At 45.9% G+C, this 72,089-nt stretch overlaps 2 protein-coding genes across 3 annotated transcripts; one reads left to right on the top strand and one right to left on the bottom strand.

The window, feature by feature from the left end:
* The first annotated feature begins 29,416 nt into the window (after window positions 1-29,416).
* LOC109733997 (uncharacterized) lies at window positions 29,417-32,661 on the top strand. The gene is made up of 2 exons (XM_020293206.4): window positions 29,417-30,760; window positions 32,357-32,661. The coding sequence occupies exon 1, from the start codon at window positions 29,791-29,793 to the stop codon at window positions 30,745-30,747; it is 957 nt and encodes a 318-aa protein (XP_020148795.1). The 5' UTR covers window positions 29,417-29,790; the 3' UTR covers window positions 30,748-30,760; window positions 32,357-32,661.
* A 20,525-nt stretch (window positions 32,662-53,186) lies between these two features.
* Window positions 53,187-64,237, bottom strand: LOC109762614 (probable serine/threonine-protein kinase SIS8). 2 transcript variants are annotated; one of them, XM_020321490.4, is made up of 17 exons: window positions 63,709-64,237; window positions 62,003-62,367; window positions 61,213-61,413; window positions 60,726-60,914; window positions 60,337-60,596; window positions 59,258-59,341; window positions 57,992-58,084; window positions 57,433-57,522; window positions 56,716-56,811; window positions 56,361-56,481; window positions 55,986-56,247; window positions 55,044-55,167; window positions 54,931-54,950; window positions 54,646-54,802; window positions 54,155-54,443; window positions 53,701-53,770; window positions 53,187-53,562 (listed from the first exon to the last, which is right to left on the bottom strand). In XM_020321490.4, exons 2-17 carry the CDS (start codon window positions 62,249-62,251, stop codon window positions 53,480-53,482), a joined length of 2,388 nt encoding a protein of 795 aa, XP_020177079.1. In that variant the 5' UTR covers window positions 62,252-62,367; window positions 63,709-64,237; the 3' UTR covers window positions 53,187-53,479. The 2 variants fall into 2 exon arrangements, with proteins under 2 accessions (XP_020177079.1, XP_040260096.1); XM_040404162.3 differs by lacking the exon at window positions 54,155-54,443 and having other exon boundaries at window positions 63,709-64,214.
* Between the last annotated feature and the right edge of the window lie 7,852 nt (window positions 64,238-72,089).

Raw genomic sequence — 72,089 nt, 5'->3', positions numbered from 1 at the left:
TATGCATATAGTATAGCATTATTATTGTTCATTATTCTCTATGTGTTACATTGCCAGCATATTCCATGTGCTGACCCGTTTTCGGGCTGCAACGTTTCATGTTGCAGACTTTTCAGACGACGAGTAAGGTGCCTTAGGTCGTGGTCTTATACTCAGTGATGCCGCTGGAGTTGATGGACTCACTTATCTTCCAAGTCTTCCGCTGTTATCGTTATTAGATGGCCTTAAGCCATGTTTATTATACTTAGTCTCTATGGAGATATCCGATGTAATAAGTGTGTGATTGCTACTCTGTTATAAATCCTCCATTTGTACTGTGCGTGTCAGCATTACTGATCCAGGGATGACACTGGTGCACAGCAGCACAGGCCATTTGAGGTCTGATCGCTACAAAGTTGGTATCAGAGCACACGCTGACTATAGGACACGACCACTAAGCTTAAGCCCTAGAAAGCTTCTCTCTTCTCATTTCTGACTCCTCTCCACTTTCTACTCTTTTAGGAATGGCGAATGCAAGGAGCAAGTTCATGCAACCCGACGAAGACACGCCATTTGGACGACACCTGAAGGAAGTCACCAAGTACTTGAACATAGGAATACCAAGCGTCACCAGAACCTGCAACGCTACCTTACCAGAAGAGGAGAGCTGGAAGATTCAAGTTATCATTCCAGGAAGGACGTTCGCGCCAATTACGGAACCCATAAGATTGGTTTTCGAAGCACCAACTTGGAGTTTAGGGAAGAGCATGGCCGCACATATCGCCATGGGACGCATTGGAGAAGTCTACCACCAGGAGCTTAAGGATACAATTTACCAAATTTGTGGACGTCGAGACGCGCAATGGGAGATGATCAAGACCAAGAAGGATGGATCAATTGCAGCTTTCATCCAGGAGCAGAACCAACATATTCGACACCAGGAAAACCAGATGTGCACGGACAAGGAAGAACTAAAGAAGGCATTTACGAAGATCAAGGAACTCCAAGAAGAACTCAAGACTACACGGTGACACCCAAAATTTTTGGCCTTGTTTTATTTATTAAAATGTTGCCAGGAAATAAAACTTTTCCAATTTGTCAAGTTTTAACTTTGGTGATTTTGGATTTCTGCCTCTAGTAGTGAAACCCTCAAAAAGTATTGTTGGACTTGATTTCTCTCTACAATAAAACAATTATTTAACAGTGGATTTAAATTTGCAAGATTTATTTCCTCTGAGCTATATTTCTTGAAAATGATCTTTCATAAATTTGGAGCCCCTGTTTGCACTGCAACTACTTGACAGATGCTTCTAAAAATTCCACCAAAATTTGGCGATGTCATGTGATGGTTCCACATCACTTTTATCCAAAAATACCTTCTGGCCATTGGATATTTTGAGCTCTTCACCAACTTTTCCAATCTGGTCCAGTAGGCACTTTTACACTGCAACCCATTTAAATATTCTTCTGAAAATTCTTCCAAGTGTTTGGAGATGACAGTGGATGCATACAATTCATCTTCAAGCAAAAACCCAATGATGTTCTTTGGAAAATTTGAGTGGATCAACCTCTTTTGCATTCTGGTCCAATTTGGTGATTTGTACTGCAACCATATTTTTCCTTGCTCTAATGACCCTGAGCTTTTTCCTACTTGTAGCCCTCCCTACCAAACTCTTAAGTCCAGGAGATTGGGCTCATTGGAGGTTTTGAAGTGCATGTTCTAAACCCCTTTTCTTTCTGCCCAAAACTGGAGTTTTGCAAAACTTGCACTATCAACTTTCTGTTTTTGCCAAACTAATCTCACCACCATCTCCTGTATCTAAAGAGACACTGATCTGGAGACTTTGGCCACTCCAAGAGTTGCCTAAGTGCACTTGACATTCTGTCGAACACCTGGGGTGCACAGTCAGTTTTGGCAAGCTCTCTGGTTTGCATTGTGGACTTGAACCCCTGGCCTATCAACCTTGTCCACAGAGTGCCTAGCCACCCTACCCTCGATCTGTGCTTTGCCAGCTCCACCCTCGCGCTCTAGACCACGCTGGCATTCTGTCGAGCACCTGCCGTGCGTGCTCTGGGCGCGCCCAGAGCGCACGTTTTGCACGCGCCCGCACTACGCCGACACGCCGCACTGCCGCGCTCGACGCGACCCGACCCTGGCTCCCTCTGCATCGCTGAGCCACGCACTAGCCACCCCCTGCTCCACGATCCCTCTGGCGTCCTGCTGCACCGCTGGCCGCGCCCTTGGCGGCACGCCGGCGTCGGCAGCGGATTCCGCCGCGGACGGCGCCGCCCAAGCCACCAGCGCACGACAGCTGCCCCGGAGCACAGGCCGTGCTTATCCCCCCGCTCGTCGGAACGCGTTCGTCGCCGCCACGATGCCCTGCAACTACAGGAAAGCGGTCGCCGGCGATCTTATCTTCTGCCGCCATGGAGCAAGCCTCGCCACGCTATATAAAGGGTCCCCGAGCCCCTCCGAGCACTCACGCGACTTCAGGCACTCCCCGTAGAGCTCCCCTAGCAGTAGATCGAGCTGTAGTGGCCGTCTCCCTCAACTCCGGCCAGCTCGGCCGCCGCTAAGCCCCAGCGCGATTCGTCGCCACCGGCCACCCTCTCGCCCAACCAGCACCACCAGTCGCTCCCTCTGGTCCTTGCGGAGCTGCCCAGCTACTCACCTTCGATCAGAGACCACCGGAGCACAAAAAGCACTCCACCACCGTAGCCTTCACCCGCCGAGGAGCTCGCCGCCGGCGATTCCTGCCACCTCCGTCGACCCAACCACCACCTAAAGGACCGCCTCGGTCTAGCCGTTCCATCCCCGCCCTTGGATGCCCGTGAGGTGCCGCCGTTCGTCGCCGGTGATCGCCGGAGCCCCGCCACCGTCGGGCAGAAGAAAGGAGATGGAGGGAAGACCGGTCAAACCTGACCAGTGGGCCCTCTGGACCCACTGTCAGCGACCCGCGCAGCGCCCTCTCTCTGTTTAAGTGGAGGCGCAAAACCCTGAGTGCGTTTTCCCTGCTGCATAAGCGTATTACTGCTGAAGCGTTTTCCTTTTTTCTGGTTTTATTTAAAAACAGATTTGACCAAACTTTGACTGGCTATAACTTTTAAAATAAAACTCCAAATGAGTTTATTATTTTTCCTACCTCTCTCAAATTTCATCTAGTTTATTTTAAGATTTATTTCAAAAATATTTGAGACAGGTTTTGGTACTGTGTTTGAAATATTTGTATTTGTGTATTTTGCAAAATAGGATTTTTGGAGGAAAAGGAAAGCTTCCACTAAGTGCATCCTTTGCATACTTTTGAAGGCAAGCATTTCTGAACTCTGGCATAATATTTGTTGTGGTGTTTTGATGCGATCACAGCACCTTTTGACTTGGAGTATATGTGACAGTTTATGTATCGATGTAGTCTCGTGCATGAGTGCACTTTGGAGTTGTTTGTGGCCAGCAATGGATACCCTAAGGATTTGGATCGCCCTCGTGAGCTTCTCTTGCACACCGGTTGGAAGCGGGAAAGTCGTGGTCTTGGGTAGACACGAGCTTGTCCCTAATCCCTCGTTGTGACGAGTATGCCCGGCATAGCATGGTGAGGCTCGAGGAGTGGTGATTTATTTCACTAGTGGTAATATTGTTGGTGGATACTTGGATCACCTGAGTCGGTTGTAGACCGAGTCTTGTTCAGTAGCTTCCTTTTGTCGGTACCACCACTTGTCCCTGCAGGGGACAGGGTATGGTTCAGTAGGTTGTCAACCCCTTTCCAAAGCACACACCGTACAGAGAGGCCGTGATGAAGGTCCCGCGGCCGCGGATTAAAGCCTGTCATTCGGTCCGGGGGCATGGGTGTTTTCGGTTGTAGCCGAAGGGGATAGCTTCCCCAGTTTGCGCGCGGTATAAATTTTGTGATCCCATGCTACGTCGAGGTTGTAGCCTCCCCACTTAGAGTTTTGCTTGGCAGGTGTCGTGGGTGATTCCAGGCACTGGTGAGTTAAGCTGGTGTGTGCAGGTCAGGCGTGTTTTCAATCAAAAGACCGTAGACGGAATTAGTCCCGAGGGACTGAGTAATCCCGTTACTCGTGGAAAAATGGTACTCCCTCTGCAGAGGATATATCCTGTTGGATAGTCTGGTTCTTGAGTAAAGACCACAGTGTGAGTCAAATCTTTGTAACGGTATTCGGATGGAGAATGATTTATCTAGAACTCTGTAACGGTATTCGGATGGAGAACGATTTAACTAGAACTCTGCAACGGTATTCGGATGGAGATACGACTTGGCTAAATTATCGGTTTTCGGATGGAGAAACGGCTGTGCTAAATATTGCTTATGATTATGGCACCTTTGGATTATGATCTTTATTATTATGGACTAACCATTTATTTTATGTATATTATTGAGTATCCCTGGGACGGTTCTACCTCCTGGATATTCACTGTGATTATGCTCTTATAAGCCCTTTCGGTGGTGTCGCTCAGACTCCCGTCTGCGGCATTATTATTTTCGCATTTTCCGCTCGAGGAGTCTTTCAGACACTCGTTTGGCACCAGTACTACTATTCTGCATTTTCCGCTCGAGGAGTCTTTCAGACACTCGTTTGGCACCAGTATTACTATTCTGCGTTTTCCGCTCGAGGAGTCATTCAGACACTCGTTTGGCACCAGTACTATTATTTCTGCATTTTCCGCTCGAGGAGTCATTCAGACACTCGTTTGGCACCAGTATTATTATTTTTTGCATTTTCCGCTCGAGGAGTCATTCAGACACTCGTTTGGCACCCAGTATTTTATTTTGGTATATTTTTATCCATATGTGCGCATCATGGCTTCTCGTATATTTTCGTGACGGATGTATGATCGACTATTAAGTCTGGAGTATGTTGGATATATTATACCCGTGTTCTTAATGTTTGCGAGTACATTCAAACGTACTCACTGGCTTGTCCCTGGCTATTGTCTTGGCCAGATTGCCTTGCGTGGAGGTATGCATCGCGGTGACACCCTCGGAACCTACGCTGTTGACGTGTGCAGCCTCGCGAAGATAGGAGTTATCCTGGTCAGCTGTTCTTGTGGGAAATGGAGTCCCATAGACGCAGATGTTTCCAACCGCTTCCGCCCTCAACCATTAGAAACCAAGTGTTGTACTCCCAGGCCTAAATGGTCTTGTACTACATATTTTTGTACTTGCTTGGAATCCTTGTATCAAGTTGGTGCCTCATCGGCTAACAGTAATCCTGGGGCTGGTGAGCACACAGGCCGTTTTCTGGGAATTTATATCCCAAAAATCCGGTCGTGACATACACGCGAATATTATTTGGAGGAAATCAACGCACTAGTAGGGAAGATTGACGACTTGGAGAATAAAATTGGATCATTTGTGGGAAATCCAGTGCCAAAAGCAGAAGTCGACGAATGCACTTGTCCGGATAATTACATCATCATCGACGACACCGACTCGGAACCAAGTGAAGACGATTGGATTGATGAAGCTGGAGCAGACATCATGGAGTCTTCAACGGATCAGAATTTTTAGTAGACCACCATATCAGTAGTAGTTTTCCCCCATTTAGTAGTATAGTTCAAGCACTTTGTAACGCCAGTTAGATCGATTGTTTTGTCTTGTTTGGATTGATTGAGTGATATTGATTGAATTTGTCTCATGAGCATATGGGTAGTGTTTTCTCTCTAGACCTCATTCTATTCTTAATTCTCATCTTTTCTAAACCCATCAGATGCCTCCGAGACGCGACACCGGATTTGTTTTCCCGCCAGAGATCACCCAGTTGATTCAGCAACAGAATGCCTTGATGCAAGTGTTAGTTCAGAACCAAGGCAACAACAACAACAACCCACCGCCACCACCACCTGTTGATCACTTAGCCCGTTTCCTAAGGTTAAATCCGCCGGTGTTTTCCAGTAGCACCGAGCCGATTGTAGCAGATGATTGGCTCCGCAAAGTTGGAAGGGAGTTGACCACTGCAGGTTGCACAGATGCAGAAAGAGTGCGTTTCGCCGCACATTAGCTTGATGGACCAGCAGCATCATGGTGGGAGAATTATACAGCCACGCACCCTATTGACACTGTCACATGGGACCAGTTTCAGCAAGCTTTCCGTACAGCTCATGTTTCAGCAGGAGCTATGGCTATGAAGAAGCGTGAGTTTCGTAACCTACGCCAAGGAGGACGCACCGTAGGCCAGTATGTGGAGGAATTCAGTAAGCTAGCACGTTATGCAGCAGATGACGTTGCTACGGATGCAGCCAAGCAGGAAAAGTTTCTGGAAGGACTGAATGACGAGCTGAGTATGCAGTTGATGATAGCAACCTTCAACAACTACCAGGAGCTGGTAGATAGAGCTCTCATGATTGAAGGGAAGCAACAGCAGATTGAAAACCATAAGAGGAAGTATGGACAAGGGAAGTATAACTCGGGAGCCCAACAGAAGCCACGTTTTACCCCGAAGCCGGGAGGACAGTTTCAGCATACCCATGGAGGAGGTAGTTCGCACAACCATAATGGCTCCAAGAATGGTAGTGGGAATGGAGGAAGCAACAGACAGAACCGCACCAACCCATCTACCCCAGCCAAGAGGGACCTGAGCCAAGTCACTTGTTTTAAGTGCCAGAAGAATGGACATTATGCCAACGAATGTCCCGAAGCCCAAAATGGAAATGGCAATGGAAGCTCTGGGAAGAAGCCGAACCCGTTCAACAAAGGACATGTGAACCACGTGAGCGTGGAGGAGATTGAAGCTCAGCCTGATGCAGTAATAGGTAAGTTTTTGGTTAAGTCATTTACTGCAACTGTTCTTTTCGATACTGGTGCATCGCATTCATACATATCAAGCGGATTCGTGAATGAGTTTAAGATGTCCACCAAAGTTCTCAGAAACCCTATGTTAGTAACCTCGCCAGGAGCAGAGTATATGGCCACCCAAGGATGCTTTCAGATACCATTGGCCATTGGTAGGCATGTTTTTCCCTCAGACCTCATTGTTTTGGAATCGCAAGGTTTGGATGTGATTCTGGGAATGGATTGGCTATCGTTGTATGGAGGAAACATCGATTGTGCCAGCAAGACGATTTTGCTTACCACCCCAGAAGGAAAACGGATCAAGTATGTATCCAGGCATATGCCGAAGAGGACTCAAGTGAATTCCTTATCAGGAGTTGTACAGGAGGAAGTACCAGTGGTGAAGGATTATCTGGATGTATTTCCAGAAGAGTTGCCAGGCATGCCACCGGATAGAGACATTGAGTTTTTGATTGAACTTTTGCCAGGCACCGGGCCAATATCTAAGAGACCGTACAGGATGCCCGCAAAGGATTTGGAGGAAATTAAGAAACAGATCAAGGAGTTACTGGATAAAGGCTATATTCGCCCAAGTTCGTCACCTTGGGGATCACCAGTACTTCTAGTGGAGAAGAAAGATGGATCACTAAGGATGGTTGTTGATTACCGAGGATTGAATGAAGTGACCATCAAAAACAAGTACCCACTGTCGATGATCAATGATTTGTTTGACCGCCTGCAAGGAGCTAAAGTATTTTCCAAGATCGATCTACGATCAGGATACCATCAGTTAAAGATTCGAGAGTAGGATATACCCAAGATGGCATTTACCACCAGATATGGATTGTATGAGTATACCGTTATGTCATTTGGACTGACTAACGCACCTGCCTATTTCATGAACCTGATGAACAAAGTATTTATGGAGTTTTTGGATAAGTTCGTCGTGGTATTCATTGATGATATCTTAATCTTTTCCAAGGATGAGGAAGAGCATGAGGAGCATTTGCGATTGGTACTTGAGAAGCTCAGAGAACATCAGTTATATGCCAAGTTCAGCAAATGTGAGTTTTGGTTGAAGGAAGTTGGATTCCTCGGACATGTTATTTCTGGAGAAGGAATAGCAGTAGACCCTGCCAAGGTTGACACAGTGACAAGTTGGGAATCACCCACGACGGTTGGAGAAATCCGGAGTTTTCTTGGACTTGCGGGATACTACCGGAGATTTATCGAGAATTTCTCGAAGATTGCTAAGCCCATGACTGAGCTATTGAAGAAGGACACCAAATTCAATTGGACTGAGGAATGTGAAGCTAGTTTCCAAGAGTTGAAGAAACGATTGGTTACATCACCAGTGTTGATTCTGCCAGATCAACGCAAGGACTATGAAGTTTATTGCGACGCTTCTCGTCGAGGACTTGGAGCAGTGCTTATGCAGGAAGGAAGAGTTGTTTCGTATGCTTCACGACAACTTAAACCCCATGAGAAGAATTATGCTACGCATGATTTGGATTTAGCAGCCGTGGTGCATGCATTGAAGACATGGAGACATTTTCTCATCGGAAACCATTGTGAGGTGTACACGGATCACAAGAGTTTGAAGTACATTTTCACGCAGAAGGAGTTAAACCTCAGACAGAGGAGATGGTTGGAGCTCATCAAGGATTATGACATGAGATTGCATTATCACCCCGGAAAGGCTAACGTAGTAGCAGACGCGTTGAGCCGCAAGAGTCATATCAGCACCCTCATGACAGGAGAGTTACCTCAGGAGTTAGCCGAGGACCTACGCGAGCTATGTTTGGAGATAGTCCCGAGAGGCTATTTAGCGACATTGGAGATTCAGTCTACCTTGATGGAAAGGATCAGAGAAGCTCAGAAGTCAGATAAGGAGATTAAAGAGATAAAGGAGAAGTTGAGCAAAGGAAAAGCCAAGGGATTTCGTGAAGATGAGCACGATACCTTATGGTTTGAAGACCGTGTATATGTACCAAATGATCCGGAGATCAGGAAGTTGATTTTGCAAGAAGCCCATGATTCACCAAACTCGATTCACCCAGGGAATACCAAGATGTATTTGGATTTGAAGAACACTTTCTGGTGGACCGGAATGAAGAAGGATATCGCGGAGTATGTAGCAGTTTGTGATGTATGTCAGAGAGTGAAGGCAGAGCATCAGAAGCCAGCAGGATTGCTGCAACCATTGCCGATACCCGAATGGAAGTGGGATAAAATAGGCATGGATTTTATCACAGGATTACCAAGGACTCGTTCAGGCTATGACTCGATATGGGTTGTAGTCGACCGTTTGACGAAAGTGGCTCATTTCATTCCAGTAAAGACCACTTACACCAGTGCTAAGTTGGCTAAGATATACATGACCAGGATCGTATGTTTGCATGGAGTTCCGAGGACCATTGTATCAGACAGAGGAACCCAATTTACCTCGAAGTTTTGGAAGCAGTTACATGAAACATTGGGAACCAGGCTGGAATTTAGTACATCATTTCACCCACAGACAGATGGACAGACCAAGAGAGTCAACCAGATTTTGGAGGACATGTTGAGAGCATGTGCACTAGATTATGGATCTAGTTGGGACGACAATTTGCCATATGCGGAGTTTTCATATAACAACAGTTATCAAACCAGTTTGAAGATGGCCCCTTTCGAAGCTTTGTACGGAAGGAGGTGTAGAACACCGTTGCTATGGGACGAAGTTGGAGACCGTCAGTTGTTTGGACCAGATTTGATTAAGGAGTCTGAACAGAAAGTAAGGTTGATTCGCGATAGGCTCAAGGTAGCCCAGTCCAGGCAGAAGAGTTATGCTGATTCTAAACAAAAGGAGACAGTTCACGAAGTCAGAGACCAAGTGTATCTTCGAGTATCACCCCTTCGAGGAGTGAAGCGCTTTGGAGTTAAGGGAAAGTTAGCGCCCCGTTTTATCGGACCATACAGAGTGTTGGAACGTATGGGAGAAGTTGCTTACAAGCTGGAATTGCCCGAAGGATTGTCTGAAGTACATGATGTATTTCATGTTTCGCAGTTGAAGAAGTGACACGCAGAGATGGCTGAGATACCACTGAGAGATACTGTGCCACTGGAAGCGATTCAGTTGGAAAGTGATTTGACTTATGAGGAGAAACCAGTTAAGATTCTCGAGTATGCCAGCCGAGTTACCCGCAGCAAGGTCATCAAGTTTTGCAAAGTTCAGTGGAGTCACCACACGGAAGATGAGGCCACCTGGGAGCGAGAGAAAGATCTACGGAAAAACCACTCCGACCTGTTTTCTAGCCAACCCGAATCTCGAGGGCGAGATTCATCTTAAGGGGGGTAGGTTTGTAACATCCCAAATTTTCAATTTGGAATGTTATACATAGAGCATCATTGCATATCATGTTTTATTGCATTTTGACAAATCCTCGATAAATCCTAAGCAACTCAAGGACCCTCGGAGAGAGTTGGGGATTTTCTCGAATTTTCTTTTGATTTTTCAGACGGGGATTTTGGTTTTAATTATTTTCTCTCCGGAAAAATATTTCATTCTTAAAATATACGAGAGGAGAAAATATGACTTCTCCAAAACAATTGAAATACTGGAGGAAAAATGTTAAAATCATTATTTGGAATTTATTGGATTTTATTTGCAATGTTTTTATTGCATTTAAAAATATGCATGTTTTCAAAATATTTATTTTTGATTTTAAAAATGTTCACCCTATTCTAGATTTTCTAACTAGACGGGGAAAATTTATTTCATATTTTTCTGATGTTTATTTATTTTTCTATGAAATTTTCTTCGCGGAACTTTAAAAAAAAACGCCCGCGCCGACTGGGCCAAAGGCCCAGCCGACGGCCCGCGCCGCCCGTCGTCTCCTCGCGCAGCACGCCGCCCGTCGCCGCCGGAGTCCGGCTCGGACACGCCGCCCGCCGCCGCCTTTGCCCCTCCTCCAAGCATCCCCCCCCCCTCATATATACCCCCCCCCTCGCCTCTCCCTCTCCCCCCGAACGCCGCCGCACCCCGCCGCCCGCACGCGCCGCACCCCGCCGCAGGGAGCCGCGCCCGAGCCCCGCCCTCGCCGCCGGAGCCTCCACCCCCGAGCCCCGCACCCCCGCCGCCGAGCCGCGCCCGCCGGAGCCCTCGCCGGAGCGAGCCCCGTCGAGGTACTGCCGCCGCCGTTCCCGTCGTGTTGACCGGTTTTCTGGAAAAAAAAACCTTTTGTTTAAAAAAAAACCCTTGATCGATTTTTTTCGGTTTTCTTATTTTACGAGCGTTCCCCGAACCGTTCGTTTTAACGAACGCGTTCATCGGTTTTTCTCTCTTAACGAACGTCCGTTATTTAACCGTTCGTCCGTTTTTCTTTTCGGCGGATTTTCTCGTTATTTTCTCAGATTCGATTTCTGATCGAATCTTCGTTTCTGTTTAACTTCTCGCTCGTTTATCGGAATCAGGTGATTCAAGCGCCTAGAGTTTCGTCTCGAAATTCTCTTTCCGTTTAACCTACTCAAACAAGTTTTTGCTACAGTAAAATTTGACCTAGATCCAGATTAGAAAACGAAGTTTCTTTCTTCCGCCGTTTGACTTTCGTTGTTTCTTTCGAGTTGATTCTTTTTGCAAACTGGAGTTCTTAAGTTGAACTTTCTGGTTGGATCTTTCATTCGAGTTTTACCTGTGCATTAGTTGAGTACTGATTGTATGCTTGTTTGTTTGCGATAGAGTACCCGGAGTGTGCCGCTTGTTACTTCGAATCGCTAGGTTTTGCGGATCATCAGCAAGGCAAGTAACACTTTGATCATACCCCGTTCATACCCAGTTTTATTGCATTAGATCTATTCCTTCAAACACATTGCATGATTAGGATCTAATAAACTGTGGGTATTGGGAAGTAGTTGAGGTAGTACCTATTACCTGTTTTTCTATCAAACCCTTGGGAGTTACTTCTACGTTGCTTTTATTATTGCCATGCTATGCTCGTAGACGTGGATTGGGTTTGAGTGAAATTCATGACAGATGTGAGATTGTTAATTAATGGTTTACTTAAGGTGGCAACTTAAACTCACATCTGGGTGGATTGAGGTACCTGGGTATTCCAGGATTGCCTGTTTTTCTTTTGGACCGCCACCCAGGTTCAAAGGGATCATGAGATTTTTCATGCTAGAAACTTCCATGTGCAGCCGCAAGCTATTATGGGCTCTAGCATAGTTGATTAAGTTGTGTGAACTCTTACAGTGGTAGACTAGCAGATGTAGGGGAAAGTAGGTGTAACGGTCTACCCATACGTAAGGTGCAAACACTTCTGAAAGACTGTGTCTTGGTCATCCGTTACTCAAACACCATGTAGTGCGAGTAATCCAACGGAGGAGATCAAGTCTTGTGGGAAAAGTGCACAAACCTCTGCAGAGTGTACAAACTGATCATGATTAGCCGTGTCCCCGGTTATGGACAACTTGAGTATCTAGTACTTGGATTATCATGTGAATCTCAACACTATGTTACTTCTAATTAATTTTGTTGGGTTATTGATGACATTTTTTAATTGGGATTGAGATGTTGTCAACCATCTCAATGTTTCACAACCATCAAGATAGTTAAATAAAATTTATTCCTTTGAAGTAGGATAAAATTGGCTTTACGCAAAATTGTAACCATAGAGCTTTCCACCAGCCATATATGCATATAGTATAGCATTATTATTGTTCATTATTCTCTATGTGTTACATTGCCAGCATATTCCATGTGCTGACCCGTTTTCGGGCTGCAACGTTTCATGTTGCAGACTTTTCAGACGACGAGTAAGGTGCCTTAGGTCGTGGTCTTATACTCAGTGATGCCGCTGGAGTTGATGGACTCACTTATCTTCCAAGTCTTCCGCTGTTATCGTTATTAGATGGCCTTAAGCCATGTTTATTATACTTAGTCTCTATGGAGATATCCGATGTAATAAGTGTGTGATTGCTACTCTGTTATAAATCCTCCATTTGTACTGTGCGTGTCAGCATTACTGATCCAGGGATGACACTGGTGCACAGCAGCACAGGCCATTTGAGGTCTGGTCGCTACACAGTGTAATCGCTCGGGTTCAGTTAGAGCCCAACGCCTCGCACCCACACGCGTGCGTGTACAAGAGAAACGCGCATCGCTCGGCCCCGACCACCCACCGTAACCGGGAACACCCCGATATTTTCCACGCCCTCACTTCTACCACGGTTTTTTCCGTCATGGACGACCCAAAGAATGTCATGCAGCTGCGTCTCCGGCCCGCCCAGGACGAAAAGCCCATTTTCTGTCATGATTTTTTGTCATAGAAGTAGGAGCCCACCACATCTATGATGATACCGGGTTTTGTCACAATTATCGTCATAGAAGTGTCATAACTATGAGAGGAAAAAAATTCGTTCGGCCCAAAATGTCACGGATGTGTCTTTTTTTGTAGTGTCTGCCCTGCTTGGAAGAAGCTCAAGACTGTTTCAGAGATGCTGGCCTTCTACAGTTCGTAACTGACAAAGAGCATTGGAATGAGGAGCTTCTGCTACAATTCTATGCCACTCTTCACATTCGTGGCTACAACAGGGATCCAAAGACTTGGGTCCTTGAGTGGATGACAGGTGATGTGCACCATGAAGCCAAAGCTCAAGATATCATTGAGCTTACTTCCCTGCCCACTCCAGGTGAGCTCTGTGAACCTGGTTGTCAGCTACACAGGAATGCATTGGAGAGCATATTTCAGAAGCCTGAGCCCAACATGAGTCAGATGGTCAGCATGATGAAGCCACTGCCACAAGATGCTGAATATCCTAAGGAATTCCTTGTCAAAGACCTCGAGTATCTGCCATGTACCATTTATCACATTGTTAGGCAAACTCTATGGCCCGTCAAAGGACATTCTCCTGGAGCCAAGCTTGAAGGCATGATGAAGACATTGGTGTTCTATATTCTCAATGGCATCCGCTTCAATGCTCAAGATTTCTTCATCAGGCAACTTGCTGCATCTGGAATTGATCTATTTGGCTTGAAGTTTTATGCTCCATGGGTGATGCGCTTAATCAAGCTTCACTTTTCTGTCAACTATCAGCCCTCTAAGCGCAACCACATTATCTTCTTGCCCGAGGTTGATATGTCTGTCGAAGCCATCTATCATGAGCCTGCCAAGGAGCCAATTTATCTTCATAATGTTGATCGCCAAAGCTTTTCACAACCAATTGAGGGAGTTCTTGCTGCAACTCGTGTTTATCCTCTGGCTGGAAAAATACACGTGCACCTCATCGTGCAACTACTGAAGCCACTGAAAGCACCATTGCTCAAAGGCCTCGAAAGCGATCTCGTGTACTTAATGACCGAGAGCTTCTTGTGGCCTTGCATCAGAAACAGGATAAGCACCATGACTGGCTGAAGTGTCAGATGCAGAGCCTCTTGGTGGATGTTAATCGCATTCGCAATCTTGCCACCAAGAATGCATTCGTATCACATGAAGCCTGTCGGAGGTCCTGGAAGAGTCTGACATTGCTAAGCTCCGAAGACAATCTTCGCGAAGATGGCTTCACTGAGCGCTACAAATTTGTTTCCACGCCTCCCCGGAATGTCGTCTTGCGTCGTATTCCTTCCTTAGAAGACTCGGAGTATTCATCTTCGGCTGCAACTGTTGTTGCGAGAGTCGTCGATGAAGAAGACGATGCCACTTCATCAACCATGACTTCGCCGCGTCTCGACACTGCACCAGGCCCCTCTGCACCACCGGAATCCAACGTCGACCCTGCACCTTCATATACTCCTGATGGGAATGAGTAGATGCTCTATGTCTTCGAACCTTTTTGGTCCTTACTGACAAAAGGGGGAGAAGCATATGAGTTGATAGTCTTCAAGCGGGTCCATATGGGTGGTTGCTATATTTTGCCAAGTGCTTACAACTCTCGTCTTTTGATACATTTGGTTCTTTGGGTTGTAACACTTAAACTCGATGGTCGTCTGCTACGTTTTCTGCTACTTTGTGATGCGATGATAAATTTCGCATGAAGTCATTCCGCATACGTCCATTTCTCATTATGCATGTCATTATCTTCGTCTTACCTCTTTATGCATGATGAATTGTCATCAAAAGTTGAAGAGGATCTCCACAAAACAAAACTTGCCATGTGCATTTGCATTCAAAAGCAAACTACTTATATGCACATCTTCAGGGGGAGCCTTTTGCTACTTATGAAGACAATACCTTAACCCTTACAATTTCACATACTTTTATCCCCGTTGAAAACTTTAACCAGTTTGTCATCAATCACCAAAAAGGGGGAGATTGTAAGTGCATCTAGTGCCACCCCTAGTTGGTTTTGGAGTATTGACGACAAACTTGGTTGAGGGACTAATGTGTTTGTGAGAATTGCAGGATAACACAGGTAGTAGTCCCTCATTGATTCGGTTTACCTACCGGAGATGACCCCTAAAAATGTGTGAAGACATTGAAGACAATGGTGGTATGTGAAGATATTCACAACGAAGATTATGATTCGAGAAGACATTCACGTGAAGACTATGGAGTGCGAAGACATAGTTGTTTCGTAGTTTCCTTTTCTTCTTTGTTGAGTCATAGGAACCACCGCACTGTTAAGTGGGGTCCAAGTGAACAAAGTCAGAGTGACTGATGTGATGCTCAACCAAATCCTATGTCTTCGAGCGAAGACAATGAGAGCAAATCTTATCCAGAGCTGGATGAGTCAGCTTTACTTGTAGCCCAAGTCAAGCTTTTGTGTGAGTTTGAAATCTAACCATTGGACACGTGTCAGTTCCTTAGTGACCTAGGGTCATTTCGGACAAATCAGGTCGGGTTGCCTCCTGGCTATAAATAGCCCACCCCCTACACCATAAATTGGTGGCTACTCAGAGTTAGTGCACGGCTTTTGTTGTTTGAGAGCAACCCACCGCCGAAGCATTTGAGAGAGAGATCCTTGCGAGGACAAAGCCCAAAACACCCAGAGCCAAAGAGTGTGAGGCATCACTGAAGTCTTTCTGTCCGCGTGATCTGAAGACTTATTACACTTGAGGACTGTGTATCCTCCAGCCAGTTAGGCGTCGCGTTCTGAGCATCCAAGAGTCATTGTGGATTGCCGGTGAACGAAGTCTGTGAAGGTTTGGAAGTCTACCTTGAAGACTTACCAGAGTGATTGGGTGAGGACTAAGTGTCCTTAGCTCAAGGGGAATAAGGTGAAGACGCGGTCTTGTGAGTTGAATCTCAGCCTCCCTAACCAGACGTACAGTTGTCACAGCAACTGGAACTGGTCCAACAAATCCTTGTCCTCTCCAAGCTACTGGTTCTATCTTCTCCCTCTCTTTACTTACAGTTTGTCTTCGTGAAGTCATTGCCTGCTTGCTTGATCTGATTGACTTCACTGTGTGACGACTATTGTTGTTTGGCTTCATACTCTTCCATCTTGATCCATACTACCTAGCTGCTAATAGTCTTCGTGCTTTCACTTCATTGCTTACTTGACTATGGCTTGTCTAGTGTAGTCTACCTTCCGCTGCATATCAATAGGTTCATTTCTATTGTTTGTCTTCAAAACCCCTGTGTTTTGAAGACTTTGATAAAAATCGCCTATTCACCCCCCTCTAGTCGATAACTAGCACTTTCAGGCCCATATGGGGGCGCACCAGCCCCTTGTGGCTGGTGCGTTTCCCCTCTTGGCCCATAAGGCCCATATCTTTTGTCGGGGGTGCCCGGAACCCCTTCCGGTGACCCGATATGTACCCGGTACCCTTCGAAACACTTTCGGTGTCCGAATACTATCGTCCTATATATCAATCTTTACCTCTCGACCATTTCGAGACTCCTCGTCATGTCCGTGATCTCATTCGGGACTCCGAACAACATTTGGTCACCAAGTCACATAACTCATATAATACTATATATATCGTCATCAAACGTTAAGCGTGCGGACCCTACGGGTTCGAGAACTATGTAGACATGACCGAGACACCTCTTCAGTCAATAACCAATAGCGGAACCTGGATGCTCATATTGGCTCCTACATATTCTACGAAGACCTTTATCGGTCGAACCGTTATGACAACATACGTAATTCCCTTTATCCATCGTTATGTTACTTGCCCAAGATTCGATCGTCGGTATCTTCATACTGTTGGGAATCGTAGCATAATTTTAAAATTTTCCTACGTTCACCAAGATGCATCTATGGAGTGTACTAGCAATGAGGGGAAGGGAGTGCATCTACATACCCTTGTAGATCGCGAGCGGAAGCGTTCCAATGAACGTGGATGACGGAGTCGTACTCGCCGTGATCCAAATCACCGATGACCGAGTGCCGAACGGACGGCACCTCCGCGTTCAACACACGTATGGTGCAGCGACGTCTCCTCCTTCTTGATCCAGCAAGGGGGAAGGAGAGGTTGATGGAGATCCAGCAGCACGACGGCGTGGTGGTGGATGTAGCGGGTCTCGGCAGGGCTTCGCTAAGCTTCTGCGAGAGAGAGAGAGAGAGAGAGGTGTTGCACGGGAGGAGGGAGGCGCCCAAGGCTGTTGTGTGCTGCCCTCCCTCCCCCCCCCCTTTTTATATAGGCCCCCTGGGGGGGCGCCGGCCCTGGAGATCAGATCCAAGGGGGGGGCGGCGGCCAAGTGGGGGGGAAGGGGTGCCTTGCCCCCCAAGGCAAGGGGAACTCCCCCCCTAGGGTTCCCAACCCTAGGCGCATGGGGGGAGGCCCAAGGGGGCGCCCCAGCCCACTAGGGGCTGGTTCCCTTCCACTTTCAGCCCACGGGGCCCTCCGGGACAGGTGGCCCCACCCGGTGGACCCCCGGGACCCTTCCGGTGGTCCCGGTACAATACCGATAACCCCCGAAACTTTCCCGGTGGCCGAAACTGGACTTCCTATATATAATTCTTCACCTCCGGACCATTCCGGAACCTCTCGTGACGTCCGGGATCTCATCCGGGACTCCGAACAACTTTCGGGTTTCCGCATACATATATCTCTACAACCCTAGCGTCACCGGACCTTAAGTGTGTAGACCCTACGGGTTCGGGAGACATGCAGACATGACCGAGACGCCTCTCCGGTCAATAACCAGCAGCGGGATCTGGATACCCATGTTGGCTCCCACATGTTCCACGATGATCTCATCGGATGAACCACGGTGTCGAGGATTCAATCAATCCCGTATACAATTCCCTTTGTCAATCGGTATGTTACTTGCCCGAGATTCGATCGTCGGTATCCCAATACCTTGTTCAATCTCGTTACCGGCAAGTCTCTTTACTCGTACCGCAATGCATGATCCCATGACTAACGCCTTAGTCACATTGAGCTCATTATGATGATGCATTACCGAGTGGGCCCAGAGATACCTCTCCGTCATACGAAGTGACAAATCCCAGTCTCGATCCGTGCCAACCCAACAGACACTTTCGGAGATACCCGTAGTGCACCTTTATAGTCACCCAGTTACGTTGTGACGTTTGGCACACCCAAAGCACTCCTACGGTATCCGGGAGTTGCACGATCTCATGGTCTAAGGAAAAGATACTTGACATTGGAAAAGCTCTAGCAAACGAAACTACACGATCTTTTATGCTATGCTTAGGATTGGGTCTTGTCCATCACATCATTCTCCTAATGATGTGATCCCGTTATCAATGACATCCAATGTCCATAGTCAGGAAACCGTGACTATCTTTTGATCAACGAGCTAGTCAACTAGAGGCTTACTAGGGACAGGTTGTGGTCTATGTATTCACACATGTATCATGATTTCCGGACAATACAATTATAGCATGAATAATAGACAATCACCATGAACAAAGAAATATAATAATAACCATTTATTATTGCCTCTAGGGCATATTTCCAACAGTCTCCCACTTGCACTAGAGTCAATAATCTAGTTACATTGTGATGAATCGAACACCCATTGCGTCCTGGTGTTGATCATGTTTTGCCCTAGGGAGAGGTTTAGTCAACGGATCTGCTACATTCAGGTCCGTGTGTACTTTACAAATATCTATGTCTCCATTTTGAACACTTTCACGAATGGAGTTGAAGCGACGCTTGATATGCCTGGTCTTCCTGTGAAACCTGGGCTCCTTCGCAAGGGCAATAGCTCCAGTGTTGTCACAGAAGAGAGTCATTGGGCCCGACGCATTGGGAATCACCCCTAGGTCGGTAATGAACTCCTTCATCCAGACTGCTTCCTGTGCTGCCTCTGAGGCTGCCATGTACTCCGCTTCACATGTAGATCCCGCCACGACGCTTTGCTTGCAACTGCACCAGCTTACTGCTCCTCTATTCAAAATATACACGTATCCGGTCTGTGACTTCGAGTCATCCAGATCTGTGTCGAAGCTAGCGTCGACGTAACCTTTTACGACGAGCTCTTCGTCACCTCCATAAACGAGAAACATATCCTTAGTCCTCTTCAGGTACTTCAGGATATTCTTGACCGCTGTCCAGTGTTCCTTGCCGGGATTACTTTGGTACCTTCCTACCAAACTTACGGCAAGGTTTATATCAGGTCTGGTACACAGCATGGCATACATAATAGACCCTATGGCCGAGGCATAGGGGATGACACTCATCTGTTCTATATCTTCTGCCGTGGTCGGGCATTGAGCCGTGCTCAATTGCACACCTTGCAATACAGGCAAGAACCCCTTCTTGGACTGATCCATACTGAACTTCTTCAATATCTTGTCAAGGTATGTACTCCGTGAAAGACCAATGAGGCGTCTTGATCTATCTCTATAGATCTTGATGCCTAATATATAAGCAGCTTCTCCAAGGTCCTTCATTGAAATATTCAAATAGGCCTTTATACTTTCCAAGAATTCTATATCATTTCCCATCAATAATATGTCATCCACATATAATATGAGAAATGCTACAGAGCTCCCACTCACTTTCTTGTAAACACAGGCTTCTCCATAAGTCTGTGTAAACCCAAACGCTTTGATCATCTCATCAAAGCGAATGTTCCAACTCCGAGATGCTTGCACCAGCCCATAGATTGAGCGCTGGAGCTTGCACACTTTGTTAGCATTCTTAGGATCGACAAAACCTTCCGGCTGCATCATATACAACTCTTCCTTAAGGAAGCCATTAAGGAATGCCGTTTTGACGTCCATCTGCCATATCTCATAATCATAGTATGCGGCAATTGCTAACATGATTCGGACGGACTTCAGCTTCGCTACGGGTGAGAAAGTCTCATCGTAGTCAACCCCTTGAACTTGTCGATAACCCTTAGCGACAAGTCGAGCTTTGTAGATGGTCACATTACCATCTGCGTCCGTCTTCTTCTTAAAGATCCATTTGTTTTCTATGGCTCGCCGCTCATCGGGCAAGTCAGTCAAAGTCCATACTTTGTTTTCATACATGGATTCTATCTCGGATTTCATGGCTTCTAGCCATTTGTCGGAATCCGGGCCCGCCATCGCTTCTTCATAGTTCGAAGGTTCACCGTTGTCTAACAACATGATTTCCAGGACAGGGTTGCCGTACCACTCTGGTGCGGAACGTGTCCTTGTGGACCTACGAAGTTCAGCAACTTGATCTGAAGCTTCATGATCATCATCATTAACTTCCTCCCCAGTCGGTGTAGGCACCACAGGAACATTTTCCCGCGCTGCGCTACTTTCCGGTTCGGAAGGGGTGACTATCACCTCATCAAGTTCCACTTTCCTCCCACTCAATTCTTTCGAGAGAAACTCCTTCTCCAGAAAGGACCCGTTCTTGGCAACGAAGATCTTGCCTTCGGATCTGAGGTAGAAGGTATACCCAATAGTTTCCTTAGGGTATCCTATGAAGACGCATTTTTCCGATTTGGGTTCGAGCTTTTCAGGTTGAAGTTTCTTGACATAAGCATCGCATCCCCAAACTTTTAGAAACGACAGCTTAGGTTTCTTCCCAAACCATAATTCATACGGTGTCGTCTCAACGGATTTAGACGGTGCCCTATTTAAAGTGAATGCGGCAGTCTCTAAAGCATAGCCCCAAAATGAGAGCGGTAAATCGGTAAGAGACATCATAGATCGCACCATATCCAATAGAGTGCGATTACGACGTTCGGACACACCATTTCTCTGAGGTGTTCCAGGCGGCGTGAGTTGTGAAACTATTCCACATTTCCTTAAGTGTGCACCAAACTCGTGACTTAAATATTCTCCACCACGATCTGATCGTAAGAATTTTATTTTCCTGTCACGTTGATTCTCGACTTCACTCTGAAATTCCTTGAACTTTTCAAAGGTTTCAGACTTGTGTTTCATTAGGTAGACATATCCATATCTACTTAAATCATCAGTGAGAGTGAGAACATAACGATATCCTCCGCGAGCCTCAACACTCATTGGACCGCACACATCGGTATGTATGATTTCCAATAAGTTGGTTGCTCGCTCCATTGTTCCGGAGAACGGAGTCTTGGTCATCTTACCCATGAGGCATGGTTCGCACGTGTCAAATGATTCGTAATCAAGAGACTCCAAAAGTCCATCTGCATGGAGCTTCTTCATGCGCTTGACACCAATGTGACCAAGGCGGCAGTGCCACAAGTATGTGGGACTATCGTCATCAACTTTACATCTTTTGGTATTCACACTATGAACATGTGTAACATCACGTTCGAGATTCATCAAAAATAAACCATTGACCAGCGGGGCATGACCATAAAACATATCTCTCAAATAAATAGAACAACCATTATTCTCGGATTTAAATGAGTAGCCATCTCGAATTAAACGAGATCCAGATACAATGTTCATGCTCAAAGCTGGCACTAAATAACAATTATTGAGGTTTAAAACTAATCCCGTAGGGAGATGCAGAGGTAGCGTGCCGACGGCGATCACATCGACCTTGGAACCATTCCCGACGCGCATCGTCACCTCGTCCTTCGCCAGTCTCCGTTTATTCCGTAGTTCCTGTTTTGAGTTACAAATATGAGCAACCGCACCGGTATCAAATACCCAGGAGCTACTACGAGTACTGGTAAGGTACACATCAATTACTAGTATATCACATATACCTTGGGTGTTGCCGGCCTTCTTCTTGTCCGCTAAGTATTTGGGGCAGTTCCGCTTCCAGTGACCACTTCCCTTGCAATAAAAGCACTCAGTCTCGGGCTTGGGTCCATTCTTTGACTTCTTCCCGGTAACTGGCTTACCGGGCGCGGCAACTCCCTTGCCGTCCTTCTTGAAGTTCTTCTTACCCTTGCCCTTCTTGAACTTAGTGGTTTTATTCACCATCAACACTTGATGTTCTTTTCTGATCTCTACCTCAGCTGATTTCAGCATTGAATATACCTCGGGAATGGTCTTTTCCATCCCCTGCATATTGTAGTTCATCACAAAGCTCTTGTAGCTTGGTGGAAGCGACTGGAGGATTCTGTCAATGACCGCGTCATCCGGGAGATTAACTCCCAGCTGAGACAAGCGGTTGTGCAACCCAGACATTCTGAGTATGTGCTCACTAACAGAACTGTTCTCCTCCATTTTACAGCTGAAGAACTTGTCGGAGACATCATATCTCTCGACCCGGGCATGAGCTTGAAAAACCAGTTTCAGCTCCTCGAACATCTCATATGCTCCATGTTTCTCAAAACGCTTTTGGAGACCCGGTTCTAAGCTGTAAAGCATGCCGCACTGAACGAGGGAGTAATCATCAGCACGCTGCTGCCAAGCGTTCATAACGTCTTGGTTCTCAGGGATTGGTGCTTCACCTAGCGGTGCTTCTAAGACATAATCTTTCTTGGCTGCTATGAGGATGATCCTCAGGTTCCGGACCCAGTCCGTATAGTTGCTGCCATCATCTTTCAGCTTGGTTTTCTCTAGGAACGCATTGAAATTGAGGACAACGTGGGCCATTTGATCTACAATACATAGTGTAAAGATTTAGACTAAGTTCATGATAATTAAGTTCATATAATCAAATTATTTAATGAACTCCCACTCAGATAGACATCCCTCTAGTCATCTAAGTGAAACATGATCCGAATTCGACTAGGCCGTGTCCGATCATCACGTGAGACGGACTAGTCAAGATCGGTGAACATCTCCATGTTGATCGTATCTTCTATACGACTCATGCTCGACCTTTCGGTCCTCCGTGTTCCGAGGCCATGTCTGTACTTGCTAGGCTCGTCAAGTGAACCTAAGTGTATTGCGTGTGTTCCGAGGCCATGTCTGTACATGCTAGGCTCGTCAACACCCGTTGTATTCGAACGTTAGAATCTATAACACCCGATCATCACGTGGTGCTTCGAAACAACGAACCTTCGCAACGGTGCACAGTTAGGGTGAACACTTTCTTGAAATTATTATAAGGGATCATCCTACTTGCTACCGTCGTTCTAAGCAAATAAGATGCAAAAACATGATAAACATCACATGCAATCAAATAGTGACATGATATGGCCAATATCATCATGCTCCTTTGATCTCCATCTTCGGGGCACCATGATCATCTTTGTCACCGGCATGACACCATGATCTCCATCATCATGATCTCCATCATTGTGTCTTCATGAAGTCGTCACGCCAACGATTACTTCTACTTCTATGGCTAACGCGTTTAGCAATAAAGTAAAGTAATTTACATGGCGTTTATTTAATGACACGCAGGTCATACAAAATAATAAAGACAACTCCTATGGCTCCTGCCGGTTGTCATACTCATCGACATGCAAGTCGTGATTCCTATTACAAGAATATGATCAATCTCATACATCACATATATCATTCATCACATCTTCTGGCCATATCACATCACATAGCACTTGCTGCAAAAACAAGTTAGACGTCCTCTAATTGTTGTTGCAAGTTTTTACGTGGTTTGTAGGTTTCTAGCAAGAACGTTTCTTACCTACGTATGACCACAACGTGATTTGCCAATTTCTATTTACCCTTCATAAGGACCCTTTTCATCGAATCCGTTCCGACTAAAGTAGGAGAGACAGACACCCGCTAGCCACCTTATGCAACTTGTGCATGCCAGTCGGTGGAACCAGTCTCACGTAAGCGTACGTGTAAGGTCGGTCCGGGCCGCTTCATCCTACAATGCCGCCGAAACAAGAAACGACTAGTAGCGGCAAGAAGAATTGGCAAACTCAACGCCCACAACTGCTTTGTGTTCTACTCGTGCATAGTAACTACGCATAGGCCTGGCTCATGATGCCACTGTTGGGAATCGTAGCATAATTTTAAAATTTTCCTACGTTCACCAAGATGCATCTATGGAGTGTACTAGCAACGAGGGGAAGGGAGTGCATCTACATACCCTTGTAGATCGCGAGCGGAAGCGTTCCAATGAACGTGGATGACGGAGTCGTACTCGCCGTGATCCAAATCACCGATGACCGAGTGCCGAACGGACGGCACCTCCGCGTTCAACACACGTACGGTGCAGCGACGTCTCCTCCTTCTTGATCCAACAAGGGGGAAGGAGAGGTTGATGGAGATCCAGCAGCACGACGGCGTGGTGGTGGATGTAGTGGGTCTCGGCAGGGCTTCGCTAAGCTTCTGCGAGAGAGAGAGAGGTGTTGCAGGGGAGGAGGGAGGCGCCCAAGGCTGTTGTGTGCTGCCCTCCCTCCCCCCCTTTATATAGGCCCCCTGGGGGGCGCCGGCCCTGGAGATCAGATCCAAGGGGGGGCGGCGGCCAAGTGGGGGGGAAGGGGTGCCTTGCCCCCCAAGGCAAGGGGGAACTCCCCCTAGGGTTCCCAACCCTAGGCGCATGGGGGGAGGCCCAAGGGGGGCGCCCAGCCCACTAGGGGCTGGTTCCCTTCCACTTTCAGCCCACGGGGTCCTCCGGGACAGGTGGCCCCACCCGGTGGACCCTCGGGACCCTTCCGGTGGTCCCGGTACAATACCGATAACCCCCGAAACTTTCCCGGTGGCCGAAACTGGACTTCCTATATATAATTCTTCACCTCCGGACCATTCCGGAACCTCTCGTGACGTCCGGGATCTCATCCGGTACTCCGAACAACTTTCGGGTTTCCGCATACATATATCTCTACGACCCTAGCGTCACCGGACCTTAAGTGTGTAGACCCTACGGGTTCGGGAGACATGCAGACATGACCGAGACGCCTCTCCGGTCAATAACCAACAGCGGGATCTGGATACCCATGTTGGCTCCCACATGTTCCACGATGATCTCATCGGATGAACCACGGTGTCGAGGATTCAATCAATCCCGTATACAATTCCCTTTGTCAATCGGTATGTTACTTGCCCGAGATTCGATCGTCGGTATCCCAATACCTTGTTCAATCTCGTTACCGGCAAGTCTCTTTACTCGTACCGCAATGCATGATCCCGTGACTAACGCCTTAGTCACATTGAGCTCATTATGATGATGCATTACCGAGTGGGCCCAGAGATACCTCTCCGTCATACGGAGTGACAAATCCCAGTCTCGATCCGTGCCAACCCAACAGACACTTTCGGAGATACCCGTAGTGCACCTTTATAGTCATCCAGTTATGTTGTGACGTTTGGCACACCCAAAGCACTCCTACGGTATCCGGGAGTTGCACGATCTCATGGTCTAAGGAAAAGATACTTGACATTGGAAAAGCTCTAGCAAACGAAACTACACGATCTTTTATGCTATGCTTAGGATTGGGTCTTGTCCATCACATCATTCTCCTAATGATGTGATCCCGTTATCAATGACATCCAATGTCCATAGTCAGGAAACCGTGACTATCTGTTGATCAACGAGCTAGTCAACTAGAGGCTTACTAGGGACAGGTTGTGGTCTATGTATTCACACATGTATCACGATTTCCGGACAATACAATTATAGCATGAATAATAGACAATTACCATGAACAAAGAAATATAATAATAACCATTTATTATTGCCTCTAGGGCATATTTCCAACACATACCTAGTTCAATCTCATTACCGGAAAGTCTCTTTACTCGTTCCATAATACATCATCTCGTGACTAACTCATTAGTCATTTGCTTGCAAGCTTATGATGTGTATTACTGAGAGGGCCCAGAGATACCTCTCTGATACTCGGAGTGACAAATCCTAATCTTGATCTATGCCAACTCAAAAGACACCTTCGGAGATACCTGTAGAGCATCTTTATAATCACCCAGTTACATTATGATGTTTGATAGCACACAAGGTATTCCTCCGGTATCCGGGAGTTGCATAATCTCATAGTTGAAGGAATATGTAGTTGACATGAAGAAAGCAATAGCAATAAAACTGCATGATCATTATGCTAAGCTAACGGATGGGTCTTGTCCATCACATCATTCCCCTAATGATGTGATCCCGTTATCAAATGACAACTCATGTCCATGGTTAGGAAACCTTAACCATCTTTGATCAACAAGCTAGTCTAGTAGAGGCTTACTATGGACACTGTGTTTGTTTATGTATTCACACATGTATTAAGGTTTCCGATCAATACAATTCTAGCATGAATAATAATAAACCTTTATCATGAATAAGGGAATATAAAATAACAACTTTATTATTACCTCTAGGGCATATTTCCTTCACAACTAACACGGTAGCATTATGCACTAGCTCAAACACCAGCATACTGCCATGTCATGATCATGCATCATATTTTTGCATTACATTGATTGTGTTCCTTCTCTATTTGTTGGTGTTTGTTCCTTCTCGGTAGAAGACGATTACGAGTCGTGATCGTTGACACCGATGAAGAGCTATACTATCTTCAGAAGTACCAAGCAAGCAACCCCCCTTGATCATTCCGATACAATCTCACTCTCTCGCTCCTGCTCTCTTTTACTGCATTAGGATAACAATGATTCAACAATTACATGTTGCGATAGCTGAACCCATTCCTCTTCATGACCTGTCTTTGCCACGGTAAATAGTAAAATCCACTAGCATGAGTAGGAGTTGTTTGAGCCATGATGTGCCTACCCATTCATGCATGTTTGCTATGCCGACTATGCTTAGAGTTGTGCCAGGTCTGATTCATCTGTGATGGATTGGAATGGTGGTGTTCATGTCCTACCGTGTGAGAGCTAAGTGTGTGAACATGATTTGGTAAAGGTAGCGATGAGAGGCCATGTAGGAGTACGTGGTGGGTTGTCTCATTGAAACCGTCCCCAGGATATGTGTTTTGTGTTTGTGATCCAAGACAGTTACTACCACACATTGGGCTCCGGGCGCTCCAAGCTCTCTCGACTTATTAATCGCCTCGATCTCTATCTAGGAGTCGCAACTAGTTTCTGGCGTTTGTAGGATATGTGTTGGAGGCCATGCATAGCGCTGACCTTAGGGGTGGGCTACGACGCGGTATAAATACCGTGGCACGGTGTACCAAGGCACCCGTTTGGTGGTTTGGTAACCCTGCACACATCGTTTGAGGCCGTGAGTGAAACCTCGGCCGGACTTCCTTTATGGGTACAACCTCAAATAGGAGATACACATGGACTAGAGTATTGTGTGGTTAGTCAGGTCGTGGTCGACACCCTCGCCAGGCTTCCGCTTGAAGGTTGCCGAGATACATGAAGTGTATATGGTGGTAAATGGTGAGAGCGTGTGTGAAGAAGTGCACCCCTGCAGGGTTATCAAACTATTCGAATAGCCGCTTCCTCGGATATGGACTACTTGGAAAGCTTATATTGTTCATAGATAACTTGAAGTGGATACTCTAAAATGCGCAAGATAAGCGTGAGTGCTATGGATGGCCTTCTCGTAGGGAGACAGGAGCGGATCCATAGTGGTGTATTGATATGGTGAATATGTGGACTCGTGTGTGCTTTCCCACCCCAAAGAAAATACTAGCAGTCGTAGTACAAGATAGCCAATGAGTCAAAGCTGGCTTGCTGCAGTTAAACCCCACAACCCACATTGTTGATACTGATGCATAAGTAGATAGTTCTTATGTAGGTCTTGTTGAGTACATTTGTACTCACGTTTGCTTAATTTATGATTTTGCAAAGGAGACTTCGGTCTCACTAGTGGTTTCTACGATGAGATCGATGTTGACCGATTAGTTTGGGAATCCCAGACAGAGGTCTGGTTCCTATGAAGGGTCTTGTAGATAGTCAGACTTCTCATCCTTTTTCTTTTGTAGTTGTCAGATATGTTATGCTTCTGTTGCTCGTATGACCTTGTATGTTGGGTCATGAGATCCATGTTTGTAATATCATGCTATGTATGGCTCCTCGGAGCCTCTTAAAGAAATGCTTTTAGTTGTACGGTTATGTTGTGATGTCATGTTGTATCTACACATATCGAGCATATTGTGTGTTATTGAAATGCTTTGGTATGTGTGAGATTCGTCACCTAGTTGTTTATTCTTGATAGCCTTCCTTATGGGGAAATGCCTCTTAGTGCTTCCATCCTGAACACATGGATTGACCGACATGTGTCCTTCTTTGCTCCTGTGTCTGTCCCTACGGGGAAATGTCACGCGGTGTTTACTGGAGTCCTTTGTAGCCTCGCTACGACTCGGTTACACGGTTACACACGTTGCTGACCGACACGTGCATTGCTGGGTCATGTATGCCTGTCCCTGTAAGTTTGTGCCACCTTGGTTTACGACTAGTCACGTCGACCAGGGTTCTGTGTCATATGGATGCTAGCATCGCGATCATATACGTGAGCCAAAAGACGCAAACGGTCCCGACCAAGGTAAAGGCGGCGGCCGTGGGTTACCGTGCATGAGGCCGCAAAGTGATATGATGTGTCTTATGCTAGATCGGTGTGATTTAGGACCGGGGTCCGACAGAAGTGTAAAGGATGGTCAATATTGAGGCAATTTCACTTTTTGGGGACCATGGCAAATTTTCATTGCTTTTCAACCATGGCCAAATTTATTTTTTTCTCATGGCAAATTTACCTTTGTATTGGCATGCAATTTTAATGTAACACACACGGCAAATTTTATTTTAAGCGCTAATGACAAATTTCAAACATAGTTAATTTGCCGTGGCAAATTTTCATTATAAAGCCCAATTTTTTTTTGCTGTGATTACTATAATCCCAGTTTGTGATTTTTATGAACAATGGCAAATGTAGTAAAAATTTGGGCTTTCTTTTGTGTCGCTACTGGGATTTATTTTCCTTTTTCATTTTTTACATGCAAAGGGCCTGTGCGATTTGTGTGTGCATTCGGGCAATGGGGCTTCTCCCATCGAACGAAATCGTTTGGTGGGATTGATTGCTCGTACCGAACATCTTGTTCGGTCTGGGGGATCTCCAGAACGAACATGTAGACTCCCTTCATTTTGTTTAGTCCGCACATTACATTTGACTGATTTTTTTATAAAGTTTGACTAAGTTTATAGAAAATAATATCAAAATTACAATAAAATATCTGTATGGTGTGAATGTATATATTCAATAATGAATCTAGTGGTATTGATTTGGTATTGTATATGTTAACTTTTTTTCTATAAATTTGGTCAAAGTTTATAAAGTTCAATTTCAGACAAAACCTAATACGAGGAAGCTGAAGAGCCGAAATCGTCGCCTCAATACACGGCGGTCCCACCTCTACGCATCCATCCATGACCATCCATCCCCGAAGTCTCCGAACCCACGTCGCCACCCCGCCTCTGTCGCTCGCTCGCTCGCTCGGACTGTTTCTCTCTCCTTTTCGGCCCGCGAAAACCAAAGAGACGCAGCGCGCGCACGCCGACCGAACGTCGGCCAGCCGAGCCGTCCCGTACGTATGGAGTCCCGCACCGCGACGTGCCGCGCCGGCCAACCGTGCCTCCCGATTTTAATTCGGCTCCACCCCCGACGGCCGGTCAGTCAAACCCGCCCCCACCCCATCCAACGGCGGCCGCCCGCTCCCCTCCCATCCACGTGCCCACCGCGTCCGCCTCCCTCACGGTCACGGCCCACGGGCCGCCGCTCCCCACCTCGCCGCCCGTCCGCTCCCCTCTTTTATTCCCCTCCCCCCTCGTCGCCAGCCGCCCCCGACTCGCATCCATCCATCATCTCCAGCCACCGAGAGGGGAAATTAGTCCAGACTTTTAGGGTTTCCTGAGAGAGAGAGATCTGGGAGGGGGAGCCATGGACGGGAAGCTGCCGCCGCCCAACCCCAACCTCCCGTACCGGGAGGACTGCTGGAGCGAGGGCGAGACGGCCGCCCTCGTCGACGCCTGGGGGTCGCGATACATCGACCTCAACCGCGGCAGCCTCCGCCAGCCGCAGTGGCGCGAGGTCGCCGACGCCGTCAACACCCGCCCGGGGGCCTCCGCGCGCCGCCGGCCCCCGCGCACCGACATCCAGTGCAAGAACCGGGTCGATACCCTCAAGAAGAAGTACAAGGCGGAGCGGGCGCGGGGCGGGCCCTCCCCCTGGCCCTTCTACCGCCAGCTCGACGTCCTCGTCGGCCCGACCCTCTCGGCCGCCGCCGCCGCCAAGAAGCCCTCCCCGCCCCGCGCGCTTCCCATGCTGCGGAGGCGCATGTCGCCCTCTCGCTCCCCGTCGCCGCCCTCGCCGGCGCCGCCGATGGCGCTCCCCCTGCCCAACTACCGCCGCGGGTCCAACCTCCCGGCCGCTGACCTCTTCCATAAGGCCGCTGCAGCTGCGGCCGCCGCGGATTCCGACTCGGATGATGGCTACAATAACAACAACTATGACGACGACGAGGGCTCGCAGCAATCGGCCTCGCGCTCAGTGTCGTCTCACTCTGGTGGTAACGGTCCTGTTCTTGGCGGTGGTGGGGGCGGCGGTGGCGGCAACAAAAGGAAGAGGGGCGGGACCGGAGGTTTTGGGGAGCTAGCGATGGCAATGGAGACATTCGCTGAGATGTATGAGCGCATGGAGGCTGCCAAGCAGAGGCATGCAGAGGAGATGGAGAAGCAGCGGATCAAGTTCCTCAAGGATCTGGAGCTCAAGCGGATGCAGGCTTTCGTGGACATGCAGCTTCAACTTTCGAGGGTAAAGCAAGCCAAGAACGGTACCTCAGAGATGCTCATGTCTCTTGCTGCACTGCCGTTCCTCAGCAACCCTGCTTACCTCTGATATAAGAGTTTAGGTAAGGAATTTGGCCTCTTAAAGTCAGATTGTAGGTTACTGTAATAGACTTAGGGGATTGATGCTGTGTCTTTGTATGCTATATTGCCTTATGTGGAACCAATGCAGATGTTCTGATATGCTCAGGTGTTCACCCATTTTGAACATGTAACCAGAGGTCTAGGCTACCTTATTTGTGCAAAGCAATGCTCAAGTAATTGTATGTTTAGTGATTTTGCATGATGAGAGACCAAGGCTTGACTTATGATAGCGACTAGCGATCTAGGAGATATTAGTCAGTTGATGATACACCCCCTGGAAATCCTAGATAATGAATGTTTTGCGTGTAGTCTCCCAGTGTGTTGCTGCATCTGCGTCGTCTGGTCGGCTTGCCACCACGCACACGCAATTGCTCTGCTTATAGGCGAATGGTTTAATTTGTTGATGATGCATCTCATCTTCTGTTCTGTCAAATTCTTAGTTATCAGGTCCTCTTTGATCTGATCTGATAAATTCTAATGGTCGACTCTTGTGTATGCCAGTTTAGAATTTGTGGTTATATGCTTATATTAGATACATAGGTTTCTGATTCATGGTTTTCTCTTTTCTGTTGTGAGTAGGAAATGCTCAAAATCTTTTCTCTAGTGTTATGCTGATTTGATGTTAAGTTTTTGTTTTGTTTTATATTGGAAGCATTTGAAGATCTTCTTTTTTACTGGGGTTTCATGCTTAGATTAGTTAAGCTGGTGATGAACGAGTATTGTTAGCTTGGTAGATTATGGAGTGGGCTGTGAGATAGTTTCCATTAGATCCTGGTCGCCGCCTTCCTTCTTCTTTTGCCAATAGGCTGAAGTACAATTGCCAATATTTCCTAAATTCTGAGAGGAATTTGTTTCAAATATGTTAAAATTTGCTAATTATCACATATTCTTGTTTGTCAGCTTTGATCATGTGGTGCACATGCTGATTGTCTATTCTTGTGATACTGGCCTTTATTAGGTGTTGATACTATGATGTTATTTGTTTATTAACTGTTACAGTCCGTTAGTGATGTGTTACCAACTTGTCGTACTCCCATCATGAGAGCCATTGACTTGACAATCAGTGTCCAGACTTTGAGGTTTGAGCATCTGTTGTCTTGGTAAAGCTGACTTGTATCTAAAAACTGACGTTATGGATTTATGGTTATTGAATTCTACTCCCTCCGTTCCTAAATATAAGCCTTTTTAGAGATTCCAATACAAACTACATACGGAGCAAAATGAGTGAATCTACACTCTAAAATATGTCTATATACATTCATATGTAGTTTGAATTGAAATCTCCATAAGAATAGCGGGAAGTTCTTGTGTCTGTTGTTGCGGTGATGATAGAATTATATGACCAGTTGGTGGTTTTGTGAAGCTCTCTTGTCAGTGTGAGCCACATCACATGTAAGTTGGAAAACACATGAGGGCTTATGGTGTTTGCATGTTAAGTAGTTGTGAAAAACTCACCAGAAAAGTGAATCGTGCATAGGTTTATCCCCAAATTTGCTGTTGATTGTGCTTCATTCTCGTTACATTTCCTTGTGTTACTAGCATTCTTATGTACCTATATATTTGTTTCTGTTTTCCAGATTACTTGGAGTCAAGCATGGTATGGTGCTGCTCTTTGATGAAGATCAATCTAGGTTCATTGGTAGTTTGGTGTATAGGCTCTGGAGTCCGGATGTGTAAAACAGATGCTTCTGCTCCAGCCAAGAGCTTTGGTGTCGCCTGCGTTTTCTGGACTATAGCCGTTGACGTTTTGTCTCTTTTCTTCCGCTGGGATGTTAACAGACAATTTCGTTGTTTAGTTTTTGTTTCAGTTGACATGATTTACAAGGTCTGTAACAGAAAATACTGAATATGAATCAACTCAAGCCAGCTGCTTTGAAATGTACTCCCTCCGTTCCTAAATATAAGTCTTTCTAGTGGTTCCACTAGGTGGACTAGATACGGAACAAATTGAATGAATCTACACTTAAAATACATCTATATACATCCGTATGTTGTTCATAGTGGAATCTTTACAAAGACTTATATTTAGGACGGAGGGAGTACATTCGAGCTGGTTGGCGCTTTCCCAGTTTGCAAGGCGCTGACTGGAAAACGGAACGGTCGGCTCTTTCTCTTCCTCGGCTAGCATTCGTTCTTCATCTTGTGCTGGTGGTGTTGCTGCTTACGCACGCGGTTGCTGCTATTTCGGGCGATGATGGTTGGTTCTAGAGTTCGTTTCTCCCTTTCTCCCCTTTTTTGGGCTTGCCTACTAATTTTGTTCGCTTTGCATGTCGGGCATAGGAGATTTACCAGAAGGGTGGTTGTTTCTCTCTTTGGTGTCACGCGATATGTCTTTGGCAGAACCGATTGAAGAGGCATAAGCTCCGGTGACCTAGATTATCTAGTGATATGCTAATTTTGCGCTCTATTTTCCATTTGTTGTAGTGGTTCTTTTGTTGGTTGTGTGTTTCTCAGTTTTCCTCTGTTTGGATTTGTTGGGTTTTCAGGTTTATACTTGGAGCCTGAGATTATTAGGTCGGCCGTTTTGTCTAAAGAAATTGTGTTTGTATGGTATGTGAAAGGAGCTGAAATATGGGATGGGCTTTAGACTCGTCTAGCAATTTCTGAAAATCTCTAAGGGCCCATGTGGGTTTAGTTGGCACTAGGTGTAGTGAGAAGTTTAGTCCCACCCCGAAAGTTGGAGAGGAGTTGGACCTCCTATAAGGGTTTCGGTTTCTCTTCTAGTACATGCTATTGGAGCTTGAGAATAGAAGAGGCCCTCGCGCACTCCTCCGCCGCCCGCCTCGTCCCGACGCGCCGCGGGTTGCGCGGCTGCGCCTATATAAGTGTGAGGTGTCTCCTAACCCTAGCCGCCACGAACAAATCACATCTGCTCCACGCGCACGCCCACGGAGAGCAGGTCTCCGAAACCCCTCCCCTCCGGTTCTTGTACGGAAGAGGGGCGAATAGGTTTTTTGGGAAGTGACTACACGACTGCTCGCCTCCGATCCGCTACTTCCTCCTCTACGTCCGCGTCGTCTTCATCATCACCATGTCACAGTCCGACGCCGACCGTCTCGCTGCCGAGAAGCTCAAGGCCGAGAAGAAGGTCGCCGAGGACGCTGCTGCCGCCACCGCCGCCGCGGCCTCTGCATGGCCTACTGGAGGGTATAACTCGTTTACCCCGCTCCTACTGTTTTCTATTTTAGCCATGCTAGCGTTATACGTAGATCTTTCTGTAATTAGCGTAGTATGTGCTTGCATGTTTGAATATCAGTATGCGATTATATGTGTCAATGCCATGCTAGTGATTTACTTGTGGATTAAGTTAATCGAAAAATTGCCTATTTACTCAACAATCCAAAAACCTATTATGTGTAGGATTTTTTCGGCAAGTGGCTTTGCCGCTGCACTCAAACCGGATAAGTTTACCGGTACGTAATTTAAGCGTTGGCAGACTAAGACCACTTTATGGCTCACGGCTATGAACGTGTTCTGGGTCGCCGGTGTCTCCACGAGAACGATTGCTCCTAAATAGGAGAAGGCGTTCAGGGAGGCCACCGTCGTATTTCTCGGAGCAGTTCTTAGCGTGATCGGAGATAAATTGGTCGACGCATATTTACATGTGCGTGTCGCCAAGGACTTGTGGAAGGCGCTCGAATCTAAATTCGGGGCCACCGATGCTGGGAGCGAAATGTATATTATAGAGCAATTCCACGATTACAAGGTGGTTGAGAACCGTCCTGTATTGAAGCAGGCTCATGAGATAATATGCATCATTAAGGAGCTTGAGCTTCTTAAGTGCGATTTACTAGGAAAATTTGTCGCGGGCTGCATAATCGCTAAGCTCCCTAATTCCTGGAGGAACTTTGCCACCACTCTGAAACATCAGAGGTGTGAATTCTCTATGGAGGATATCATTGGCCATCTGAGTGTTGAGCAGAATTCAAGGGCGAAGGACTCGCACGGAAAAGGGGCCGAAGGGACTTCTGTCGCCAACATGATGAACCAGAGGAACTTCAACTCCCACAAGCCCAAGGGAAAGAACGGTGTCCAACACAATACCGACTTTAAGACGAAGGATAAGAAGATCTTTAAGAAGAACAAGAAGGATGGGGGCTGCTTTACTTGTGGTTCGGTTGAACATTGGGCCAACAAGTGCCCAAACAAGTTTAAGAAGTCAGGACAGGAGTCCAAGTCTGTCAACATGATTATGGGCAACAATGAGAATGGTGCATCTGGGTACGGTAATTTATTTACTGTTTTTTCAGTGTTTCAGCCCACCGATTGGTGGGTGGACACAGGTGCAGGTGTTCATGTGTGTGCTGACATTTCATTGTTCACTTCTTACCAGGTCACAGGCCACGGGTCCGTATTGATGGGGAATGGCGCGAGTGCTTTTGTTCATGGTGTTGGTAAGGTGGATCTGAAGTTTACTTCGGGAAGGATCGTGCAGCTGAAGAACGTGCAACATGTCCCCGCCATCAAGAAGAACCTCGTTAGTGGCTCCCTTCTATGTAGAGAAGGGTTTAAGTTGGTCTTCGAGTCTAATAAATTAGTTGTTACTAAATATGGACTATTTGTTGAAAAAGGTTATGAGAGCGGAGGGATGTTCCACCTTTCCCTCGTAGATTTTTGTAATAAAGTCGTGAACCATATTCATTCGAGTGTTAATGAATCTAAAGTTTGGCATTCACGTCTTTGTCACATTAGTTTCGGTGTTATGACGCGGCAGGCTAAGTTGAATTTAATCCCGAGTTTCACTTTAGACAAAGGTTCTAAGTGCCTTTCATGTGTGCAAGCTAAGCAACCTCGCAAGCTTCACAAGGTTGCAGAGGAGAGACACTTGTCACCATTAGAACTCATACATTCGGATCTTTGTGAGATGAATGGTGTGTTTACTAAAGGTGGAAAGAAATATTTCATGACAATAATAGATGATTCCACTAGATATTGCTATGTGTATCTATTAAATACTAAAGATGAGGCTCTACACTACTTTAAAATCTATAAGGCAGAAGTTGAGAATCAACTTGAAAAGAAAATTAAACGAGTCCGGTCAGATCGTGGTGGAGACTACTTCTCGAGTGAGTTTGATTCTTTTTGTGCGGAACACGGCATTATTCATGAGAGGACGCCTCCCTATTCACCTCAGTCAAACGGGGTTGCCGAGCGGAAAAACCGTACTCTAACTGATTTGGTTAACACCATGGTAGATACATTGGGTTTATCCAAGGCATGGTGGGGGAGGCTATATTGACGGCATGTCATGTCCTGAATAAAGTTCCGACAAAGGATAATGAGATCACTCCCTATGAGAAATGGGCAAAGAGAAGGACAACACTCTCGTACTTGCGTACTTGGGGCTGTTTGGCGAAAGTCAATGTGTCGATCCCCAAAAAGCGTAAGCTTGGACCCAAGACTGTGGACTGCGTTAATTTGGGCTACGCTAAGAATAGCGTTGGCTATAGATTTCTAGTAGTGAAATCTGAGGTACCTAACTAGAAGGTCGGTACAATTATGGAGTTTAAGGATGCTACATTCTTCGAGGATATTTTTCCTATGAGAGATATGCAAATCACTTCTAGACAGGAATCTGAGGAGACTCCGAGGCTGCCATTCCTTTGGAATATTATGAACGAACACATGATGAAAATCCTGAGGAGGATGACGAGGAAACCCTTGGTAGGGGCAAGAGACAAAGGACTGCAAAGACCTTTGGTGATGATTTCTTCGTGTACCTCGTGGATGATACTCCAACTTCTATTTCAGAAGCGTATGCCTCTCTAGAAGCTGACTACTGGAAGGATGCGGTCTGTAGCGAGATGGATTCCATCATGGCTAACGGGACATGGGAGATCACTGACCGTCCCTATGGTTGCAAACCATTGGAATGTAAGTGGGTGTTCAAGAAGAATCTTAGGCCCGATGGTATGATTGAAAAGTACAAGGCTAGGCTTATGGCCAAGGGCTCTGACCAGAAAGAAGAGGAAGATTTCTTCGATACTTATTCACCTGTGGCCAGACTGACCACAATTCGAGTATTACTCTCGTTGGCGGCCTCGCATGTGTTGGGAATCGTAGCATAATTTTAAAATTTTCCTACGTTCACCAAGATGCATCTATGGAGTGTACTAGCAACGAGGGGAAGGGAGTGCATTTACATACCCTTGTAGATCGCGAGCGGAAGCGTTCCAATGAACGTGGATGACGGAGTCGTACTCGCCGTGATCCAAATCACCGATGACCGAGTGCCGAACGGACGGCACCTCCGCGTTCAACACACGTACGGTGCAGCGACGTCTCCTCCTTCTTGATCCAGCAAGGGGAAAGGAGAGGTTGATGGAGATCCAGCAGCACGACGGCGTGGTGGTGGATGTAGCGGGTCTCGGCAGGGCTTCGCTAAGCTTCTGCGAGAGAGAGAGAGGTGTTGCAGGGGAGGAGGGAGGCGCCCAAGGCTGTTGTGTGCTGCCCTCCCTCCCCCCCTTTATATAGGCCCCCTGGGGGGGGAACCGGCCCTGGAGATCAGATCCAAGGGGGGGGGGGGCGGCCAAGTGGGGGGGAAGGGGTGCCTTGCCCCCCAAGGCAAGGGGGAACTCCCCTAGGGTTCCCAACCCTAGGCGCATGGGGGGAGGCCCAGGGGGGCGCCCCAGCCCACTAGGGGCTGGTTCCCTTCCACTTTCAGCCCACGGGGCCCTCCGGGACAGGTGGCCCCACCCGGTGGACCCCCGGGACCCTTGCGGTGGTCCCGGTACAATACCGATAACCCCCGAAACTTTCCCGGTGGCCGAAACTGGACTTCCTATATATAATTCTTCACCTCCGGACCATTCCGGAACCTCTCGTGACGTCCGGGATCTCATCCGGGACTCCGAACAACTTTCGGGTTTCCGCATACATATATCTCTACAACCCTAGCGTCACCGGACCTTAAGTGTGTATACCCTACGGGTTCGGGAGACATGCAGACATGACCGAGACGCCTCTCCGGTCAATAACCAACAGCGGGATCTGGATACCCATGTTGGCTCCCACATGTTCCATGATGATCTCATCGGATCAACCACGGTGTCGAGGATTCAATCAATCCCGTATACAATTCCCTTTGTTAATCGGTATGTTACTTGCCCGAGATTCGATCGTCGGTATCCCAATACCTTGTTCAATCTCGTTACCGGCAAGTCTCTTTACTCGTACCGCAATGCATGATCCCGTGACTAACGCCTTAGTCACATTGAGCTCATTATGATGATGCATTACCGAGTGGGCCCAGAGATACCTCTCCGTCATACGGAGTGACAAATCCCAGTCTCGATCCGTGCCAACCCAACAGACACTTTCGGAGATACCCGTAGTGCACCTTTATAGTCACCCAGTTACGTTGTGACGTTTGGCACACCCAAAGCACTCCTACGGTATCCGGGAGTTGCACGATCTCATGGTCTAAGGAAAAGATACTTGACATTGGAAAAGCTCTAGCAAACGAAACTACACGATCTTTTATGCTATGCTTAGGATTGGGTCTTGTCCATCACATCATTCTCCTAATGATGTGATCCCGTTATCAATGACATCCAATATCCATAGTCAGGAAACCGTGACTATCTTTTGATCAACGAGCTAGTCAACTAGAGGCTTACTAGGGACAGGTTGTGGTCTATGTATTCACACATGTATCATGATTTCCGGACAATACAATTATAGCATGAATAATAGACAATCACCATGAACAAATAAATATAATAATAACCATTTATTATTGCCTCTAGGGCATATTTCCAACAGTCTCCCACTTGCACTAGAGTCAATAATCTAGTTACATTGTGATGAATCGAACACCCATTGCGTCCTGGTGTTGATCATGTTTTGCCCTAGGGAGAGGTTTAGTCAACGGATCTGCTACATTCAGGTCCGTGTGTACTTTACAAATATCTATGTCTCCATTTTGAACACTTTCACGAATGGAGTTGAAGCGACGCTTGATATGCCTGGTCTTCCTGTGAAACCTGGGCTCCTTCGCAAGGGCAATAGCTCCAGTGTTGTCACAGAAGAGAGTCATTGGGCCCGACGCATTGGGAATCACCCCTAGGTCGGTAATGAACTCCTTCATCCAGACTGCTTCCTGTGCTGCCTCTGAGGCTGCCATGTACTCCGCTTCACATGTAGATCCCGCCACGACGCTTTGCTTGCAACTGCACCAGCTTACTGCTCCTCTATTCAAAATATACACGTATCCGGTCTGTGACTTCGAGTCATCCAGATCTGTGTCGAAGCTAGCGTCGACGTAACCTTTTACGACGAGCTCTTCGTCACCTCCATAAACGAGAAACATATCCTTAGTCCTCTTCAGGTACTTCAGGATATTCTTGACCGCTGTCCAGTGTTCCTTGCCGGGATTACTTTGGTACCTTCCTACCAAACTTACGGCAAGGTTTATATCAGGTCTGGTACACAGCATGGCATACATAATAGACCCTATGGCCGAGGCATAGGGGATGACACTCATCTGTTCTATATCTTCTGCCGTGGTCGGGCATTGAGCCGTGCTCAATTGCACACCTTGCAATACAGGCAAGAACCCCTTCTTGGACTGATCCATACTGAACTTCTTCAATATCTTGTCAAGGTATGTACTCCGTGAAAGACCAATGAGGCGTCTTGATCTATCTCTATAGATCTTGATGCCTAATATATAAGCAGCTTCTCCAAGGTCCTTCATTGAAATATTCAAATAGGCCTTTATACTTTCCAAGAATTCTATATCATTTCCCATCAATAATATGTCATCCACATATAATATGAGAAATGCTACAGAGCTCCCACTCACTTTCTTGTAAACACAGGCTTCTCCATAAGTCTGTGTAAACCCAAACGCTTTGATCATCTCATCAAAGCGAATGTTCCAACTCCGAGATGCTTGCACCAGCCCATAGATTGAGCGCTGGAGCTTGCACACTTTGTTAGCATTCTTAGGATCGACAAAACCTTCCGGCTGCATCATATACAACTCTTCCTTAAGGAAGCCATTAAGGAATGCCGTTTTGACGTCCATCTGCCATATCTCATAATCATAGTATGCGGCAATTGCTAACATGATTCGGACGGACTTCAGCTTCGCTACGGGTGAGAAAGTCTCATCGTAGTCAACCCCTTGAACTTGTCGATAACCCTTAGCGACAAGTCGAGCTTTGTAGATGGTCACATTACCATCTGCGTCCGTCTTCTTCTTAAAGATCCATTTGTTTTCTATGGCTCGCCGCTCATCGGGCAAGTCAGTCAAAGTCCATACTTTGTTTTCATACATGGATTCTATCTCGGATTTCATGGCTTCTAGCCATTTGTCGGAATCCGGGCCCGCCATCGCTTCTTCATAGTTCGAAGGTTCACCGTTGTCTAACAACATGATTTCCAGGACAGGGTTGCCGTACCACTCTGGTGCGGAACGTGTCCTTGTGGACCTACGAAGTTCAGCAACTTGATCTGAAGCTTCATGATCATCATCATTAACTTCCTCCCCAGTCGGTGTAGGCACCACAGGAACATTTTCCCGCGCTGCGCTACTTTCCGGTTCGGAAGGGGTGACTATCACCTCATCAAGTTCCACTTTCCTCCCACTCAATTCTTTCGAGAGAAACTCCTTCTCCAGAAAGGACCCGTTCTTGGCAACGAAGATCTTGCCTTCGGATCTGAGGTAGAAGGTATACCCAATAGTTTCCTTAGGGTATCCTATGAAGACGCATTTTTCCGATTTGGGTTCGAGCTTTTCAGGTTGAAGTTTCTTGACATAAGCATCGCATCCCCAAACTTTTAGAAACGACAGCTTAGGTTTCTTCCCAAACCATAATTCATACGGTGTCGTCTCAACGGATTTAGACGGTGCCCTATTTAAAGTGAATGCGGCAGTCTCTAAAGCATAGCCCCAAAATGAGAGCGGTAAATCGGTAAGAGACATCATAGATCGCACCATATCCAATAGAGTGCGATTACGACGTTCGGACACACCATTTCTCTGAGGTGTTCCAGGCGGCGTGAGTTGTGAAACTATTCCACATTTCCTTAAGTGTGCACCAAACTCGTGACTTAAATATTCTCCACCACGATCTGATCGTAAGAATTTTATTTTCCTGTCACGTTGATTCTCGACTTCACTCTGAAATTCCTTGAACTTTTCAAAGGTTTCAGACTTGTGTTTCATTAGGTAGACATATCCATATCTACTTAAATCATCAGTGAGAGTGAGAACATAACGATATCCTCCGCGAGCCTCAACACTCATTGGACCGCACACATCGGTATGTATGATTTCCAATAAGTTGGTTGCTCGCTCCATTGTTCCGGAGAACGGAGTCTTGGTCATCTTACCCATGAGGCATGGTTCGCACGTGTCAAATGATTCGTAATCAAGAGACTCCAAAAGTCCATCTGCATGGAGCTTCTTCATGCGCTTGACACCAATGTGACCAAGGCGGCAGTGCCACAAGTATGTGGGACTATCGTCATCAACTTTACATCTTTTGGTATTCACACTATGAACATGTGTAACATCACGTTCGAGATTCATCAAAAATAAACCATTGACCAGCGGGGCATGACCATAAAACATATCTCTCAAATAAATAGAACAACCATTATTCTCGGATTTAAATGAGTAGCCATCTCGAATTAAACGAGATCCAGATACAATGTTCATGCTCAAAGCTGGCACTAAATAACAATTATTGAGGTTTAAAACTAATCCCGTAGGGAGATGCAGAGGTAGCGTGCCGACGGCGATCACATCGACCTTGGAACCATTCCCGACGCGCATCGTCACCTCGTCCTTCGCCAGTCTCCGTTTATTCCGTAGTTCCTGTTTTGAGTTACAAATATGAGCAACCGCACCGGTATCAAATACCCAGGAGCTACTACGAGTACTGGTAAGGTACACATCAATTACTAGTATATCACATATACCTTGGGTGTTGCCGGCCTTCTTCTTGTCCGCTAAGTATTTGGGGCAGTTCCGCTTCCAGTGACCACTTCCCTTGCAATAAAAGCACTCAGTCTCGGGCTTGGGTCCATTCTTTGACTTCTTCCCGGTAACTGGCTTACCGGGCGCGGCAACTCCCTTGCCGTCCTTCTTGAAGTTCTTCTTACCCTTGCCCTTCTTGAACTTAGTGGTTTTATTCACCATCAACACTTGATGTTCTTTTCTGATCTCTACCTCAGCTGATTTCAGCATTGAATATACCTCGGGAATGGTCTTTTCCATCCCCTGCATATTGTAGTTCATCACAAAGCTCTTGTAGCTTGGTGGAAGCGACTGGAGGATTCTGTCAATGACCGCGTCATCCGGGAGATTAACTCCCAGCTGAGACAAGCGGTTGTGCAACCCAGACATTCTGAGTATGTGCTCACTAACAGAACTGTTCTCCTCCATTTTACAGCTGAAGAACTTGTCGGAGACATCATATCTCTCGACCCGGGCATGAGCTTGAAAAACCAGTTTCAGCTCCTCGAACATCTCATATGCTCCATGTTTCTCAAAACGCTTTTGGAGACCCGGTTCTAAGCTGTAAAGCATGCCGCACTGAACGAGGGAGTAATCATCAGCACGCTGCTGCCAAGCGTTCATAACGTCTTGGTTCTCAGGGATTGGTGCTTCACCTAGCGGTGCTTCTAAGACATAATCTTTCTTGGCTGCTATGAGGATGATCCTCAGGTTCCGGACCCAGTCCGTATAGTTGCTGCCATCATCTTTCAGCTTGGTTTTCTCTAGGAACGCGTTGAAATTGAGGACAACGTGGGCCATTTGATCTACAATACATAGTGTAAAGATTTAGACTAAGTTCATGATAATTAAGTTCATATAATCAAATTATTTAATGAACTCCCACTCAGATAGACATCCCTCTAGTCATCTAAGTGAAACATGATCCGAGTTTAACTAGGCCGTGTCCGATCATCACGTGAGACGGACTAGTCAAGATCGGTGAACATCTCCATGTTGATCGTATCTTCTATACGACTCATGCTCGACCTTTCGGTCCTCCGTGTTCCGAGGCCATGTCTGTACATGCTAGGCTCGTCAAGTGAACCTAAGTGTATTGCGTGTGTTCCGAGGCCATGTCTGTACATGCTAGGCTCGTCAACACCCGTTGTATTCGAACGTTAGAATCTATCACACCCGATCATCACGTGGTGCTTCGAAACAACGAACCTTCGCAACGGTGCACAGTTAGGGTGAACACTTTCTTGAAATTATTATAAGGGATCATCCTACTTGCTACCGTCGTTCTAAGCAAATAAGATGCAAAAACATGATAAACATCACATGCAATCAAATAGTGACATGATATGGCCAATATCATCATGCTCCTTTGATCTCCATCTTCGGGGCACCATGATCATCTTTGTCACCGGCATGACACCATGATCTCCATCATCATGATCTCCATCATTGTGTCTTCATGAAGTCGTCACGCCAACGATTACTTCTACTTCTATGGCTAACGCGTTTAGCAATAAAGTAAAGTAATTTACATGGCGTTTATTTAATGACACGCAGGTCATACAAAATAATAAAGACAACTCCTATGGCTCCTGCCGGTTGTCATACTCATCGACATGCAAGTCGTGATTCCTATTACAAGAATATGATCAATCTCATACATCACATATATCATTCATCACATCTTCTGGCCATATCACATCACATAGCACTTGCTGCAAAAACAAGTTAGACGTCCTCTAATTGTTGTTGCAAGTTTTTACGTGGTTTGTAGGTTTCTAGCAAGAACGTTTCTTACCTACGTATGACCACAACGTGATTTGCCAATTTCTATTTACCCTTCATAAGGACCCTTTTCATCGAATCCGTTCCGACTAAAGTAGGAGAGACAGACACCCGCTAGCCACCTTATGCAACTTGTGCATGTCAGTCGGTGGAACCAGTCTCACGTAAGCGTACGTGTAAGGTCGGTCCGGGCCGCTTCATCCTACAATGCCGCCGAAACAAGAAACGACTAGTAGCGGCAAGAAGAATTGGCAAACTCAACGCCCACAACTGCTTTGTGTTCTACTCGTGCATAGTAACTACGCATAGGCCTGGCTCATGATGCCACTGTTGGGAATCGTAGCATAATTTTAAAATTTTCCTACGTTCACCAAGATGCATCTATGGAGTGTACTAGCAACGAGGGGAAGGGAGTGCATCTACATACCCTTGTAGATCGCGAGCAGAAGCGTTCCAATGAACGTGGATGACGGAGTCGTACTCGCCGTGATCCAAATCACCGATGACCGAGTGCCGAACGGACGGCACCTCCGCGTTCAACACACGTACGGTGCAGCGACGTCTCCTCCTTCTTGATCCAGCAAGGGGAAAGGAGAGGTTGTTGGAGATCCAGCAGCACGACGGCGTGGTGGTGGATGTAGCGGGTCTCGGCAGGGCTTCGCTAAGCTTCTGCGAGAGAGAGAGAGGTGTTGCAGGGGAGGAGGGAGGCGCCCAAGGCTGTTGTGTGCTGCCCTCCCTCCCCCCTTTATATAGGCCCCCTGGGGGGGGGCCGGCCCTGGAGATCAGATCCAAGGGGGGGGGGGCGGCCAAGTGGGGGGGAAGGGGTGCCTTGCCCCCCAAGGCAAGGGGGAACTCCCCCCTAGGGTTCCCAACCCTAGGCGCATGGGGGGAGGCCCAAGGGGGGCGCCCCAGCCCACTAGGGGCTGATTCCCTTCCACTTTCAGCCCACGGGGCCCTCCGGGACAGGTGGCCCCACCCGGTGGACCCCCGGGACCCTTGCGGTGGTCCCGGTACAATACCGATAACCCCCGAAACTTTCCCGGTGGCCGAAACTGGACTTCCTATATATAATTCTTCACCTCCGGACCATTCCGGAACCTCTCATGACGTCCGGGATCTCATCTGGGACTCCGAACAACTTTCGGGTTTCCGCATACATATATCTCTACAACCCTAGCGTCACCGGACCTTAAGTGTGTAGACCCTACGGGTTCGGGAGACATGCAGACATGACCGAGACGCCTCTCCGGTCAATAACCAACAGCGGGATCTGGATACCCATGTTGGCTCCCACATGTTCCACGATGATCTCATCGGATCAACCACGGTGTCGAGGATTCAATCAATCCCGTATACAATTCCCTTTGTCAATCGGTATGTTACTTGCCCGAGATTCGATCGTCGGTATCCCAATACCTTGTTCAATCTCGTTACCGGCAAGTCTCTTTACTCGTACCGCAATGCATGATCCCGTGACTAACGCCTTAGTCACATTGAGCTCATTATGATGATGCATTACCGAGTGGGCCCAGAGATACCTCTCCGTCATACGGAGTGACAAATCCCAGTCTCGATCCGTGCCAACCCAACAGACACTTTCGGAGATACCCGTAGTGCACCTTTATAGTCACCCAGTTACGTTGTGACGTTTGGCACACCCAAAGCACTCCTACGGTATCCGGGAGTTGCACGATCTCATGGTCTAAGGAAAAGATACTTGACATCGGAAAAGCTCTAGCAAACGAAACTACACGATCTTTTATGCTATGCTTAGGATTGGGTCTTGTCCATCACATCATTCTCCTAATGATGTGATCCTGTTATCAATGACATCCAATGTCCATAGTCAGGAAACCGTGACTATCTTTTGATCAACGAGCTAGTCAACTAGAGGCTTACTAGAGACAAGTTGTGGTCTATGTATTCACACATGTATCACGATTTTCGGACAATACAATTATAGCATGAATAATAGACAATCACCATGAACAAAGAAATATAATAATAACCATTTATTATTGCCTCTAGGGCATATTTCCAACAGCATGGTCTTCTCCTCCACCAGATGGATGTGAAGACGGTTTTTCTGAATGGAGAGCTAAACGAGCAAATCTAGATGCAACAGCCAGATGGCTCTGTGATAGATGGTCAGGAAAGAAAGGTGTGTAGGTTGCTGAAATCTTTATATGGCCTGAAACAAGCACCTAAGCAATGGCATGACAAGTTTAATGCAACTCTGACATCTGTTGGCTTCGTTGTTAATGAAGCTGACAAATGTGTATACTATCGCCATGGTGGGGGCGAAGGAGTTATACTGTGCTTGTATGTTGATGACGTACTGATATTTGGAACCAACCTCAAAGTTATTGAGGAGGTCAAGTCGTTCCTATCTCAGAACTTTGAGATGAAAGACCTTGGTGTGGCTGTTGTTATCTTGAACATCAAGCTACTGAGAGATGACGACGGTGGGATTACACTTCTGCAATCCCATTATGTTAAGAAGGTGTTGGGTCGTTTTGGATATTCGAACGGCACACCATCTCAAACACCATATGATCCTAGTGTGTTGATTCGAAAGTTCGAAGGCACGGCTAAAGATCAATTGAGATACTCTCAAACCATTGGTTCACTCATGTACCTAGTGTGCGCAACGAGGCCTGACATCACATTTGCTGTGAGCAAACTGAGCCGATTTGTTTTCAAACCGTGTGATGTACACTGGCGTGCTGTTGAAAGAGTTATGCGCTATCTGAAAGGTACTATGAACTATGGACTTCACTATACCAGATACCCGTCGGTACTTGAAGGGTACAGTGATGCGAATTGGATTTCTGATGCTGATGAGATAAAGGCCATAACTGGGTATATATTTACTCTTGGAGGTGGCGCTGTTTCCTGGAAGTCTTGCAGGCAAATGATCTTAACGAGATCGACAATGGAACCAGAATTAACAGCATTAGACACATCTGTTGGAAATATGCCCTAGAGGCAATAATAAATGGTTATTATTGTATTTCTTTGTTCATGGTAATTGTCTATTATTCATGCTATAATTGTATTGTCCGGAAATCGTAATACATGTGTGAATACATAGACCACAACCTATCCCTAGTAAGCCTCTAGTTGACCACAACATGCCGACGATCGAATCTCGGGCAAGTAACATACCGATTGACAAAGGGAATTGTATACGGGATTGACTGAATCCTCGACATCGTGGTTCATCCGATGAGATCATCGTGGAACATGTGGGAGCCAACATGGGTATCCAGATCCCGCTGCTGGTTATTGACCGGAGAGGCATCTCGGTCATGTCTGCATGTCTCCCGAACCCGTAGGGTATACACACTTAAGGTCCGGTGACGCTAGGGTTGTAGAGATATATGTATGCGGAAACCCGAAAGTTGTTCGGAGTCCCGGATGAGATCCCGGACGTCACGAGAGGTTCCGGAATGGTCCGGAGGTGAAGAATTATATATAGGAAGTCCAGTTTCGGCCACCGGGAAAGTTTCGGGGGTTACCGGTATTGTACCGGGACCACCGGAAGGGTCCCGGGGGTCCACCGGGTGGGGCCACCTATCCCGGAGGGCCCCGTGGGCTGAAAGTGGAAGGGAACCAGCCCTTAGTGGGCTGGGGCGCCCCCCTTGGGCCTCCCCCCATGCGCCTAGGGTTGGGAACCCTAGGGGGAGCTTCCCCCTTGCCTTGGGGGGCAAGGCACCCCTTCCCCCCCACTTGGCCGCCGCCCCCCCTTGGAGATCTGATCTCCCAAGGGCTGGCGCCCCCCCGGGGTCCTATAAATAGTGGGGGTGAGGGAGGGCAGCAAACTACAGCCTTGGGCGCCTCCCTCCTCCCCTGCAACACCTCTCTCTCTCTCGCAGAAGCTCGGCGAAGCCCTGCCGGAGACCCGCTACATCCACCACCACGCCGTCGTGCTGTTGGATCTCCATCAATCTCTCCTCCCCCCTTGCTGGATCAAGAAGGAGGAGACATCGCTGCACCATACGTGTGTTGAACGCGGAGGTGCCGTCCGTTCGGCACTCGGTCATCGGTGATTTGGATCACGGCGAGTACGACTCTGTCATCCACGTTCATTGGAACGCTTCCGCTCGCGATCTACAAGGGTATGTAGATGCACTCCCTTCCCCTCGTTGCTAGTAGACTCCATAGATGCATCTTGGTGAGCGTAGGAAAATTTTAAATTATGCTACGATTCCCAACAACATCTAGTGCCGAAGCAGGATGGCTTCGAGATCTTTTGATGGACTTGCCATTGGTTGATAAACCGGTTTCGGCTATCCTTATGAACTGTGACAATCAGACTGTCATCACCAAGGTGAAGAGTTCAAAGGACAACATGAAGTCCAACAAACACATAAGAATGAGATTAAAAGCTGTCAGAAAATTAAGAAACTCGGGAATGATAGCGTTGGAGTATGTCCATACAGCTAAGAATCTGGCAGATCCCTTTACTAAAGGGATATCACGTGTTGTGATAGATAGTGCATCGAGGGATATGGGTATGAGACCCACATAAGTTGCCACGATGGTAACCCAACCTATGTGATCGGAGATCCCGTGAAGTAGGACCTGGGAAAACAAGCCAGTGGTGAACTGGGGAGAGTAACTATACTAACTCACTCCGTTGGAGATGCAATACTCTTGATACTGTATGGTAGGATGACTAATGTCTTAATGTGTTCCAAAGCTTATGTAAGCAACATGCTATCCTACAGAGTGATCTTTGGAGGAACACACCTATATGAGCCCAACTGCTGGTCACAGTCTATGAGATTGGGGTGATCTCCAGTAAGCTCATAAATAGGCCAGGAGTGTGACTTATATGCTCCACCTGAGGGGTCAGCCTTCGGTAGCCTAGTACTAGTAAGACATGTGGTGAAGCTTCTTTACGCCAAACTAACAATTCAAGGCTTAGTCCATTGTTTAGTTGTGAAGGAGTGTAGCTACTTGCTCTAGGTGAAGTTCAACCTTAACAGGTCTTCATTGAAACACTGGTATATCGAAACATCAATTGGAACAGAGGACACAACGGGCCCTCGAGATCTGGTTGGGGATTGCTGAAATATGGGATGGGCTTTAGGCCCATCTAGCAATTTCTGGAAATCTCTAAGGGCCCATGTGTGTTTAGTTGGCACTAGGTGTAGTGGAAAGTTTAGTCCCACCCCGAAAGTTGGAGAGGAGTTGGACCTCCTTATAAGGGTTTCTCTTCTACATGCTATTGGAGCTTGAGAATAGAAGAGACCCTCGCGCACTCTTCCTCTGCCGCCCGCCTCATCACGACGCGCCGCGGGTTGCGGGAATGAGCCGAGCCGAGCTCACACCTATCCGCTTATTTTTGCCAGTCACTAACGGAGAGTTTCTGACAGCTGGGCCACGATCTGAGACGTCAGATTGTGGGCTGTCACGGACTCAGACATGGGTCGAGCCCACGTCTCTCCACGCGGCTGCGCCTATATAAGTGCGAGGTGTCTCCTAACCCTAGCCGCCACGAACATATCACATCTGCTCCACGCGCACGCCCACCGTCGTTCCTTTGCTGCTGCTGCCGCCCGTGACTCCATCCCGTCCGCCGCGTACACGGTCGACGGGAGAGCAGGTCTCCGAAACCACGCCCCTCCGGTTCCTGTACGGGAGATGGGCGAATAGGTTTTTGGGAAGCGACTACGCGACTGCTCGCCTCCGATCCGCTACTTCCTCCTCTACGTCCGCGTCGTCTTCATCATCACTATGTCGCAGTCCGACGCCGGCCGTCTCGCTGCCGAGAAGCTCGAGGCTGACAAGAAGGTCACCGAGGACGCTGCTGCTGCCATCGCCGCCGCGGCCTCTGCATGGCCTACTAGAGGGTATAACTCGTTTATCCCACTCCTACTGTTTTCTGTTTTAGCCATGCTAGCGTTATACGTAGATCTTTCTGCAATTAGCGTAGTATATGTTTGCATGTTTGAATATCAGTATGCGATTATATGTGTCAATGCCATGCTAGTGATTTACTCGTGGATTAAGTTAATCGGAAAATTGCCTATTTACTCAACAAAAGGTGGCTAGCTGTCTTGTTTTTGTCTTTGGGTTGTTAGTTTTCTCTGTTGTGTTTCCCCTTTTTGTGGTCTAATTTCTTCCTTTTCTGGGTGCGCTTTCATGGTACGTTGAGAGGTGTGTTTCTGAAAATGATATCATAAAGGGGTTGAAGAGGTTCAGGATTTGGCCCTCGCTGCTCCCTGGTAATGCCTTTGTCCTGTCATTTTATACGTTTGATTTGTCTTTTTTTCTTTCACCTCCCATGGCAGATACAACGACATAAATACTAGTAATTATGGTCCTTATGTTTTCCGAGTGAATGGTTTGTTTGCTCATCTCATGAATTCCTTCACTAGTGCAGAATGGGCCTAAGAGCATCTCCAGCCGAGCTCCCAACACGCCCTTCTGAGGCGATTTTTTCGCGCCGGCGCATAAAAATCGGCTCAGCCGTGCCCCCAGAAACCCAATTTTCGCCGGCTCGGGCCGAATTTGGCGCCAGCGGACCCAGGTCGAACCCGGCGCGCTGGGGGCGCTCGGGGGCGCCGGGCGAAACGGTTTTGGCGCGAAAGAGCCGCGGGCCCGCCGAGTCAGTGACACTCGCCTCGTCGTCCTCAGAACGCCTCGGTTTCCCGCGGGGAATCAATGCCAAGGCTGCCGCCGGTCAGCCTTCCAGTGATTCCTCACGGGGAGGCTCTTCACGGGCGGCGCGGCGACGCCTCACTCCCCGCCCCGCGTACACACGCCTCCCCGGCGGCTATAAAAAGCCCCCCGCCGCTGGCCACAGACGCCGTGCTCTCTCTCTCTCTCTCTCTCTCTCTCTCTCTCTCTCTCTCTCTCTCCGCCGCCGACGAACCTCTCCTCTCTCCCAGCCCCAGCCACAACAATGTGCGAGCGGTTCCCCGACGACGGAGCGGCGGCCAACGGCTTCGGCCGCCGCTCGCTGCAATCGTGGGAGGCGCACCTTCTTTTCGAGGCCAACATCCCGGCGCCTCCAGACATGCGCGCTGGGCCGACAGGATGGAGGCTCAGCGCCGGAGGCGTCCCCATTCCCCCCTTGCCGGACGTCGTCGCGCGCCCCGACTACTTCGCCGGCGAGGTTGACCACGTTCGGTCGTCGCTGACCGAGGAGCAGCGCGCCTCCCCGCAGTACGCCGCCGACAATCACGAGGCGTGGGCGGCGTACTTCCAGCGCCGACAGGAGCAGCGTCTCGCCTCCACCAACGGGGCAGCGGTGGTGGGGGGCGGCCGGTGGAACAACGAGGGGCGGCGCCTGTGGTGGTCCATCCTGGCCGGACGCTCCGCGAGATTCTCGCGCACCTAGAGGGCGGCAACAACCCGCCGCTCACATACCCGGCTGCCGCCCCGGTCCCCCGCCGCGGCGCCGGGCAATGGATGCCCAGGAGGTTTGTCTCCGGCTCGTTGTCCTCGTCCCGCTCCTCTCCCCACTCCTCCGGCTCTCCGGCGGTGTTCGGCGTCAAGGCTGAGCCCGCAGCGGAGACCCCGCTCGGCCGGCGCAGCTGCTCGGCCGGCATCGTCATCAACGAAGGCGGCGGTCGCGCCTCATCCTCGGCTCCTGCCCGACTCGTCAAGCCGAAGACGGAGCCGGGGCTCCCCGTCGTGAAGACGGAGCCCGGGCTCGCCAGCGGCGTCAAGGAGGAGGTGCTCGACGATGAAGCGGCCCTTAAATGGGCACGCGACGACTGGGTGCAGACGGAGAGAGAGCACCGGCGCGCCGCCTTCGCGCGGTTCGAAGCTTGTCGCCGTGGACGGGACGAGGAAGGCATCGTCGTCCTCGACGACAGCAAAGACGACGACGACGCGCCGCCACCACCGGTCCGCCATGGAGACGCCGGGGAGGGGTCCAGCAGTGGCGGCCGCGCCATCAAGAAGGAGAAGGCCGACGACTCCGACGAGGACGGCGGCGACGTCGGGGACTTCGCCACGCTGATCGACTTCTTCGCCCCGTAGATGCCTTTTTATAAATAATTTATGTAAACGCCGAACATGTTGAATATGAATGTCTAGTTTGCCGAATTTTAGCCGAACTTTGCCGAATTCAGATTTTTTAAAATTAAAAAAACGCGTATGGGGCGAGCGGCTGGGAACCCGCTCGCCCCCACGCCGATTTTTAGCGTCGGCTCGCCCCCAGGGGGCGCGTAAAAGCGCCGCCGGGGGGGGGGGGGCAACGGCTGGAGATGCTTAAGACAACACATCTATTGTTGAACTGAACTATGTGCGACGCATGCATCACAAATGGTAGAAAAATAAACTCGTGCGCCATTAAAACCATGCGTGAAGGGCGGCCAACCAGCTATGCCACGTGGCGCAAGCTGGTTGGCCGCGGTGAGAAATCTTTTGCAATTTTTTTAAAATGAAGGTATGGATTATTTTTTAAATGTATTTTTTTGAGATGAAGACGAGGGCCTCTGGTATTTTTTGAATGGAGGGTTATGCAAGGTGGCACTCGCTGGATAGGCTGTTGTGGTAATTTTTTTTACTTCTTTTTTAGATGAGGGTGAGGATTTTTTTTTTGACATGTTTTTTTAGACGGAGGCAAGGACTCTATGTATTTTTTAAATGGAAACGCGCGCACAGCTTCCTTTCAAGCGGCGCCACAAGATGGCGCCCCTACCACTAGTAAAACAAAACGTGTGGGATGACCCATCCATCGGGCACGATTTTCGTATGAAGACCGTGTGTGATAAGGGGCACACATCAAAGAGTTGCGTGTGTAATATGTCGTTATAATGCGCATGATTGAAATGTTGGCAATGTGTGCTTTCATTGGTAAACGCTTTACAAAAATGAAATGTTTGTGATGGTTTGAAGCATCGCGCACTATGCGTTGTATGAATACTGGTGTGTAAAAATTTGGAAGTTACACACATGGTTTTTTAAAGGCGACCCGTGTGTGTTAACTTGTGACAGGCAGAAGATTCCGTGTTAGCTCGCGCTTCCTTCTTTCCTAAATTTTTCATTAATGGCGTTATTCAAACATGCCAGCATTTTCCGCCAATCCCTCATCGATTTCTGCTTGCAAAGATGATTGCGACAAACTAAAAAGCAAACAAAGCACTCGGGCTCACATGAGCTCAGGTGAACAGTAAATTCTGAAAAATAATTTAAAAAACATGCAATTTTTTACGATGAAATCACATTCGTGGAGGTGTGGGAAAAAATCAATGTTCCAGAAGTGTGTTTTTGGGAGCATTTTGAAGCAACGATTTTGTTTTTTCGCCCACACCTCTACGAATGTGATTTCATTACGAAATTTTGCACGCATGTAAAAAAAAATATCAATGTTTCTTGCAAAAGAAATCAGATTTTTTTTAAAATATATACTATTTTTCAGAGATTACTGTTCACCCGAACCTCACAATAGCACTTTCGATCCACTAGCTTCTGCTTTCCAAAAGATTATCATGAGAATGTCCATGATGACAATGAATGGCAGCAGGATAGGTGATTCCCCTAGTGATCTAAACGCTCTTACAGAGTACTACCAGTGTCGTCGACAACAGAAGCCCGACAAATTGGCGAGGCGTCCTAAAAAGAGTGAGGTGACATGCAGAGAACGGCGGAGGCAGCAGTGAGGTTGTCACATCCACCGGAACCGGATGTACCCAGGCTACAACTTCTTGGAAAAGCAAATGATAGATCCGAGGACACGCTAGCTTAGCCCTGCGACACGCTAGCTTAGCCCTGCGACATTCTTCTATAAAAGGAGAGAATTTTCCTTTACAAATTTGAAAGAAAGGGTCGCCGATAACAGCCGAAATACAAGAGTTCAATATATGTATCCCTGCCGGTCTGCAGGACCAACAGGCTAGATTTTTACAAGTTTTATACAGAGAAACGGATCCACCTCTCAAGGCACTGGGAGGTTGGGAGTGAAGCATTCGCCAGGTTCGTCTCAGCTATCAGCGTACTCGCAGTCCAGCAAGCGAGCGAGGATCTCCTGGCAGCTCGGCCGATCCTGGGGCTCCGCCCAGCAATCTGCAGTAAACAAAACAATTTCCCTAAGCTGAAACTAAAGAACAGAATAAGCTGAAGAACATTGACTCAAAAATGATCCCAGACTTGTTCCACCGTTAACCTGGAACAGAAAAACATCGCTTCTGAAAGCATCATTACCTGCAATTAACTTGCCAAGAGGCCCTTCTGGAATTTCAAGCAGCGACCCTTCAGTAACTGCGTACACCACCTATAAAATGCCAATTCTCAAGTTCAGTGAACAACTCTTGGAGCAAAAGAACTGCTTTGCCTACTAACATGTACTCCCTCCGTTCCAAAATATAAGTCTTTCTGGAGATTCCACCAAGTGACTACATACGGAGCAAAATGAGTGAATCTACACTCTAAAATATGTCCATATACATTCGTATGTTGTATTCCATTTAAAATGTCTAAAAAGACTTATATTTAGGAACGGAGGGAGTATAACCATCAAGAAATAGGGATGCACCAGACAGGATTAAATGATCAGCACGGTAGAGATCAGAATGCCGCATATGGTTCAGTTAAGAGAATCTCTTTAGATAATTTGGTTATATTGCAGACGTTTTGATGAAAGTCGATGAATGCTTACTTTAACTGGGCCGATCCCATCCCATGGGCGGCTCAATGTGCACAGCTCCCACATTATCACACCAAGGCTGAAAATGTCACATTTTTCTGAGAAGGGTTCGTTCCTAATGAGCTCAGGGGCCATCCATTCTGGTGTGCCAGCAGAGGAGTTATCAGTCATAGGACTATCTGTTATTGCTCGAGAAAGGCCAAAGTCACATATCTTGACAGTCCAATACTTGTTCACCAGACAGTTCGCACTTTTCAGGTCCCTGTGAACTATCTTCATGCGGTGTATGCACATCAATCCCCTTTCACAAAATAATTCCTTTTAGACGGGCAATTAATAATAAAAGGTAGTCGGAGCTGGGACGAGATTGAGGATTTGAGCTCTAAACGATAAGAGAATTACATCAAATGGATTGAGTATTTTCCTAGAAGTTCCAGGACATCAAATAACAGCTAGTAGACATGTATAGAGTAACATCACTTGTATACAGGGTAAGAGCTAACCTGCATATATCACGAATAATTTTCAGCCTCCTGCGCCAGCTGAGTTTCTTTTTGTGACCACTCATATGGATGAGATAGTACAGTGATCCCATTTCCATATATTCAGTAACCATTGACAGGTGCGGAGGTACCATGCATGCCCCAAGGAACAATATTACTACAGAACAGAATAGAAAAGTTCGTTTAAGAGCCCTGTTCCTAACATATGGCAGTTGATGTCTCGAACGGAGATGCCGAGATTGTAGTTTGATACTATAGTTTGCATTTGTCAAAATGAGCTCTTACCATTTGGATGCCGCAGCCGGCTGAAAAGGAATAGTAAAATTATTAATGCACTCGTGCAGACAATGAAAAACAGAAGGTTATCCACATTAGTGAATCAAGAGTGGCTCAGGTACCTCAGGATGTATATCTCATTGCAAAAATCTTCCATGTTTTCAGTCGTCAGATCCTGCTCCAGAAATACTTTGATGGCGACATCAGTGCCATTCCATATACCACGGAAAACCTCTCCAAAGAATCCTGGAGAAGCATTTCGACAAAGGTGAGCCTGCACTTTTGACAGGCTAAAAAAATGCTGACGAATAAAAACACAAAGGAAAACAGACAATTTCAAGCTAGAGCATTTGAATATGAAACAGAAGACCGCATTATGATGACTATCAAATGGTCCAAACAAGTCTCCATGTTTATTAGCATGTCTACTCATTGTTTCTAACTATCAAAGCGGAATAGCCGCCATTTAATAGTGACATCTTTAAATTCTCAGAAAAATAAACCAATGTCACTTACACAGTTCGACCTGAATATTTGATTTATTTTAATAAACTTTCAGTAAAACAATAATAAGATTTCATGAATAGCTTTGGCGAAGTCAAAATATGAAGACAGATATAAAATGTCAAGACAGTGTGCAAGACTTAGGATATAATTGAATCCGATTCATTTGATTATGAGAGCATTGTAGATAAGTCATACCCCCTCCGTTCCTAAATATTTGTCTTTTTAGGGATTTCAAATGAACTACCACATACGGATGTATATAGACATATTTTAGAGTGTAGATTCACTCATTTTGCTCCGTATGTAGTCACTTGTTGAAATCTCTAGAAAGACAAATATTTAGGAACGGAGGGAGTACAAAAATAATAATAATTTTTTGTTGATCGTTTGATTCTGAGTGCATACTACAAACATATCATACCATACTAAAGGCAACAAACACTTATCATTGCAAAGAACACAAGCATAACAACAAAAGGAGGGGAAAGGTTCATTTCAAAACACATGCATCAAGTCGACAATAGTAAATTTGTGTGAGGAAGTTCAAGATGACTTGCCTATTCCAACCCGTGTACCAATTGTAAGCTCAGAGAAATCTATGTTCCACTCTTGGAAAGGCGATAGAGGCTTATTAAAAGGAGAGCTTTGCAAAACCCTGTTCCATGCAAATACCATCTTCTCTTCGCTTATAAAATCACAATTATTGCTTGTTTCAGAAATTTCGCCCCCATAGTCATGAGGAGAAGTAGGCAATGACATAGCCTTCTGAGTAGAACCAGCTCGGTTTCTCAAGCCATTGTTCGTCCCAGATTTATCATCCTAAGAATGAAATGAAATTAGGATCCCAAGCTGATGAAATTCACAAGGGAATTACACGCACAGGAGATGAAAAGCCAACATATATAACATAAAACAATGAAAAACTAATGTACATTATTTGGGCAGTCGTTTGCATTGCTTTCGTCCGCCCCAATATATGAACATGAACCATCATTAACATGATCCCTTTGGAGGCGATTCTGCTTTAGTGTTTCATTCATAGCCCGAACTGCCCTGTCAAGATTTAAGATTTAAACAGTGAATACCTGATGCTCGATGAGCATATCTAACAGAATACAGACACATGCTCTAGGATATCTAGCATCTATACATGGCCATGAGCAAAGTATTCAGTGACACTTGAATCTTGCTATACTGGATTGAAGGCAACAAGCAAGCGCACCTACAAAACTTCTAATACGACCATGGAAACTCCAACCCCATCATATAGTTCAAAACAAGAATTACCTCACAATGTCATCTCCAATCTCAGGTGTGATGCTAATGCTTCTTCGCCTTATTCTTCGAGGGTTAGGTGTAGTAGTGACACCCTGATCATCTGATCTGCAAGTGTGTAATGATTTATTCAAAAATGGGGTTGCTATCCGAATTACTTTCACGATTATGAAAAGAAGCTTCAGAAAAGAAAAGCAAAACTGACATAAGACAAGTTCTTGTTCTTTACAAGGGTAAAGGATGCAAATTAATTTGGTTTCTCAAAAACTAACAAGGATTTTGAGTCCACAACCATGGAGATGGACATATGGGTGGAGATAAAAAAATCAGAAATGTAAGAGAAACATATTTCAAACTAGTTTCCATTACGAAGAGCAACACAAAGGTAATATTATGATTGGGAATAAGGTTAGTGGTTAACTAGAAAAGGTAGATTTCACCATCTATCGTGCGCAACACTTGCATTGGTTGCCCCTTTTCTTTTATAGAGCTTGCATTTACCTCCTAGATACATATATATGTATATCAAATCGTATGGTTTGCTACTAACAGTGAATAAGAGGAAGAACATAATGGAATAAAGGCCAGCAGTTTGTATTTGTGGCAGTAGGCAGTCAAGCTGACCAACTGAAACAAATTGGTCAATCGATATACAATGGAAAATAGTTGCGCCAGCAAAAAAACATTAAGAAATGCAACACCACACCAATAAAAAAAACACTGGCAAACCTTAAAGTAACTCTATCGGTGTATTCTTGAAATGATTGCCGGTCACCAAGTATGGATCTTCCCTTGGCCCTCATTAACGGATGCTCAGGACTACAAGGGGGAAAGCGACAAAAGTATCCTGTGAGAACATATATACCACCAGAAACTGGGAGGAAGAGACAATGAAACAGTAGATCGATGCTTATAGTTCCTATCATGTAAGAGAATACTCACTACTAGGTAAACATTTGGTAACACAGAAAAGCATACAAACTATAAGCATGAACGTGATATGGTAATATTAGTGCAAGTTTTGGTGAATGCAAAATAGGATGATTTTAGGAAAGGCGTGTATGAGTGCATCTGCAAATCAAACAAAAAAGAGCATGTAATTCGTCAAAATGGAATTTCCCAAGCCTATGAACAATGCATAGAACCTAAAAAAAAAGTGCATTAAACCCTCGGTAAAAATACCTTAGTACCTCTGAGCAATAAGGTTGTAGGGAAAGAACTGCGAACAGCAATACAAGGGATTACAGAATTTTACTAAAGCAGTTAATGCCTAGAGTCGAGTGGAAACCTTGAGCTAGCACCACGAGGTTCTTCAGCAACTCCTCTCCTCTGGCTTCGCCTCCAGAAGGCATTTGCGATGTTTGGCTCACTACATGATGTGCTGGTTTAAACAACGAACAATTTCTTAGAAAATGCAATGGAAAAGGCAGTAAAAACTCAAAAATATTGACACAAGTATGAGATTATTACATAAAATTCTGACAAAACAAACAAGACATCTCGGCAAATAACAACTTTCATTCTATGAAAGAGAAGGAAGAGTTCCATCTTATTGGTGAAGGACCAGGAATCAATGTTCTGGTAGATGTCAAAGATCTTTGCCGCTCTTGAGGGCACGCCTGCCTAGGCATCACACCAAAACACGCTCCCAACCCCCTCGGCGGGGAGCACAATACGGCATGTGGTCCCACATCCTGCAAGGGGTGGTGGGCTGAAGATTGGGATGCCGGCGTACCGTGCCGGGCACAGCGTTTGGTGCACGGCATTTTTAATAGTTTACGAGTTTTAATGTAGATCAAAGGTGGGGATTCAAACTAGTCCTTAATTGGTAATGTGATGAATTCCAGTTTTGCAACACCACTCGGCTCACCCCTCTGTCCTGGCCTCCTTCACCCGACTGACTCCCAACTCATCTTCGTTACGTTGATCTACTTCCTACACTGACAGACATGTTCCAGAATGTGCAAGCTTCTCCACCTCCCGCTGCAAGACACTTGTCCAGCAGCTTGTCTCGCGCCCCTTCCACGAGACCCTCTTGATGTAACATGGGCTGGCCCAAGCCAAGAAGCTATCGCGGCTATAAGATGGATGTTGAGAACTTGAGATGACCCTAGAGTATGATGTAAGCGTTGGGTTGGAACGCTAACTTGCTTTAAAATTCTGCATGCAGGCATGGAAAAATCCACTGCATGCATGTGTACATTGATTTTTGTAATTTAGTAATGTACTCCCTCCGTTCCTAAATATAAGTCTTTTTAGAGATTCTAATATGGACTACATACGAAGCAAAATGAGTGAATCTACACTCTAAAATACGTCCATATACATCCGTATGTGGTCCATATAGAAATCTCTAAAAAGACTTATATTTAGGAACGGAGGGAGTACTTTGCAATAAAAATGATTATTATCCTTGCAATAATACTGACAATCAGAGAAAAGTATAGAACTGTGCTTTGTAAGTGACTGGAATTCAAAAGCCATATCCCCGAAGGGGTGTATACTAAAGCAAAATTTACCAATCAATGGATAGTGACTTATCATTAGGTGATACCTTAATTTCCCCTCTGAGAATGTTCTCGATCTCAACATTGTATTACGCAATGAACGCCCAGATAGATTTGATGAAGCTTCGATTCTGTACTGAGATAGAGATGGAATATTTTTATCTTGCTCAAATATAAACTCTAGAAAGTTAGGAAAAATTAACAGAAGGATTGCACAAAAAAATAATGAAAGAACCAATACAGCTGATAGGTGCGTTTTTCTCCATATATGATATACCTGAGCATGTAACCTTTCTAATGGTAATTTCAAGTTCAAAATATCGGATACCGTGCTAGTGGATTTGGTGCAGAAAGAGCGATATGACCGAAATATCGGCCGATATGACCAATACTGAGGCTGATGTGACCAAAATATCAGACCATACTTGATATAAGCAGGCAGCCGAAACCGCAATATCAGCAATATATCAGCCAATGCAGACGCTATTTAGAACCATAGCACAACAACTATACAATTAAAATATCCATGACTGATTTTCTTCTGTACAATTTCTTTATTTGGTTAATGTTGTCAGATATAAACTTCCGACGTAAATTTCTCAAATATTCTGTATTTTCTCTTCATGCAAATAACCTATCTCAGCTTCTATTGCAGCCAGTGTGAAGATTCACTGTTGTAGCCACCATACAATCAATAATGTTCCAACCAACCAACCTAAACCAGCAAGGGGCATACATCACCATGTCTTACAAAATTATTTGTTTCAACAAGCATATGCTAGAATAATTATCAATCTTACAGTTCTATTGCATGATTATGTTTGAAAGTCATTAATAGCCTGCCCCACAACACAAACAATGATTTTTTCTCTATAATCAGACCATGCTATCTGTTTATTTTATTATTTTTTTGAACTTTAATGACAGTGGGAGGCCATGCTTTCTGTTCAAAGGTTCACGGTATAAGTTCATCCATAAAAGGGTGTGAGCCACTCAATATGCCAACTAATATTTTGTCCAGTGAGTGAACTATTAGCTCTCTATCATTATACCCATAGTGATATTGAAAAAATAATAAAGGCCTGAATTGCATAACTAAGTGGAGATATTTAATGCATAAGCATACCCTTCAGCTTCAACTTTATCAGATAATCCATATAGAGGACTGTTGGGCTCCAGGGGAGAATCACACGAGTCATTTTCAGCTGAATCACTCTCACCCGCAGCAGAGATATGTGATATAAAGATGGCCTTGGCTGAAAAAGGAATCAACTGGCCGGGAAATCGCATAAGGTCAACTAGTAGCTCCATAGAATTCAGCGGAACTACCACAGACATATGTTTGTAGGAGTCCACAAATCCAACTGCACCGTCATCAGGTAGACCCTATGAAGGAAACAATTTTAAGCATTTGAACTTATTTTTATCCTAAATATAACATGAACACGGAATATTATTCGATGCGCAAAGAAATATCTGAAATATACAAAGGATTGAAAAGGGATGTCAACATACCACAACAAGTTTACTCTCAAGGCCAACAGCATCTGCAAGAACTTTAAATAGGATAGCTCGGGGTCGGCATGATCCATGCCTTATCTGCCCAAGAAGTTGTGGTCCTCTATTTCCAAAGAAGTGAGTATCTTCGGTTGAAGCTCTTCCTGGACTTGCATCAGAGCTTTGGCCCTTGAAGCAGTCAAAAACCTGTTCGAGAATAACTTGCCAAGTTCTATTAGATACATCAAGCAATAAGTTAATTCTTTCTTACTTAAGCATCAATTCAATAAGAACGATTTGATGTAACTAATGCAAGGACTAACTAAAATATCAGTAACCAATACTACTCTAACCGAAAGTTTTAACCAAAATTGGTTTTACATGTCCATTAAGCCTCAAAAGTATCCCAAGATCATACCATAGCAGTGATCAACAAAGCCCCCAATGAGGAATTGCATATGTGAAAAATAGACAGTTGTATCGGGTTATAATTTCTAAAACTTACCAAACCTGCTATCTTCTTTATCACTAGAGCTGGATTGTTCAATCCTTTCACAAGTGCGCCACTAAGCTGCTTCAACATGAAAATCTTCTTATCCTTTTCAGCATCCACAACAATTATTTCAGGCTTAAGCCCATCTGCTTCAAGACTTTGAAGGTCAGTTAGTGATGGTATTGTTGGGAAACTCTCCTTCAGCTTTTTATCCTGTATGAGAGCATCACAGGTGGAAAAAACATAACCACAAAGAACTGAACAAAAGCAGAGCATCCTCTAAATCATTCGGGACTTAATAATCAGATTGAGAAGAGAAGTAAAAATTGTTGCAAAATCATAAGTCCAAATTCTAGTGTTTTTCCAATGATCCATAGTTTTATGACCTAGGAACTTGATTCCTCGTTTTACGAGAAAACAACTTGAGAAAAGACATTGGAAAGGTTGACATGCTTCACATGCTGCAAAACTGTGGCACTTTCTGAACCATATGAAATGTGATGGTCTAAAACAATGCCGCCCTTCAAAAATATAGGCAGTTTGTTACGTTTTCAGATTTATCGTTACTACACTGAAATAATACAAAGCCACCAAAAGAACAAAAAAAAATTAAGTCCACTTCCATAGCCACCAGTTTAGATGGAGCATTAAGCATCTTCTTTGGAAAGCAAGTGATTGACATGAATTTGGGAGCATCTAACTCAAAGGCCACATGACATGCACAAATAATCTAGTGTAGTTCTTTTATAAGGACTATGTCTCCAAAGAACAAAACATGCTTACTGGAGGGGGAGATACTCACCGGGATGATCGAATAGAAACCATTAGGAATAAACCCTGAATAAGTTCCAGTTGACCACAGTAACTGAGAAGCCTTCCAGGATGAGGACCTTGAATTTGACAGACTGAATTGCGATTCTTTTTCAGCCAAAACTTCTTGTTCTCTTGCTAAGGCGACAGATTCTATCTTCTCCAAAAAGTCTGGCGGCCACCAACTAGGTTCACATGAAGTAGCTTCAGATCGCCCAGAACTAGTTGGTGTTTCATCCATTTCTAGGTAGTGTAGTCCCTCATTCCAAACCCATGGGCACCATCTTTTGCATGCTAACAAAAGCCATACGAGAAAACTTTGTATTCAATATGACCACTGATCAGTCTGGCTGATATCTGCAAAATAAAAAAGAAACTTAATACAGATCTCAAGAAAAGCAGAAACGACTCAGACAAAGTTTAGCAGAGACCATAGCTTTTCTTATATCTAATTATCTGCATGGGGATTCTTTCACCCCATCTGAACTACTACTAAACTGATTGGCAGTTCTGCAACAGAAACCAAATACTTTGATTTTTTAGCAAGTCAGGGTTTGCTTAATCTAAACCCATCTATACACCTTGTCCACTTCTGATGGTGAGAATGGATTGTCTTTTCAACAACAAAATGCATGATTGATTAACAGACTATTTAAAAGTACAGTGATAAGTGCAAACTTGAGACAAACAGTCGGCTACTTGTTACTTTTCAAAATTCAAAAAAAAAAAAACTTGATAGAAACATCCAACTGAAAAGAGTGAGGACATGTGAACTGCGTGAGACTTTGGCTTTGCCCAGGGGAAAGGGCAACCTTTGTTGTTAGTAAAGCTCCGTTAGTGGTGTACAATGAAGGATTGCTAACTAAATAGAAATGAATCACGTCTCATCAGCTGACGTGCATCCTGATGGAAATCAGCTTCCGGAAAAGAACCCAACCCGCAACATCACATGAAAGTTTCCCATGTCTCATCAGAAACTTCCAGGGCAACCTGCATATTCTGTTGCATACAACCAAGCATAGCATGATGTACAGTTCCAGTTAACTCACATTTTATCCACTAGATAGATGCTATGACCAGTGGGCGCTGTTCATGCTGGCAGCCAAAAAATGTCGGCAATAATCCTATCCACGTCACTAACTGGGCCCACTCGGTATGAGTACATGGGGGCATACATGCACTCTAACTCTACGGTGTAGATCCAGGCTCTTATTTACCAAAATTTAGCAACTCGGTAGAAACCGTGGGTAAAAATGGAAAAGGTAAAACAGACCACTCTACCCATCAACATACAGTAAGCATAGTACAGCCCACAATCCCATAAACGGCCATGTAATAGCGTCAAGCTGTAGCTCAAGCCTTCCCTCCGGCGGCTATTTATGACCAAAACGGGAGGAATCAGGGGCGCCCGCACCTCGAGCCCGATTCTCTGCGGTCGCAGGACAATAACACCCCTGCCTGAGATGCTGCGCGCGCTGAGCAACAACAGGAACCGAATCATACGGATGGGCGGCGTACGCTGGCGGAGTACCAGCGAAGGAATCCGCACCTGCAGCGAGTATATTTCCCGGTACGGACGCATTTACACAGGGCGCGGTCCATATATTCGGATTCGAATTCTCGCAGGCCAGGACCGACCGACCGACTAGATCAGAGCGAAACGAATCCAGACAGGGAAGGGAGGGAGGGCCGGCTTACCAGCAGCAGGAGGAACAAGTCCAGGTGGATCTCCACGCCAATCCAGCACCAGCGGCGCAGTGCGGATGGAGGAGGAGGCGGTGGCGGAGAGCCCGAGGCGGCCCGCTTCGCTTCGGCGGAAGGAGTTGCCCGGCGGCTTCGGATTCGGATGGGCGGGCAGGGCTCGATCGCTGACGCGGGGGGGTTTGACGGTGCGGGCGAGAGAGGCAGTGGGGGAGAGGGGCGGTAGGTGTGATGGTATGTATGGTAGGTACTAGGTAGGCGACGATCGAGCAGCGTGCGGGCGAGGCCAGGGGAAGGAGGAGGAAGTAACTGGGAGGGAGTTGAGAGCTGAGGCCCGGGAACGAGGAGGGAGGAGAGCGCGAGACGGCGAGAGAGTGAAAAGTACGGCGGCTCGGTTCCAGTCCAGGCTGTGGGGGAAGCGTCGGTACGCACTGGCTTTGTGCGGGGAATGGCAGGGCGGCCAGGAGGGAACCCTGGCGACGGGGGTTTCGTGGGAGCACTTTGCTCCCGTGTGGCCGGCCCGTACGGTTTTTTATCGCGAGCGTAATGTGCATTTACTTCGAGGTCTTCGTTCGGAGCGTAATTAATGTTGGCTCGTTCGGTCCATTCGAGCTTTAGATATTCTCGTGCTGCTTGTTTCGATTTAATCGTACGGCCATGGAGTACTGGAGTGGAGTGATCTGTTCGCTTGATTTTGAACGTTATAATAAATATTACTCCTATGTCTTGTCTTAAAATGTAAGGTGGTTTTTTACGCTGTCAGCTATTATTGTGATGGTATATGGGGGGTTTGTAATTTCGTACAATGACAATTTATGGATTTATCAGACAAACTGAGTTTCATGTGCTATCCTAGATATGAGTGCAGCTTGCTATCATGTTTATCACTTCATGTCAGACGTAGACTTTCCGCGCCGAAAGTAGATATTTATATGAATTGTTAGCTTTCGCAAAAGGAAGATATATATGAATAGATATCTTGCTTATCTTGCACCGAAATCGCAAAACCATACACGTGGTTATCTTAGCGATGCATGCTTGCAATCTCTCGTCCACTGTAACCTTTTTGCACAACGTGTCTTCTGACCCTATGTCATCATGTTGTCAGTTTTGGTTCACTCGTCATCAAGATAAAGAGGTTGTGTCCGGATATGTGTTAGCTTGCGGCTTTGTACCAAATCACATGTATACTCATCAAGAAAAATGTGTCCTTCACCAACCCCGGATATTGGCTTGCTATGGTCTTAAAGATGATAAACAATGAACATTATATTTTATATGTTATTTGCATATGGGCAAGTATGAGGAGCAAAAGGAGTAATTATTTGTACAATAGTTTTTCATGTCTCGCGGAACTGCATATCCTTCGATAAACTTTCCAAATGCGTGTACGATTGAAACCGCAGACATGGCATTTTTCATAATCAGTTAATTGATATCTTACTTACATTACACCCTGTATCCAATTATGATAGAACTATATTTCCACCTGATTTTGAAAAGGTTATCATGATTACTGCACACTTTCGTACAAAGTCGTCTATACATTCATATGTCGGAATGAACAATGAACTTGGTATCCTAAAGTTAGACGCAGATTGATGGTTTTCTTATCTTGTGTCAGTTACTAGAAAAACATACACGGCCTGTCTTTTACATATAAAGCTATTTTTGTTGGGGAACGTAGTAATTTCAAAAAAAAATCTACGCACACGCAAGATCATGGTGATGCATAGCAATGAGAGGGGAGAGTGTCGTCTACGTACCCTCGTAGACCGTAAGCGGAAGCGTTATGACAACGCGGTTGATGTAGTCATACGTCTTCACGATCCGACCGATCCAAGTACCGAACACACGGCACCTCCGAGTTCAGCACACGTTCAGCTCGGTAACGTCCCACGAACTCACGATCCAGCAGAGCCTCGAGGGAGAGTTCCATCAGCACGACGGCGTGATGACGGTGATGATGATGCTACCGACGCAGGGCTTCGCCTAAGCACTGCTACGATATGACCGAGGTGGATTATGGTGGAGGGGGGCACCGCACACGGCTAAAAGATCAACTGATCAACTTGTGTGTCTATGGGGTGCCCCTGGCCACGTATATAAAGGATGGAGAGAGGAGGAGGGTCGGCCCTCTACTATGGCACGCCCTGGGGAGTCCTACTTCCACCGGGAGTAGGATTCCCCCCTTTCCAAGTAGTAGGAGTAGGAGAGAAGGAAGGGGAAGAGAGAAGAGAAGGAAGGAGGGGGCGTCGCCCCTCCCCCTAGTCCAATTCGGACTAGGCCTTGGGGGTCGCGCGGCCTGCCCTAGGCAGCCCCTCTCTCTCCCCTAAAGCCCAATAAGGCCCATATACTCCCCAGCGAATTCCCGTAACTCTCCGGTACTCCGATAAATACTCGAACCACTCAGAACCTTTCCGATGTCCGAATATAGCCTTCCAATATATTGATAATTACGTCTCGAACATTTCGACACTCCTCGTCATGTCCCTGATCTCATCCGGGACTCCGAACAACCTTCGGTACATCAAAACACATAAACTCATAATACCGATCGTCACCGAATGTTAAGCGTGCGGACCCTACGGGTTCGAGAACTATGTAGACATGACCGAGACACGTCTCCGGTCAATAACCAATAGCGGAACCTGGATGCTCATATTGGCTCCTACATATTCTACGAAGATCTTTATCAGTCAAACCGCATAACAACATACGTTGTTCCCTTTGTCATCGGTATGTTACTTTCCCGAGATTCGATCGTCGGTATCTCAATACCTAGTTCAATATCGTTACCGGCAAGTCTCTTTACTCGTTCCGTAATGCATCATCCCACAACTAACTCATTAGTTACATTGCTTGCAAGGCTTATAGTGATGTGCATTACCGAGAGGGCCCAGAGATACCTCTCCGACAATCGGAGTGACAAATCCTAATCTTGATCTATGCCAACTCAACAAGTACCATCGGAGACACCTGTAGAGCACCTTTATAATCACCTAGTTACGTTGTGACGTTTGGTAGCACACAAAGTGTTCCTCCGGTATTCGGAAGTTGCATAATCTCATAGTCATAGGAACATGTATAAGTCATGAAGAAAGCAATAACAATGTACTAAACGATCAAATGCTAAGCTAACGGAATGGGTCAAGTCAATCACATCATTCTCTAATGATGTGATCCCGTTAATCAAATGACAACTCATGTCTATGGCTAGGAAACTTAACCATCTTTGATTCAACGAGCTAGTCAAGTAGAGGCATACTAGTGACACTCTGTTTGTCTATGTATTCACACATGTACTAAGTTTCCGGTTAATACAATTCTAGCATGAATAATAAACATTTATCATGATATAAGGAAATATAAATAACAACTTTATTATTGCCTCTAGGGCATATTTACTTCAGTCTCCCACTTGCACTAGAGTCAATAATCTAGTTCACATCGCCATGTGATTTAACACCAATAGTTCACATCACCATGTGATTAATATCCATAGTTCACATCGCCATGTGGCCAACACTCGAAAGGGTTTACTCGAGTCAGTAATCTAGTTCACATCGCCATGTGATTAACACCCAAAGAGTACTAAGGTGTGATCATGTTTGCTTGTGAGAGAAGTTTAGTCAACGGGTCTGCCAAATTCAGATCCATATGTATTTTGCAAATTTCCATGTCTACAATGCTTCTGCACGGAGCTACTTTAGCTAATTGCTCCCACTTTCAATAGGTATCCAGATTGAGACTTAGAGTCATCTGGATCAGTGTCAAAACTTGCATCGACGTAACCCTTTACGACGAACCTTTTGTCACCTCCATAATCGAGAAACATATCCTTATTCCACTAAGGATAATTTTGACCGTTGTTCAGTGATCTACTCCTAGATCACTATTGTACTCCCTTGCCAAACTCAGTGTAGGGTACACAATAGATCTGGTACACAGCATGGCATACTTTATAGAACCTATGGCTGAGGCATAGGGAATGACTTTCATTCTCTTTCTATCTTCTGTCGTGGTCAGGCTTTGAGTCTTACTCAATTTCACACCTTGTAACACAGGCAAGAACTCTTTCTTTGACTGTTCCATTTTGAACTACTTCAAAATCTTGTCAAGGTATGTACTCATTTAAAAAACTTATCAAGCGTCTTGATCTATCTCTATAGATCTTGAGGCTCAATATGTAAGCAGCTTCACCGAGGTCTTTCTTTGAAAAACTCCTTTCAAATACTCCTTTATGCTTTCCAGAAAATTCTATATTATTTTCGATCAACAATATGTCATTCACATATATTTATCAGAAATGTTGTAGTGCTCCCACTCACTTTCTTGTAAATACAGGCTTCACCGCAAGTCTGTATAAAACTATATGATTTGATCAACTCATCAAAGCGTATATTCCAACTCCGAGATGCTTGCACCAGTCCATAGATGGATCGCTGGAGCTTGCACATTTTGTTAGCACCTTTAGGATCGACAAAACCTGCTGGTTGCATCATATACAACTCTTCTTTAAGAAATCCATTAAGGAATGTAATTTTGACATCCATTTGCCAGATTTCATAAAATGTGGCAATTTGCTAACATGATTCGGACAGACTTAAGCATCGCTACGAGTGAGAAAATCTCATCGTAGTCAACTCCTTGAACTTTTCCAAAACCTTTTTCGACAAGTCTAGCTTTGTAGATAGTAACACTACTATCAGCGTCCGTCTTCCTCTTGAAGATCCATTTATTTTCTAGGGCTCGCCGATCATCGGGCAAGTCAACCAAAGTCCACACTTTGTTCTCATACATGGATCCCATCTCAGATTTCATGGCCTCAAGCCATTTCGCGGAATCTGGGCTCATCATCGCTTCCTCATAGTTCGTAGGTTCGTCATGGTCAAGTAACATGACCTCCAGAACAGGACTACCGTACCACTCTGGTGCGGATCTCACTCTGGTTGACCTGGGAGGTTCGGTAGTAACTTGATCTGAAGTTACATGATCATCATCATTAGCTTCCTCACTAATTGGTGTAGGAATCACAGGAACAGATTCCTGTGATGAACTACTTTCCAATAAGGGAGCAGGTATAGTTACCTCATCAAGTTCTACTTTCCTCCCACTCACTTCTTTCGAGAGAAACTCCTTCTCTAGAAAGGATCCATTCTTAGCAACGAATGTCTTGCCTTCGGATCTGTGATAGAAGGTGTACCCAACTGTCTCCTTTGGGTATCCTATGAAGACACATTTCTCCGATTTGGGTTTGAGCTTATCAGGATGAAACTTTTTCACATAAGCATCGCAACCCCAAACTTTAAGAAATGACAACTTTGGTTTCTTGCCAAACCACAGTTCATATGGTGTCGTCTCAACGGATTTAGATGGTGCCCTATTTAATGTGAATGCAGCTATCTCTAATGCATAACCCCAAAATGATAGTGGTAAATCGGTAAGAGAAGATTGCACCATATCTAATAAAGTACGGTTACGATGTTCGGACACACCATTACGCTGTGGTGTTCCAGGTGGCGTGAGTTGCGAAACTATTCCGCATTGTTTCAAATGAAGACCAAACTCGTAACTCAAATATTCTCCTCCACGATCAGATCGTAGAAACTTTATTTTCTTGTTACGATGATTTTCCACTTCACTCTGAAATTATATGAACTTTTCGAATGTTTCAGATTTATGTTTCATCAAGTAGATATACCCATATCTACTCAAATCATCTGTGAAGGTCAGAAAATAACGATACCCGCCGCGAGCCTCAACACTCATCGGATCGCATACATCGGTATGTATTATTTCCAATAAGTCAGTTGCTCGCTCCATTGTTCCGGAGAACGGGGTCTTAGTCATTTTGCCCATGAGGCATGGTTCGCAAGCATCAAGTGATTCATAATCAAGTTATTCCAAAAGTCCATCAGCATGGAGTTTCTTCACGCGCTTTACACCAATATGACCTAAACGGCAGTGCCACAAATAAGTTGCACTATCATTATTAACTTTGCATCTTTTGGCTTCAATATTTATGAATATGTGTATCACTACGATCGAGATCCAACAAACCATTTTCATTGGGTGTATGACCATAGAAGGTTTTATTCATGTAAACAGAACAACAATTATTCTCTAACTTAAATGAATAACCGTATTGCAATAAACATGATCAAATCATATTCATGCTCAATGCAAACACCAAATAACACTTATTTAGGTTCAACACTAATCCCGAAAGTATAGGGAGTGTGCGATGATGATCATATCAATCTTGGAACTATTTCCAACACACATCATCACCTCTCCCTTAACTAGTTTTTGTTCATTCTGCAACTCCCGTTTCGAGTTACTACTCTTAGCAACTGAACCAGTATCAAATGCCGAGGAGTTGCTATAAACACTAGTAAAGTACACATCAATAACATGTATATCCAATATACCTTTGTTCACTTTGCCATCCTTCTTATCCGCCAAGTATCTAGGGCAGTTCCACTTCCAGTGACCATTTCCTTTGCAGTAGAAGCACTCAGTTTCAGGCTTGGGTCTAGCTTTGGGCTTCTTCACGGGAGCAGAACTTGCTTGCCATTCTTTTTGAAGTTCCCCTTCTTCCCTTTGCCCTTTTCTTGAAACTAGTGGTCTTGTCAACCATCAACACTTGATGCTTTTCTTGATTTCTACCTTCGTCGATTTCAGCATCACGAAGAGCTTTGGAATCGTTTCCGTTATCCCTTGCATATTATAGTTCATCACGAAGTTCTAGTAACTTGGTGATAGTGATTAGAGAACTCTGTCAATCACTATCTTATCTGGAAGATTAACTCCCACTTGTTTCAAGTGATTGTAGTACTCAGACATTCTGAGCACATGCTCACTAGCTGAGCTATTCTCCTCCATCTTGTAGGCAAAGTACTTGTCAAAGGTCTCATACCTTTCAACATGGGCATGAGTCTGAAATACTAATTTCAACTCTTGGAACATCTCATATGCTCCGTGGCGTTTCAAAAACGTCTTTGAAGCCCCGATTCTAAGCCGTAAAGCATGGTGCACTAAACTATCAAGTAGTCATCATATCGAGCTTGCCAAACGTTCATAACGTCTGCATTTGCTCCTGCAATCGGCCTGTCACCTAGCGGTGCATCAAGGACATAATTCTTCTGTGTAGCAATGAGGATAATCCTCAGATCACGGATCCAATCCGCATCATTGCTACTAACATCTTTCAACTTAGTTTTCTCTAGGAACATATCAAAAAATAAACGGGGAGCTACATCGCGAGCTATTGATCTACAACATAGATATGCAAATACTATCAGGACTAAGTTCATGATAAATTAAAGTTCAATTAATCATATTACTTAAGAACTCCCACTTAGATAGATATCCCTCTAATCATCTAAGTGATCACGTGATCCATATCAACTAAACCATGTCCGATCATCACGTGAGATGCAGTAGTTTTCAATGGTGAACATCTCTATGTTGATCATATCTGCTATATGATGCACGCTCGACCTTTCGGTCTCCAGTGTTCTGAGGCCATATCTACATATGCTAGGCTCGTCAAGTTTAACCTGAGTATTCTGCGTGTGCAAAACTGGCTTGCACCCGTTGTATGTGAACGTAGAGCTTATCACACCCGATCATCACGTGGTGTCTCAGCACGAAGAACTGTCGCAACGGTGCATACTCAGGGAGAACACTTATACCTTGAAATTTTAGTAAGGGATCATCTTATAAAGCTACCGCCGAACCAAGCAAAATAAGATGTATAAAAGATAAACATCACATGCAATCAAAATATGTGACATGATATGGCCATCATCATCTTGTGCCTTCGATCTCCATCTTCAAAGTACCGTCATGATTTTTATCGTCACCGGCATGACACCATGATCTCTATCATCTTGATCTCTATCAACGTGTCGTCATATGGTCGTCTCACCAACTATTGCTTTTGCAACTATTGCTATCGCATAGCGATAAAGTAAAGCAATTACATGGCGCTTGCATCTTATGCAATAAAGAGACAACCATAAGGCTCCTGCCAGTTGCCAATAACTTTAACAAAACATGATCATCTCATACAACAATTTATATATCATCACGTCTTGACCATATCACATCACAGCAAGCCCTGCAAAAACAAGTTAGACGTCCTCTACTTTGTTGTTGCAAGTTTTACGTGGCTGCTACGGGCTTAGCAAGAACCGTTCTTACCTACACATAAAAACCACAATGATATTTCGTCAAGTATGTGCTGTTTAAACCTTCATAAGGACCGGGCGTAGCCACACTCGATTCAACTAAAGTTGGAGAAACTGACACCCGCCAGCCACCTGTGTGCGAAGCACGTCGGTAGAACCAGTCTCGCGTAAGCGTAGGCG

The sequence above is a fragment of the Aegilops tauschii genome, chromosome 3 (genome assembly GCF_002575655.3).
Source record: "Aegilops tauschii subsp. strangulata cultivar AL8/78 chromosome 3, Aet v6.0, whole genome shotgun sequence".
NCBI lineage: Eukaryota > Viridiplantae > Streptophyta > Magnoliopsida > Poales > Poaceae > Aegilops > Aegilops tauschii.
The sequence above is the reverse complement of the archived record's forward strand: the minus strand, read 5'-3'. Positions and strand labels throughout refer to the sequence as shown.

Coding starts and splice junctions, on each gene's coding strand:
- LOC109733997 (XM_020293206.4), top strand. CDS start 29,791: ATGGACGGGAAGCTGCCGCCGCCCAACCCCAACCTCCCGTACCGGGAG.
- LOC109762614 (XM_020321490.4), bottom strand. CDS start 62,251: ATGGATGAAACACCAACTAGTTCTGGGCGATCTGAAGCTACTTCATGT. Junction 56,248..56,360: donor CAAACGACTGCCCAAATAAT/GTACATTAGTTT, acceptor TTTCATTCTTAG/GATGATAAATCTGGGACGAA. Junction 53,563..53,700: donor TCTTGGCAAGTTAATTGCAG/GTAATGATGCTT, acceptor TGTTTACTGCAG/ATTGCTGGGCGGAGCCCCAG.